This window comes from Leptosomus discolor, chromosome 1 (assembly GCF_034619465.1).
Source record: "Leptosomus discolor isolate bLepDis1 chromosome 1, bLepDis1.hap2, whole genome shotgun sequence".
In the NCBI taxonomy this organism is placed as follows: domain Eukaryota; kingdom Metazoa; phylum Chordata; class Aves; order Leptosomiformes; family Leptosomidae; genus Leptosomus; species Leptosomus discolor.
In genome coordinates, this window is record NC_141391.1 from 193,465,790 (window position 1) to 193,537,878 (window position 72,089).

Consider the following 72,089-nt stretch of genomic DNA (forward strand, 5'->3'; position numbering starts at 1 on the left):
AAGTTCCTCTGAGTCTCATTTGACTTTCCCAATGGATTTTCAGACTTATTCTAGTATCAATATCAGTCGCAATCTCTCCCTGCAGAGTAATACATCTATTCTCAGGGAGAAGAAGGGCAGACAGACACAGCCTTTTCTAAATCAAGCCAGAAATCTCATGAGCTAGTTATGCATTTTGTTTTCGTTATTGCATTCCCACAGCCATTGGGAAGACACAGCAGGTAAAGAGGTACTCACTGTGGAGAGAAAAATTTCACAAAGTTTATAAACTACAGGTAAGCCATGTAGTTCTCATCAAAGTCAGGTGTATTTAAACAAGCAGAATTCACATTTACTGGAAAAAAAAAAATAGGGTTCAGTTTTGGTATTTTTTTCCAAAGGCAATTTACAACTTTGCCTTTTTTTCCTAAATGTAACATAATAAACAATAGTTTTTAAGATTGGAGTGATCACAAGCAGTTTATAGAGATAAGCAATTTTGCTGAAACAAAAACTTTATGAAGAAAAATAGCTCTATAGTTCGCAAAAGAATGACCTTATTTATTTGAAAACGAAATGGCTTAAATCTTTCAGAGGCTACCGGAGCTTTCACCTTCCTAGATTACAAGCTGTGTGCAAGGAACCCAGAACTGACCCATCTTGAGTTTAAAAGCTTTTTATAGCTCTTGTAATTTGGACAACCCTGTTGCTGCTGAAACAGTTTGATCAAGATGATCTGTGCAGTTCTCTCCTACACAAGTCACAGTTCATGGAAATAGAAAAGAGTCATTAGTTAGGATTTTATTGCCTAAAGTTTTCCAGCTTGATTAGCCAATAATAAAAGGTGGCAAAACACCTTCTGCCACCTTTGATGGCCAAAACCCTACAACCCACCCTCTAGAAAAGGAACTAGTCACATCCATAAGTGTTTGATTTCTCCTACTTGGGTCTGCATGCTGAAAAAAAGGTGAAACCTTCACCTCACATAGGGTGCAGCAGCTCATCTCTGACAGGCATAAACTTTGAGAACACCTGAGGTTCAACGCTCAGCACCTGCAGTTGTCTCTCTTTCACTTCAAAGTCACACTGACACTGTGGGCTGTCAAATGTTTGATTTGTATTCAGCAGCCTTATTTAATTGCCTTCAACTGCTTCTATATTAACAACTGCATAGTCACTCCCCTCTTAGACAATTAAACCACCAGTGCCCAGGGAGAGTAGAGGAAAAAGAGAGTTCTCCAGCTGTGAACTAGCATAAAAGAAATGGAGAGAAATATAGTGGAAAAACAGACCACGCTTGGATTAGACTATAAAATGTCTGCAAAAAGCTTAACATGATTTAAGAATCAAGGAAAAGAATGGAAAGAATAAACTATAAAATAATTTGCCAAAACCTGACAAACCACAATGAAGCAAAGATCAGTTCCATTATGACGTCCACTATGATAGCACTATGCAATCCATGGCTAGCACACTGAAAGTCTTAGGGCTAGAAAGAAAGTCAATATGGAGTGAAATTTCCTTATCCCTTTGTCACTTCTGGAATTGCTACAGTTCAATTTACATAAGGCCTATAGCTATTTTATAATGATAGGCAGCAAATCTTAAACTGTCCAGAGTTTAAATGTGCAAAGACATGTTATGTTATAAAACCCATCTGCTTATCTTTACAGAATTGTTTCCTAATCTATTACTTTTCATCAAAATGATTACAAATCATTGCCTTACATGACTTTGAACTCAAAATTAGTCTGTGCCGTTTGAACACTTAAGAACCCGTTTTCTGTCCAAAAGCAGCAAAATAAGTTTGATTACCCTACTTACTAAATGGTACCTTACAAGCCTTTAAAGAAATCAGAAGAAGAAGAGGCATTAATTCCAAGTTGCTGGATGGAAAATTGACCTCAACTCTATTTTAGTTGCAACACTGGACTGAGTCACATTTCATGCTCTCTGTAGCTTCTAAATATTTTGTTTAAAACTTTCAGGGGTTTGTACACTGATTCTAAGATCTTCCATTTCCAAACTGCAATTGAATGAATAGACTCAGCGTGCATCTCTGTACTAAGCTGTACTTCTGCTCCTTTGCTAGCTGTAGATGGAGCATGATGTATTTTTTTCATAGGTGCTTCTACCCACTCAGGATGGGTGAACAGAAATATCATGTTCATGATAACCCAGCAGTGAGTAGTAGTAGTTTGTGAGGTGAAACATGACATGCTAAATGCCCTTCTACTCAACTTGTTTGTAAATTTGTTAATAGTGCTTAGCACCAGACCTGAGAGTTTCAGGCTTTGAGCAGTCTATATGGATGACTGTATTCTTTCAGCCTTTGAAGGAAGCACAGAAGGTAGGTGACGATGTCCTGGACAATGTCTTCCAGTTACAGTAAATGGGAGCTGAAGGTGATGTGTTTAACATTTACACAGTTCATAATAAGGGCATGCTGTAAGAGTCATTATGAGATGTTAAAATAACCCTTCCTCTTTCCCTGTCAGCAGCATGGCTTTCAACCTTGCAGCTTTCACTAGCTCCCTATCTTTCTTCTGACAGTATTGTTGTCCTTGTTCTCAGTGTATACACGAGGCAGTCAGTTCCCCCATTATCTCCCAGAAACAAAAAATTTTCACTTCCTTTTCAGAGCAAAAACACAAGTAAATTTGGAATTCAGGGTACACAATCAAAGAATGATCATAGATGGCATCTTATTTGACAATCAAATGAGCTCATGTTTACTTTGAACTTTTTGCTTCCTTAGGAGAACAACTCTGACTCAGTATATGACTCCGTGATGCCATGTACACTGATCACATAGTTTGGAAAAAACCCCAGATCAGTCAGCAACAATCTGCTAAGCTCTGAATGCACTAACATAGATGGCATCATTAAAAGTGTTCTGCACATGCTGGGCTTTGATATGTTTTAAACACTACTTCTGAATAAATTGTTCTACTGACAATCATTTATTTATTCTGACCTTCATAGCCTAAGTTCCATGCTCCTCACCTGACAGTAAAATAATCATTAGAAAGGATAATGAATTGACTGTGGTGTAGCGTAATAGAATCTACTATGGATTTATATACACTGAGGCTAATTGCATTTACAATTAACAACCAGCCACTGCAAGGTGTAAGTTTGTATCCCATCAAGAAATTCTAGTCAAATCAGAAGCCACTAGTCCAGAGCTTAAGTTATACAGCCACTGGAAGCCCTCTGCAGAATTGAATCTCCAATAATTTAAAACAGTAAATAAAAAATTTAAGATTTTCAATATTTTTTACTAACACAGACCTGAGCCAGGACCCATGGCCTGCCTTCAAATCTCCAAAGAGTTGTTCACAATGCTTCTCTTCAATCTGGAATATAACTTCCATCCCTTCCCGACCAATTAGGACTTTTCCACTGCCTTCAGGGAGTATTTCTTCCTCCCTGTACTCCCCTGCTGCATCTCAAAGCTCCCAGTATTTCCACTATACTTTTTCAAGACACACACCACCACCACCAGATGCTCTGCTTTCTGTCTGGCTTTTTACCTTCCCACTGAAATGGCAACTTCTCTGCTCTAAAGGATGTAATAATCCTTCAGTGTAAGGAACTTCATACTTTCTAACCAAATTCAGAAGTTATATTACCACAAGGTTTGCCACCAGCTGGGTGCTGAATTCCATGAATTATTATAAGTAAACTAACACTTCTTCAGTATTTTATTCAAGACTGCCTTGAATCTTACCCTAGTGCTAGAACCATACTGATGCACCCATGTGATTATTCTCCTGCTGATGTTATAAAGCATGTTGAATTTATGACTCATCTCCATTTTAAAGACAGTCAATATGCACACATATACATAAAGATCAAAAGGCTTGTCATCGCTTAACCTTTTCAAATCCAGTTTGCTCGCTATTTGATGTCAAACACAGAAGCCCTATCTGATCATAAATGCTGAAAGCTACTGACCATGACTCATATTTGAAGTCTCATCACGGCAGGAAGCTTGAATCAGAAACTGCTTGGTCTTTTATTGAAGAGCTTAATGTGTGACAGGTATTGCTTATTAAGTGTTGTGAGGTATAAGAGAAGGAACAATATATTCTACTCATTCATCTATCAGATTCTGTGTTAGACGTACATAACAATCAGATTTCAGAGATGCATGTCACTGCTAACTTTTACTTAAGTTGACGGCAGCTGTGTGTGCAAACTGTGTTTCAAAAATCAGATGCTGTGATCCATTCCTAAACTAACCGAAATCAATGAGAGGCCTCCACGTTAAGTGGAAAAACTCCAAGTCCTATGGCAATGATTTTTAGAGCTGTACATTCCTGAATGTCAAAGTGCTCAAGATTAAAGAAATTCTGATATTTCATTAGTAATTTTTGCCATAAATTACAATTGTAAAACACTAAATGTCAGAACTTCCCAGTGAGCACATTTGCTTTTGCAAAGTTCAATGCATTATGTTTCGCATTTGTGGTTTTTTATTTATTTGTTTGTTTACATTCTCATTCTAGAAGAGGTTTTTACATGTGGCTTGCATCCTAAAAATACCTGCTTCACTTCACTGACATAAGTGGAGCCACAGACAGTTAGTCCAGGCATAGACACAACAGCATAGGTGTCTGAAGTCAGATGGGATAAATCCCAACTTTTGTAATTCAGAAGTTATGAGACCTATGGAGACATATAAGACAGCATGACTTGTTGCCTGACACACACTAACGAACATTATCCAGTGATCCTTCCCCCAGATTGAGACTTCTAATAGGTAACTGATATTTCACCTATTGAATAAAGTAAGTGAAAAAACGTTAGGGACAGGCAAAGCAACATATAATAGATAATATACAATATCATGGATTATATATAATTCATTATTTTAGAGCCAAGAGAGACAGTAGATCATTCACTATAGCGAATAAATTTGTTTCAAACATACCAGCAAGAACTGAAGTTTGGGTCAGATATCATTTCCCTAATAGTTTTGTTCCAACTAACCCAAATGTTAAAAATATATACCCTCTACTGAATTACCTGATTTAACTGTCTTTGCCTGCTAGATTAAAGACTGATTGCCCCTACTAATCTCCCCTTGTTGTGCACGTATGTGTGTATGTATATATTTATATAAATATCTAAGTTGTGCCTTGATTTTCTTTTCGATCAGCTAAATAAATTAAGTCCTGCACTGTAACATACGAACACTTCATAAACTCTGTTACCTTTTTGATGAGTGGTGGCAATTGCAATCTGCTTTAATACAATGCCTTCACTGCAAGGAAAGAAAAATGGAAGTATCACACCCTATTCATTGCAATGGAAATTTTAGTGTCTGTATCTAGCTTTACTGATAATAATTAAAACCCTAGAAAACAGCCCTTAATAGGATCAAAAAGGTCTTTTTAGTTTTAATTTGCCAAATGCACATCAAAGCCTCCCACTCCCTCCATAGTGCTGTCAAGCTGCTGTATAAATATGTGCTCTGTTGTCTGACAGTAAGGAAGTAGGATATTTTGGCAAAATAACAGTTCAGCAGCAATGTGACCATTGCAAAACACAGTACTGTGAGTAGGGGAAAGAGAAAGTTTTACTGTGAAGGCATCATGAACCTCAATTGAGCCAAAACCAGCTGGAGAATCACCAACCTGTTTTTAAAAAATCAGGTGTCCAAAGGCACTTTTTGACTCATGAAATACAAGCACGAAAACTTACCCCACAACCAAGGCAGCCCAGAAAAGCCTTTCACAAGGCCCCCCAAAAGCAGAATTGGATCATATTTCTCTTCATAACAGTTGGAGGCAGTCATCTCTCTCAAGTAACAAAGATCTTACTGCTCTTCTAGTCTATCGAGATGCTGTGAGCGCCTCTTTTTGAACCTAGCTACATCCCCTGAAAGGCTGGACTTTCAGTTAAGTGCAGATCTGAGAGGAAGAATTTTTGCTGGTTCTTCTGCTTGGGAAGGAAGTGTAAGTTCCATGCTGTTTGATCTTTAGATGTTGTCTCTTCATGACTTCAGACATACTAGCCTCCCTAAATCCATAAGACTTTGCAAATCCTAAGCGAGGAAAAAGGTAGATGCTATTATTTTCTAAAAGAACACCGAATTCGAGTATGCATTGCCCTGTTCAAGCAGTTTGAACTGCATGGTGCTTGAAGGGCAATAGATAATTCTGTGCTCTACATATTTTTCCAAAGAGCACAGAGTATCTGGTGTTATGTAAGCAAAGGTGAATTATGCTGTACTACATTACACACCAGATATGAACGATTGTTTCATATATTAAAAAAAATGACAAAGAATTGTTTGTGTAAATTAAGATTTCATTTGGAGACATTACCTTCATTCCTTTTGGTCTCCAAACATCACCGTCAGAGATCAATCCCTGCTACCTAAGGGACAACAGATTGTTAAAGACTAACATAACGGGTTGTTTCAGACCTCAACAGAAGCCTAATCACAGTCAGCTTGGAGGTGCCACTCCCTTTATTGGTAAGTCAGATCTCAGCTTTCTACATACTCACTGTAGCTTTATGGAAGTTTGCTTATGACCAGTAATTTCAAAGTTTGCATTTATTTGAACGTAACTTATGATGCGCATACCAATATCGAGATATCCAGATAATATGTCTCTAGCAGGATAAAAGAACAGCTGGCTACAGGTATCACCCTTTTGTTGCATTTTGAAAAGTGTCTGTGATCAGATGGAAAAGAACAAACTGGACTGACTTGTGGGCTCCAGACAGAAACACTAATTAGAAATAACAAATGTCCTGATTTTTGTGCCTGTTTTCCCACCTAGCTATTCCCATGGAATTGAACATATCATGCAAGCACTCCCCAAGAAATTAAGCCCTCCTCCTATCTGAAGAATTCTGGCTCCATTCCCAGATGCTATATTGCAAAGAGGGGTAGAAGTTATTACCATGGGGTCTTCACAGTGTATAGCTCCAATAGCAAAATGCATCCTTCAGCACAATGTAAAAGCCCAGGACAGATTAATTCCTTTAAAGCTGAAAGACACTATTATTGTTGCTTAAGGTAAAATCTTCAAAAGTGCCTAAATTACTCAAGCTGTTGAAGTCCCATTTTCAAAAATGACATAAGCACTTAGAAACATAAATCCCATTGAAGCCACAGCCTCATGATTACTACAGCATAATAAGTTACTTCACATCAGCTGAGCAGCAATAACTGCTATGCTTACCCTGCTAAGCTCTGCAAATGAGGCTTAGGTGGCTCTTCCTTGGCAGGTTAAGTACAGTCAAATTTTTCTTACTTCCCATGTATTGCGCATGCAGCCTGTTATGAAGGCCTGCCTGACACGTGGCAGATGACTAAGTTGTAGTAACTCCACCCTTAGCAAATGAAATCAAAGGGACTCTGGAACTTACAAGTAAATTCAGCTCATGAGAGGTTTTAAATTCGCATCCTAGACAGATTTTCACCCAGAGGTCCCTCCAACAATCCCACAGTGGCTTGTTGAATAGATACATGAATACAGTTGCTAACCAAATACACAAAGAACCTTGCTTCCTTATCCTTAGAAATAGCTACAGATTTTCAAGACTGAAATATTATTCTGAATATTCTTACACACAGGCATGTATTTTAACATTCTTCCAAATAAGATGTTTTATTGAGTCTGTTAATACTTTCTATTCCTTTATTTCTTCTACCTATGTGAGGTTACCCAAGTTTTTGAGTAGAAATATGCCTTCTTTGGGTGTGTGTGCATGCGTTTGCATGCACATGCATGTGTATGTGTTAGAACTACAAATCATGAACAACGCTCTAAGAAAAGACACACTAACAGGTTAACCATCCATATAAAACTGAGTGTGGGTGGCTAAATAATTCATTTGAAACATAGCTCACTTCTCACCCACTCACAAAGGTGTTACTGAAGGCATGAAATTTCTTTCATATTTGGGAACAAAACAAGACTTATTTTCTTGCTTTTATAAGAAATGCTAAAAGCAATGTGAGAAATCAGCTTCTCAAATACACAGAGTTCTCACAGGCGTTTATGCAACATCTGCTACTGTGGGCTGAGACTAGTAAACAGTCATGTTAATACAAGCTAATAATATAGTATTAATAGTAATACAAAGTAATAATGCATTTCTAATGCTTAGGGCATCTACAAGTGTGTATGCTAAGGCAAAGCCTGGATTTCATTTGGAGAGGCAGAAAGAAGTCAGTCACCTGTTTACAGCAGTGAATGTCATCCTTTGTAGTATTTCAGCTTTTCTGCTGCAATGTGATGTATTCATTTGTTCCAAATGTATTGCTCTGTACCTAAGAATGGGTGCTGTGATCCAAAAGGCATGTACTGAAGAATCACTGGTTTGATTGCAGAATCACACTAGTTAGGTCAGAATATGCTGGATGTAAAGATTTTGTTTCCCTGAACATGGTCAGTTTTCCTGTGGCACTAGCTGCAACTGGATACCCTGCTTTAATGAGAAGTACACAGTATTCTCTATTTACAGAATTTAATTGTTTCCAAACTGCTGGCGTTGGATAACAGAAGCTTATGAATCTTTTATATTCCCGTGTATTAAAGTTCTCAGTAGAATAGGCTTGAAAGGGAGCATCTTGTGTTGTTTTTACTCAGGTAAATATAACTCACATACCCTATGAAGCACGACTATCATCCTGTTTTCTTCCACCCTCTTTTATGCTTTTTAGGTAATTTTAGTTTAAAAAGAGACAAGATATTCAGAAATCACAGCAAATTATGTTTTCATGTAAGAGATGGTGTATTCTGGGAAATTATGTTTTCAGAAAACAAATTCTAAATCCGGTGGTTTGACATTTCAGAATTGCATTGATAAATTCAGGAGAATGCTTCTGACAGAGGGAAGCTATGCTTAACCTTCAAATTTAGGGAAATGGAAATTTAACTACATGGTGCAGCAATCCTGAGTCTCTGTCCTTCAACGAGGCATCTGTTTCCTGGCAGTCACTCCACAGTAAAAAACAAGCTCAAGGTGTTTTTTGTGCAAGGGTTGATATAATGCAATTTCTCACTATACTGTACTATGTGCGGTATCTTGTTCACCTGTTCATAAGGTGGACCTGTTCATAAGGTGGACTCTGTGCGTAATGGGAATACTGTCTTGCATGAAAGCGTTTTCTGGTTGACTCTTTCTCTCCTTAGACACTCACTTATCCCCTACCTATGCTAATACACAAGGAAACCCACTGAATTGAACTCTGCACCTAAATGCAGCCAAGCCCCTTCAGTTGTCTAAGTCCATCTGCACCACAGATCCAGTTCACACCCAACTGGATTGAAAAGGGGTCTTTCCACCGTGTTTTAGACCAGGTTATGCATCCTGCCTGGATAGCCCAACAGATAAACAGGTAAGAGATGGATTTGTCCTATGTTACACTGTAGAACTCTACTAAATTAAATGCATAATGTGCTGATTTTTTTTAAATATAAAAGCCCTTCTAATCCCATTCAAGTTCCCTTCTAAAACCATTTTCCTCTTCTATCAGGAGAAATTCTGAAATATTCTCATTTTCCTCATGCTGTGAAATTACAGTACGTGGGTTTTATGGGCAGTGTATGATGCAACTGGCAAGTGTTAAATAGCTGACCACCCACTGTGGAATAATAGTGGATGGTTGCAAAAGCACAGTAAAAGTCCATCAAATAAAGGGCCAGAATTCCTTAGACAACAGCTAAAACCCCAGGGATAAAGCAGTCGAGCATCACTTCCTGCTTAAGATAGATGACATTAATATCCAATGAAAATAGACCTAGACTCATAGGGGCAAATGCAGACCAGATCCTGAGCTCTAGATGTGAAGGCACCCCATTAGCTGCACTTGTTAACTGTCCACAAAACAATGCATAAATCTGTAGTGCTGCCTGTTTGGGAAAATAAAAGCACTATATAAACCAGTTTATAATTTTTTACAGTTCCTCATTGCAGCTGGCGATTGCTAAAATAGATGATCTCATAGTCTGCTGTGCGCCTGCCAGATAGCTTGCATGCAGATAGATGCCTTTGTGCTGCAGACCATAGAAACCTGCATAAAATTGGCCTTCTTTCCTTAATAGAGCTGCATGAACAAAGATGAGTTTGTTGCTGACCAAGAACTGAAAGCTTTGTTTTGTAAGACTCTGAATGTGTTGCACTTTGCCAAAGGAGAAGGTTCTCCATAAAAGGAGAAAGAAAGAGAGAAAGAAAGAAAGAAAGAGAGAAAGAGAGAAAGAAAGAAAGAAAGAAAGAAAGAAAGAAAGAAAGAAAGAAAGAAAGAAAGAAAGAAAGAAAGAAAGAAAGAAAGAAAGAAAGAAAGAAAGAGAAAGAAAGAAAGAAAGAAAGAAAGAAAGAAAGAAAGAAAGAAAGAAAGAAAGAAAGAAAGAAAGAAAGAAAGAAAGAAAGAAAGAAAGAAAGAAAGAAAGAAAGAAAGAAAGAAAGAAAGAAAGAAAGAAAGAAAGAAAGAAAGAAAGAAAGAAAGAAAGAAAGAAAGAAAGAAAGAAAGAAAGAAAGAAAGAAAGAAAGAAAGAAAGAAAGAAAAGAAAAAGAAAAAGAAAAAGAAAAAGAAAGAGAAAAAAGCGGAAATCAAGTGCATAAACTTCTGGTGGTGGATATTTGTGACTGAAGTGGGCTGAAACCTTTTTTTTTGAATACTGGTCACATTTCTTGAGCTGAATAAAAATGAAAGAAAAAGGAACTTTAATTAATGGGATGTCTTTTGATTTGTAGAGCAAAACTGCCAGAGCAGATGTACCAGCAAAGAGGATTAGATTGTCCCTTCTCTGACGCACTGAAAATTTCTTTTTCCCCTTGTAGTAACCCCCATTGAGGAGAGGCTGTCTTTAGTGTCTAAGATTCAGCACTGCTAAAGAAACTGTTGTATTTGGGTACAATGGGCAGCTCTCACAAGACTAGACAGAATATGTGAGGAGAGAGCTAATATTCCTTTAAATCCCAGGTTGATTCCACTTTAGTATTTAGAAAAGCCTAAATAAAAGAGAATTTCTAAGTCTGAGTTCTTTCAAATCTCATCAAATATGTATTAAAGCGCATCCTGAAACAGCCAAAACTAACACTCATCTTTTCTAAAAGCTCAAATAAGTTAGAAAAAGATTTCTGAACCTATTTTTTGTTTTATTTATATTAATCCACCAATTCACCTATTTCTGAGACCTTTATCTCTGACTGCAGTTTTCCTTTAAATAAGGCATAATGATAGAGAGCACATTTAACTGATGAATTTTATACTCACAAATTAGGCTTAATTAACAAATCCCTTAGGTATTTCATTTTAAATATTTAAAATTACGTTTTCCAAACTCTAGTTTGAAGAAAAATCAATCTCCACTTCACTTCTATTTATTTAACTTCCTTTACACTCGCTGTGAGATAAGGTGTATATTAAAAAGTCTATTTTCCTAGTGCTTGCCTCAGTTTATTTTGATTTTTTCCTGCACTGAGAGGAAGAAAAAATCCCCAGATTATATTGGAAACACATAACTGGCTGAGCAGCACACATGCTAAGGCAGCCTAATTTATCCAAAGAGATACTGAATGGATGCAGGAATCAAAATAAATAGTTATACGCTTTTTCATATACTCTGTTGCACCTATAAACAACACACATTTTCGAAAGTGAATGTGAGTACAAAAAAAAGAGGGTCAATGAAGAATTCTGGTGTTTTCTTTAGTCATTTGCTTTGAAGGAATGGAAAATGTAAAATTTTTCAGGCCATAGTGCTTATTTCTTGTCTTTTTGAATGACTCCTGAAATGGAGCAGGCACACAGGGCTTCAGTTTACATTATCTTTCCTTTTCAAGGGATAGTAACTCTGGACTACATTTATTCCCACTTCCCACCTTAGCCAAACACTAACTTTGCTGTCAGCTTTCGTGAGGATGTGCCCAAAATCATGATCTTATTGCTTACTGGTTGGTTGAGTGATAATGTCCTTCCATGCCTGGTATTTTCCTGTTAGACTGAAAAATTCTTTATTCCAGACAGAAATATATATCCCATTTTACCCAGAAGAATGACTCTTATACTGTAAAACTATTTAAAACAGTTAAAACTTTCTCAGCAAAATTTGGGAGTTCTGATATAACTGAATCACAATAAAAAGAAAGGAAAGCAAATTTTCACAGTAAAGCTAAAAGAGAAATTCAAGATAGGTAGTAAAAAAGAAACATTTTTGGCAATGTAATTTCAGAAGTGTCGCGAATAAAATCTTCTCAAAGATGAACAGGAGACATCCTACTGCAGAGGAAACCTCATCTTATTCTACCTATGTAAAATTCTGTTTTTTTCTGGCAGTGCTCACAGGAAATATTTCTGTCAGCCTTCTTTTCTATTCTCAGCAACAGCAGATATTTTATATCTAGGCTTCCAAGCACCTACTTGAAATGAAAATACCAAATATTCACCATGCCTTCTTTACCCTATTGGGACAGCACGACATATAACAAATATACAAAGAACTTTCAAAAATGTGATTGGCACCCCAAAAATTTTCTTTTAGGTCTAGTTTTTTAGGTATTTTTGTAAATCAGCGGGAGTGCTCACTGACTCGTATTATCAGTCCCTTTGCTCTGGAACACAGCCTTCTGAGGGTGAGAGTGACAGTGACCAACACCTTGTACTTCGGTTTCAGGAAAAGCAGCAGGAATAGCTTTCAGTATAAGCAGTGAGATCAATCATCATCTGAGGGCATAGCTGGGGTAAGGCTTGGGACAATGCATCTGCCAAGACAGACATGAGAAAGGGGAATTGTAAACTAAAGAGAATCTAGGTCAGAAAGACACAAAGACAACAGCAGTTAGAGCCAGAAGTACATAACATTGACCCTCCTCATTTCACAGATTGGGACATGTGATGACACCAGTGCTGTCCTTTTGAAAGGATTATGAAAATAATAAACTGTTTTACATGATCGTTGGGAAAATTCTCTTCTTTTGTTGCTGTCTCCCTGTTTTCATTTAGAGCCAACATTGACAAAGGACAGGGATCCCCAAAATTTTGTTCCTAGAAGGCCACTTTGGCCAGTCAGGCTGAGGACTACAGAGCAAATGACAGAAATCCTCCACCACCACCCCCAGCAACATGATGGCCATTAATAAATCGCTACAGAAAGTCACCTCTGGGTGGGACTCTGTCCCTGGGGTCCCTCTGAGAGCCAACCGATGGGTGGTTTGGTGAGGTGAGGCTGCCATGAGCTCTGAAGACACTCGACCCCATGTGTCCAGCCACAATCTTCAGTCTCCAAACAGTTGGAAGCCTTGGTGATTCCTCGGTCCCCTGGGAAACGAACAGGGTCTCGCAGGTGGCCCCTCTGAGAGCTGCGTACAATGGACCTGCGGGCCACAGATGTCTACAGTTTGGCATTACCAGAGTTTCTCTACAAATTACTTTCAATACACCACTTCTGTCATGTTTACTTCCTCAGAATGGTTTCTATTGCCAAATGTCAAAAATCAAAGGCCCAATGTTTTCTTTTGTCAAAAATGGCTTCTTCTGGTGCAGAACGTGGCCATTTATTACTCTCCCACTGGGTAAGTTACTAGGTGGTTTAGGCTATGATATTGAGAAGTTCAAGTCCTAATGAAACATATTAAATTTGTTTCTTCTTGCAAACCAGATTATACATTATACTTGGCATAATACTCATGTTGCTACTATAGTGTCAGAAGCTTTATATTGGCATCAAATGTACATCTTTTCCTCACAGAGAACTATCCATGAACAGTACACACATCATTGCCAAGGAACCAGAGCTTTTATTTAGCCAGCTATGAATCCTGTAGAACACAACTCAAAAGTTGTAAAGGAAATTGGCAAGTTAAGTCATTAGCAACAACTTTATGATGGTACTAAGTTGTTTCTACAACCTCTCCAACATCAAAACTGTGGATGGGTTTCTGTGATGGATGTAATGGTAGAACAGGCATACCGTTAGACAAGCTATCTCAGGGAAAGAGCTTACCACCAGTTACTTCACATGTGTACATAGTTAGCCTGGAGTCCTTTCTTCCACGTTTACCTCACATACCGACAGTGGATAAAAATGAGCACATGGCTTATTCACCAGGGAAGAGTGATGCACTGCTTTCCGCTTCCCACCAGGAGTTTGCTTCATTGTGTATATCCAACTGTTGGCCCCTACCCACAGCTTTGAAACTTTGAAAAAAAAAAAAGACGGAAATAAGCTTGAAATTGTTACCTTTTAGCAAAAATTGCATATTCTTGTGAAATTTTATGTCATCTAGACAACAGATCCCTAAACTGCCCATTCTGAAACTAATTAGATCATTACAGCATAGACATTTTCCAGAGATTTCACCACCCTGTAACAAAAATCCAAGATCAGCAGAGACAGGAATTGCTGTTCATATACTGCACTGAATCGAAGAGCAAATCCGTAGACTAATTTTAAGAAGTTATTAACATTTTAATTAGTAGCACAATTCTAGCTGTGAAGTGTGGGTGTAATAATACTCCTGTGATAATGATGAGAAGCAGGAGTCCAGCGGGGAGTGAATTTTCTTTTCCCATAGATTTATTTCCTAGATGTTACTAAGATTTTCTTCAAGTTTATTCCTCCTTCATTTTCAGCAGGAGTGTTCATGTACAATTTTACTGTAGATGCTTCAGGTTTTTTTATGCAGTATTTATCATTCATGGACATAAATATTGGCTATAAAATTGTGCTTTTGTTTGTTTAGTTCTAAGTATAACATTTATTAGGAAGGAAAACATAGCTTTTTAATATCCAACTATTGAAAGAACTACAAAACATGTCTTCCTTTATACTGGTTTTGTTACATCTGTAGTGAGAGAACTAAACCTAGCATTTTGGGCTTGTGCATGGAAATTGAATTAGCAACAGAATGCAATGTGAATAAGTTTATCACAGTCACATTTCCATAACAGCATTACAAAGACTTTATTTGCACTTGCTGTGTAATTAAATTCATGATTCAGCCTGTTTTGTTAAATTACATTCATGTCTACATATGCAAAGACCTGAGTCTTTTTCTTTTCTTTTTTTTTTTTTTTTTCTTTTTTAATTCTGGAGCAGAGTTAAGATGGAGACAGTTAAACCAATGCTTGCTTATGAAACACTTCAGTAATTCTTTGTTCCTTGTATTTTTTTTTAATATATATTTATTAGCTCTAACTTGCTTGGTTTGTAATAAATATACTGCTCTATTCCAATACCTTAGCTCCACCACAGTGATTTTTTAAAATTATTTAATGTACCACATTATTTCCTACACTTAAATATTCAGATAAGGTTATGCAGTATCTACTGATAGAGTAATGCAGCACCTTTATGTTCCAATGTATGTTTCTCTAGTTAATGCTGCTCACTTGCTGTAGTCTATCTACCGAGGTACTATAAGATTTATTCGCCTTTAAATAACCCCCAACATCTTGCCTTGCTTGGTTTCTCTGTATTCAACTTCATCCCAGTCTTATTGCAAACACATCTCTTTGACACTAAACTTCACAGCTTTCAATTCACTTGTAACTCCAAACCACATAGTTATTCAGTCATTTATGGCTCCAAATACAGAATATTCAAATTGATTCTGAAATTATCCACTCTGCAATTCATGTCATAGCTGCTAAAATAGACTTTTTCCGTCATATATCCTATTGGTTTTCTTTTGCTCCTCCCATCAAACACAGCTTTGCAGGTTTTGCATTTATAGCTTGAGAATCAAGAAGCAGGTAATCTGTGCATTACATCATTTGATTTAGACACTGCCCTTGATAGCTCATGTGTCATGCCAGGAATCAGAAAATAATTGTCACTAGACCTATACCAGAGGTGTTCTTGCCTTCGTACTCTGTGTGACATGAGAATGATTAGCAAAATAAGACTTACTGATGACTACCCCACTCCAGCTGCATAGCCTCACCATGACTACTGATAAGTGGAGACATCAAATAGACACGGAAATAGGCATCCATGGGAGAAACTTCCCAGTAGCTCTGGCTATTATTGTCAAATCAACTTGCAAAGCACAGAGCTGGGTTATCAGGCAAGTGTTACCTCAGGAATAGAGAGGTATCCAAGGCAAGGCTACAAAAACAGCTCCTGAGGGCTTCAGTCCTCAGTCGCCACAGCAGAGTGGGACAAACAAGAAGTGTTATATTAAGAAGGACAAAAGATGTGGGCAGAAATTCCCAACTGAAGGTAGAGGCAGAAGTAATAAGTGAGAGAAAAAAAGGTGTTTTACTGCTGGAAAGAGAAACAGAACAGGTGGGAGAAAGATCAAAGATCCACCTGTGTTGCTGTGTGACAGCAGCTCACACAGATGAACACCATGAAGTTCTTTCCCATTCACTACTTCTCTTAATTACTGCAATATGAGGGAAGATATAACATTTGGATACAGAATATATTCCCATTCTGTTTTAAACACAGAGACTATGAACCCAATTTAGGCATGTAATTCAGGCATAGATATTTAGGTCCAGTCTTATTCAACATACTCATCAGTGACCTGGATGAAGGGACAGACTGCACCCTCAGCAAGTCTGCTGATGATACTAAACTGGGGGGAGCAGCTGACACACCAGAAGACTGTGCTGCCATCCAGCGAGACATGGACAGGCTGGAGAGCTGGGCAGAAATGAACCTAATGAGGTTCAATGAGGGCAAGTGTAGGGTCCTGCACCTGGGGAGGAATAACCCCACGCACCAGTACAGGTTGGGGGTCAACCTGCTGGAAAGCAGCTCTGCAGAGAAGGACCTGGCAGTCCTGGTGGACAGCAAGTTAACCATGAGCCAGCCATGTGCTCAAGAAGGTCAGCTGTGTCCTGGGGTACATCAAGAAGAGTGTGGCCAGCAGGTCGAGGGAGGTTATCCTTCCCCTCTACTCTGCCCTGGTGAGATCACATCAGGAGTCCTGTGTCCAGTTCTAGGCCCCTCAGTTCAAGACGGACAAGGAACTACTGGAGAGAGTCCAGTGGAGGGCTACTAAGATGATGAGGGTACTGGAGCATCATTCTTAGGAGGGAAGGCTGAGAGACCTGGGTCTGTTTATCCTGGAGAAGAGAAGACTGGGAAGGGACCTTATCAACACTTATAAATATCTAAAGGGCGGGTGTCAAGAGGATGGGGCCAGGCTCTTTTCAGTGGTGCTCAGTGACAGGACAAGAGGCAACAGGCACAAACCGGAGCACAGAAGTTCCGCCTGAACATGAGGAAAAACTTCTTTACATTAAGGCTGACAGAGCACTGGAACAGGCTGCCCAGGGAGGTTGTGGAGTCTCCTTCTCTGGAGATACTCAAAACCCGCCTGGATGCAGTCCTGTGCAACCTGCTGTCGGTGAACCTGCTTTAGCAGGGGGGTTGGACTAGATGATCTCTAGAGGTCCCTTCCAACCTTCCTACCATTCTGTGATTCTGTGATACATCCACTTTGGGTGCCTGCCACTAGTAAGAGGGAGCAGAAGAGAAATGCCTGAAAGCAGAAGGGTGCCATCCCTTTACACAGAGGAGAACATGGTCTTCACTTGCCTTCTGCAAAACACACTGCCCTTTGCAGAGTGCAGCTTCAAGGTAGCTGAGTACACTGTTATCCAGGACACCACAGGGCTGGGAGGCTGGCCACCCTTCAATACAGACTGAAAGAAATCAAATCCTCCTCAGATAAAGAAGACTTGGATTCAGTATTTCCTGTTCCCAAGAATGAGCACTAACTGGCAGCATATGATGCAAAGAAGACATGACTGCTGGTTGCAGTTCAGGGTGGGAAATATTTATCTCCTCATCACAAGTGTACGTGAGTGTCAAGAAGGCTTTTTCAAGCCTTCCTTCAATGATATGCCTAGTAAGATCCGTGCCTAAGGGGTTAGGTAGGTAGCTAGGCTGCAAAAATGCTACTGTTTCCTCCATCTTTCACAAAAAAGTTTTATTTGTATTTATCACAAGATCCAATTCTGCCAACTTAAGTATCATTGGATAAGCACTGATCTTATTGGATTGGTGAGCAAATCTATCAAAATAAATTGGGTGTTCTCACATACTGAGGTTCAATTCAATGTAACTCTGCAGTAACCGAGTCATGGCCTTCAAGGAAATATGGTTCACTGTGTTATTCCCCCACCTCCAAAAAAAACCACTTATCATAGATTTCCTGTAATTGAATCTTCCTCTTTTTAAGATTCAATTATTCTTTAAAATATGTCTTAAAAGAACTCTGCCTTTTTCAAAATTTGTAGTTGCCATCAGGGCACTTTATATCCCTGAATGAAAGGTCAGGACAGTTTCTAAATTGGTGCCAATTGGCAAAAATCCATGAGCTTCCATGGAGCTGAGTCTATTTACATCAAATGCCTTCCTGGCCTTTTGAGAACAAGATTTTATTGTTGTTATTATTATTATCATTTTAAAGGCTACCAAGGCAGCAACATTTATGCGATTCATTTCCTGAAACTTGAGTTTGTAAAAAGAAAGCAAAAAAAAAAAACAAACCTACTTTCTCTTTATTCATTTTCTAATTAAACTCACATGGGGAAAATTGCCACTCTAAAAATAATTTGGTATATATTCTTGTTCTTGCAAGCATGAAAAATTTTTCAGCAAACATGATTGCATGAAATGTCCGTTATAATAGGCTCAGTGGCTCTCACAACTAATTGTGACATTATATCCTAGGAAAAAGTCCATAATGCTCCTCCACCACTGAACCAAAGAAATAAGCGTGTTAATATATGCATAAAACTTATCCTCAAGCTAAACCCCTGCCTTTCGCTCAGAGTCTGAAGCTTTTGCTGTGCCCTATTGAAGGGAACAGCATTCAGAGCAGAGTCACAACAGCCACGTTATGTCTAGAACAATTTTACAGCATCAGGAGCACATATGCTGTCCCTTGGCTCACCATACAGAGATTTTGGGATTTACACCCACTCTGTAGCATTGTGGTGTGCAGTTAAATGCTGTTTACCCTGTCTGGGTGACCCTGCACGCAGAGTGAGGAGGCCCTTAGAGCTATAGCAGGGTTCCTCCTGCCGACAAACATGTGTCTCACTCTTGCGCTGTCTTCCCGTAGCCACTCCTGCTCAAAAGCAGCACAAATTAACACGGGTCTGCAATAGCAGGCGCTCAGTTTTAGAAAGACTAACAGTTTCTAGGCAACGCAGTGACCCTTTTTGTTCAGATGTATTGTTTTGTTAACCGTAATTGTATATACTATCTCCGTTTTAATGAGAGACTTCTAGTAAATTATACAGGGGACCATTTCACTGAGGGAAACACAGGCACCCTGAGAAACTCCAGCTGTTACTCAGCAATATTTATTATTCATACACCATCCCGGTTTTCTGTGCAAGGCACTTCACATTGCAACAAAGCCGAAAGCAGAGATGCGATCAGTTGACATCTTGCAACTCGGGGTATAAAAGTTTAACCATTCGATCCTGCGGTTTTCAGGCAAGTTGCTCTTGGTTTAGTAGGGTTGTTTGCTGCCTAGTGAATCATTTATAGTAGGTGACCAAATGAGGCCAAGAAATTCTCTAGTATAATAATGGGCTTCATTTTTCTGATGGGTAGAATTAAAGCTGCACAGTGTCTTCTCCTTTCTTCTAGAAAAGGGCATAAGGATATGACAGGTTGAGAACAGTGTTGCTTGCCATTGACAGGCAAAAGGACGCATCCATGTGCCTGATCCAACTGTGTTGTTAATTGAAGATCTTTCCAGAAGAAATGGGAGGTCATTAGAGCTCATAGCTATTCATGTACATGCAACTAACATGGAGAGGGACATAACAAAAAGGCAGGAGAATGACAGAAAAAAACTAATTAAATTCCCCTTCCTTCTTTATTACGCATCTCCAGCTGACTTCTGCTCTGGGTGCTGTGGTACTACAGAAAAGCTTGAAAGTCCAGACAGAGACAGATAAACCAATCTGCCTACCCACAGCACCCTGACCTCACATGTTCAAGCAGGAGCAAATGCACTCATAGACTCTGAAAGATGAGCCCAGATGACCTACAGCACAGATGTTTGATTTCATGGACACCATGTTGAATGAACATTCCGAGCCCAGCTAAACAAATCATCAGTGATACTTTTCTAGGATATGCTTTGTTGAAATCTGTACTTCCCAGAGATGGCACATCTGGGGACATCTTTTTGCCCACTGATCAGAGCTTTGCAGCCCAGGTAAGGACGGGTATAAATAGAAAAATTTCCCATATACTGCAGAGAATGAGTGATGATTGAGAACAAAAGAATTGGCATCACTTTAATTAAGCCTTCAGGTCTGTGGAGTGAAAACACTGGATTAATGATTAATAGCCAAAACATATAACGTTCTCTTCAAAGAATAAAGTGATGCACTATTCAATAATGCCATGGATACTAGGAGAGTGGGCAGAGCTGTGGTGAGTAAGGGAGAATTACGGTGCCATATGGCAGCACAGCCCACACAGAAAGAGCAGCTGCAAATCCACAGCAGCAGCTGCTGGAAGGGACTAAAGGACAGGGAGCCCCTAAAAAAGCCCTGGAATAGAAAAATATGATGGTGTGGCAAGTGGCCACGCAGCTATAATTCTCCCTAGAAGTTTGAACATTAATAACTTAATTATTTAATTAATAACTACTGCTAGACACTGCAGTGGAGTGGTGCAGAGTCATAGGGGTATTTTCCTGGTTATGACTCTTTTGACCCCCAAGAGCCTCTCAACTGGCCCTGCCATGTCTCTGTCCCCTGCCCCTCCATCCTTCCCAAAATGACTCCTGTGCTCTTACACAGGAAAATAACCTTGAAGAACCACTTCTGTACCTAGTCTGGAAGTTCCATATATATAGCTCTGCAATTAGAAGGTGTTTAGATGTGGCACACAACCAACAGTAGAGCAAAGGAGCCATGAGTCAGTTCTCGGCCACCACTCTTCAATCCCTCCTGGCTGCATTTGTGCTGAGGGAGAAAGGGAGGTACATGCAGATCAATGTTAAAGAATAACTCTTTACCAGAGGGCTGCTCCACCCAAAAAAAACTCTATAACATTTCTAACACCATAGAAGGGAAAAACAGAAGGAAATGCTGTGCTAATTAAAATACAAGCACTTTACAAAAGGAGGATAGGAATATTTTAGCTATAATTTCCTGTTTGAATGTGCACATACCTTTTAGAAAAGCAGCCAACTTTAAAGAAAATTCCCAGAAATGGCAAATCCATCAAAACACTGAATAAATTGTTCTTCTGCTTAATTAGCCTCACTGTAATATGCTAATCAATAGTAAATAATTGGTTTTTAATGGCTACCACTCTGTGCAGCCTTTAATTATGCACAAGTTCCTTGTAAATCACCACCATCTCCAACCAAGCAGTAACATACCCACTAATAGCTCTGAAGCTTCACAAAAATCTTTGGTGATTTGACTGTCTCATCCAAGCAGCTCAGCCTTGTCCCTCCAAAGTCAAGTACTCATAGCAGATTAGCGTATTTGGAGAAGATCAGACTATAGATGGGGGAAAAAGGCAAGTTTCACCCATATTTACCAGGCAGAGTTTGGCTATTACATAGCTGTTTTTCTCTTTTGCTTAAACATGCATTTCATTTTTGATGAAAAAAATTATGTCCTCATTTCATTTTGTATGTAGTACCTATGGGAAAATGCTTCCTTGTGGCAGCAGTGATCTTTAACAGATGCTCCCCTTTGGGCAAACATGGGCTTTTAATGGAAAAAGTGCTGAGCCAGGTGCCAGGTACCTTATCTTGATGGAGCAAATTAATTTTGAAATTAAAGTTTAGTTTATCTTCAGTGCTCCTTATTTATGATGTTAGCTGTTAATTGTTATCCTGAATCACAAGAAATGTTTAACTTAGAGATACTCACATCAGATATAAAAACAGGGAATTGAAACTTAAATCAGTTAATAAGCACAGTCCATTAAATTGCCAACCTAACCCATGAAAAGGGAGATTATAATTGCAGCTTATTCTTCATCTGTCACTCATTTCTCTTAAGGGAAATGATTGTTGCTTTTTACATGGAGTCATCAGTCAGACTCATGGGTGCCTGATGAACTGCGATAAAATGAAAGTAGGAAACATAAAGAGTCAAGTCATTCATTATTTTCTCTTGTACACCACTTGTAGACAAGGTGCCAGCTGCAGGAAAATCTCTCTCTGCCCCACACTTGAGTTGCAATAGGCCTATTATTCAGTGCCAGGCTATGGTTTCCTAACTTTTCCGGCATCAGCTTAATAGTAGCGTCAGCTGGGCATCATGCCATGTACATCAGCTATGCCTCATTTACCCTCCTGCTCCCAATTAGCTCGATCATGATGATAAAACCAGGAGAAAGACCTTTGGATAGAAGGCACATATTTATTTGGCCAACAGTCTAGTAAAAGGAAGGAAGGATGGGGAACTCATAAAGGGGAGGAAGGATGGATTGTGATCTTGGCTGTTCTGCAAATGCTCTGCGTGACTGCCACTTCTCTCAGCCTCCTCTTCTCCTTCCCCCCCCAACTGGGATAATTCTTTGCTCTCCTTATGGGAGTCTTGTGCCACTCAGATACCAGTGACAAGACACAGAAATGACTATAAATAAGGAGTCCAAGAACTTTAAATAGCAGGATTAAACATTCATGTTCACAGATCTACAGTTACTTGCTGATGTCTGTTCATCAAAAATCTTTGTTGAATTTCATGTCATCATATTTTGTTTGCTGTGGCTGTTAGGTTGTGAAGCAATCATCTCTGCTGTAATCCAAAAAGCTGAACGTGGTTATTTTGGGCAGAGAGAAACCTTCTGCTTTAAGGCCTTTACATAAGAGTTACAAGCCTCAGAAATATAGCTGTGAGAAAGAAAGCTCTTTGATTTATCCAGGAAGTAGTGTTTGCACTAGCGCGCAGGAGCATTAGTCTTTACACAGACCCCTGAATTTGAGGTACAAGCAGGGCTTACTATATGCTGGACAGGAAAGGGCAATAGGCAATTCCTTGCTATTGACTTTGTGATATTATCTGGTGTTGGAAGGACAGATCACTTAAATGCAAAGATACTGTATCTCCCTGTGAGCCATGCTAGGACAAATGTTCTCAATTCCAAGGCAGACAAACTAAGGTAAAGGTCCCATACAGACTGAATGTCTGTCCATTCCAGGTCAGAAAGGTGGTCAAAGTCATCTGCAGACCCTGTCTAATCAGGCCTAGTTTCTGTCTCTTCCCACTATCATTAAAATGGTCAAGTTGGGATCTGAATTGAGTCTTGTTTCCTCATCTGAGCCCCAGGCATTAGACATAGTTTGTCATTTTGGCTGTGACTCTTCATTCATCAAAATGAGTGACAGTGGAAGAGAAAGAGAAAAAGAGAGAGATCAACATGTGATGCCATTTTTGTGCCATCTGGTAGTAAGTATGGGCATGCATATGGGCAAAACACTATTTAGAAGGCTTCTTAAAATTTACCTACAAAGATCTGCTAGTTCACTGGTGCAATCTTTCCTAGCAAGAATAATTCTCAGAATGACTATGTCCTTTAAAACTCATAATAGTATTTACATCTACATTATTTAAAAGTATTGTCCATGTTCCACCTAAACAGGCTTTCTGTAGGAGGCACCAAATAGAGTGTAAATTGCTTATGATACCTACATATTTGTATGTGACTTTCATTCTCCTAATTCCAATCATGTTCAAAATTAACCCCAAGTTTCTCTGAGAGCCTTAGGTTCTTATCCAGAAGACTGATTTTTGTCCTTGGAGCATGCTTAGAAACATCTACCCGATCTCATTCTAGGATCCATGTGATCCCATCCCTCTTTAAAGCAACTGTCCAAAAGGTATATACTGTGATGCCTTAAACATGCTCCTAACATTGTTTGCACAAATTAATAGCATTCACTCTCATGTTTGTAGAATTAAGCACTGAGTTTCTACATGATCTGAGTATGTAATATAAGTATGTAACCTCCAGCAAACCATTAAAGTGAATGAATTTACTCTGTTAAAGAAATAAAAAGACTACTCCTCTTACTAGCATCCCCCATCTTTCTTTCACTATGGTGTGCAAGACAGCCTATCAATGGAAAAGACACATCTCAGTTTCACCAGATTTGGAATGCTTTCCATTTTCCCTTTATTAGACTTTCTACCAGGGCATTGCAGCCCCAAGCACCATGTCATAATTCCTCAATTAACAAGGAGATCATTTAAATTGAGCAAGTCTCTGAATACACCCATTACTCTCTAACATGGGAACATCCACAAAATGGGATGGTTGTGCAATAGCATTTGTACGCAATATCAAATAATCTGGGACACCATATGAAGAATATACCAAAAGTCACGGACAGGATGTCTCCTTTGCAGCCAAAGGAAAATGCTGGTTTTCAATTGAAATACGAAGTGGAAGAAATGCTTGCTTTCTTAAAAACGTACTTTGGTGCCAAACATTTTGGAGACATTGTTGAAGAACAGTCCTTCCTCACATAGAGGTTATCCCTGTGATGCTGCCAAGGTCAGTGCCTGAGTGGGTGATTTGCCAAGTAAGTGCCAGTTGTGTAATATATGCTGTAGCAGGCATGGAAGCAGATTTTACTTTCACACCCGCCTTCTGAATTGGCATTCTTTGCCTCTTTTGTGCCAATGTTGCTTCTCTTTCCCATTCTTTGCCCTCTCTTTTCACTGGAATGCCCTCTCCCCTCACATATAAGCTGAATGTCCCACTGTTTGCTAGAAAGCAAGACTTGCTGAATATGGATTTTATGGAAGTCACACAGGAAAGACAGACTATATTACTTACTACATACCCTATTCACATGATGACCCTACAAGGAGTATATTATTTTTTTAAAAGTCCACATATTTTGTCATATGCATTTGTCTACCGTATATAATGGGGATGAAAATAGCTCTTCATCCCTCAGGAGCTCTTCTTTCTCATCAACCCATTCCGTCTTCATGATTACCTAAATTTTCTTTCAATTTCTTTCCCTCTCAAATCTTGATTGTCTTCAGATGTCTTCCTTTTAGGTTTGCAAATTTCCATTGATCAGATAAATATTTTCCTACTTTTCAGTCCTTTACTGTATGTTTTGAGTCAAGTCTCTAACAACTCCACACAGAACTTTAGCATTTCTTTCTGAATGATGACACTTACATGTACACTCTCAAGCAGGCAAACAGGGTTTACCAAAGACTTTTTAGAAGCAGCTGTTAGTAGGCAGGTAGGTTTACGCAATCAAATTATAGAAATTGTTGCATAATAAAAAGTTTCTGAAAGTTAGACGTATCTTTATCTGGCTGAGTTGGAGAGTGAGATCCCTGTTTTCTATGTGTTGCTTTTAGACCTGCCTGCTGTAGACCACAATGTCCTCCTTCTTTGCTATGGGAACAGGGTATGACGAGCAGGCTGAACAGGAACCATATCTTTAGAGTCCCACAGCTACCCCTCGGTGGCCAGAGTAGGAGATCAGCCTTGTATCCTTTGAAGTTGCAAAAGATGCCTTCCAAGAGCCAAGAATGGGCTGAGGAGCAATAGTTACTCTGAGGGTTTGGATGTACATACAGGTTGCCTCAGCTGCACAGGTCTTCACTCGTCAGTCAAGAAGCTGTATTAGTCAGGTTGCGTGCTCTGATCCTGGGGCAAGCATTAGATCTTTCAACTTAGTTTGCATCACTTTCATTGTGGCCTAATCCAACTCAAGCTTCTTTTTCCTGTTATCCCAGGGCGTAGGCAATTACTGCCACTCAGCCAGTGCTTGGTCAAATGTTAAATATAGTAACATGATGGGGTGTGGAATCTCTGAGTCATAATACCTTTACTGAATGTTTCCAAGACGGATCACTTAAACTGCCCCCTGGCTCAAGAAAGACCCCAAATGATAAGCCAACTGAGTAGTGTATTAAAGTATCTGGTGCATGTCTTTTAGCCAGAAGAGACAGAAGGGACCTCATTGTGTAGGGCTCATCAAGTCTCCAGGGATTTGTGAGATCCAATCAATACATACTCTCAAGGGTGGCTGCTGCCACTGCAGAGTGACCATTCAGCAGCCTTATACCTGATACGCACAATGTCAGCAGAGTCTTTGGCATGCAGTGATTTTGCCATGGGGAATTCTACTTAGAATTTTTCTTTGGAGGCAAGTATTAGTTACTCATCTATTAATGCCTGTTATCAATAGGAAACAAACAATAAAGACACCCTGCTGGAAAAACAAAAAAAACCAAAACTTTTGGAAATGTCTGGACAATGTTCTTTTTTATTTCTGCTGAGAGCTATGGCTTCATAAGCATATGTCTAAAAGTAAGCTATTAAGAAAGAGTAGTTAACACTCAATTAAGACTCCCTGTCAGGTTTCTCCATTTCTGGGTTTATGAACACACAGAAATAGAGGGACATTGAGTACAGCATTTGTATGGGGAGAGAAGGGGCATGAAAAGAAACTCACTAATTTCTTCAGAAATGTTATTATTAAATAGGTCACCTTCTTCAACAGGGAAGAGAAAGCCTGCAGATGCTAATCTCTGATGCACTTTGAATCACTTTCCTTTGCAGAACATCGGTATCTGCACTTTGCTATAACTGAACCCAGAAGAATTGCAGGTGTAGCCATCTACTATTATTTTCCAGACCCTAAATAGACAGAAATCTTGCACCAGCTTCCCAGTATCTCTTTTTAGAATTTGATTGCACAACTTATCTTTAAGCAGTTTAACTAATTTGGAGGAAAAAAAAAACAGACCTTGCAGAATACATGAAAATGTATTCTTACCAATGGCAAAACATATTTTATTCTGATTTAAAATTATCCTTTGCCAAGCTGACTCTGTGGGTTACTTTCTCAGTGGGAAATTTTATTTCTCCAGCTCTTTGTACAGTCAATCAGTTTTTCTTTTTTAATAACCATAGTTTATTAACTTCCAATCAGAGATTGAAACAGGATGCTCAAATTATCTTATTCTTCCAGAGGCTGTATTTAATCAGACTTCAGTTTACCTCATTATTTACGCAGTTGTATTAGTCAATACATTTTACATCTATGTCTAACTTGTTAGTATGCAGTATCACAGCATTGGTGGTTCTTCACAAATAAGTGGGCATGGTGGTGTTGGGTTGACGGTTGGACTTGATGATCTTAGAAGTCTTTTCCAACCTAATGATTCCATGATTCTTTCTCTTTCTCTTTCCCTTTCCCTTTCTCTTTCCCTTTCCCTTCCTCTTCCTCTTCCTCTTCCTCTTCCTCTTCCTCTCTTCCTCTCTTCCTGTTTCTCTCTTCCTCTCTTCCTCTTTAGCATCAACTTCAGCTTCTTCTCTTTCTCAACACAGGTCAGACTCAGTTTATGTCTAGGACCCATGAAAGTGGAAGTCCTGCTCTCATAGATCTTTAGGCAGCCATAAAGAGACTTGACCTGATCCGAATTACACAATATGCTAAATGATGCAAAAGGAGCTAGCTCTCCACAAGAATTCTGTGTGTTGACTGTTGGACGCCTACAGGCTACGGCCCATTACAGCCCATGCTTTGAGATTACACTGACTCCCATCTTATTACATGCCAATACTAAAAGGGAAACTGCCCTTGCAGCTGGCCTATTAGGCTCAAAAAACAGAAGAGAATTAAGATAGGATAAATTTAGCTTTTCTTTAGTTAGTAAGTGCAGTGAAAATTTTTAGGAGTTTGACATTTGAATTAATTAATTGGACATAAGTACACAGACAGTATTTTGCCTTAATTAGGAACTGTCTATAAAGAAAATCACTAATGTGTCTACTTCACTGATTACCTGACTTTATCTTGTTACCCAATAAATCCATTTATTTCTGTTAAGAGCCAACTGTTAAAAAAAGCTTAATATTCACCTATCAGTGCACATCACTAGATTCTGTATCCTTTTTTGAGTTTAAGAAATATTGTCTGAGTAACTCACACTCCTTGAGTGCTTGTGTTTCTCTAACCATACTGTTACTCCACACTCAAAAGCTTACATGTTTTGCCACTTTCATGACGCTCCTAGTAAAATTCATTTGTTGATTAGTTTCAGGATAACATCTTAGCTCACTTTAGGGAGATATCACAGCGTGTTCTGCTGCATGCTTCCTGATCTGATATAAAGGTATTGGTAGAACATTGAAGGCATCAGTTCTATTTGGTGGGCTACTTGTTTATGCATCCATCATTAGATATATTCTTCAGTGGGTTTAAAACCTGCTCTAATTTAGTTTTGAAGACTATTCCAGCATACAGTGTGTCAAGAATGGGTCTATTACAGAGTATTCAGAGAAAAGAGCAGAGATTGCAGATGGAAGATTTTTGAAAAATGATGTGGATATCAAAATATCTGATAAAATGCTTGTTGTGGTTGCAGCCTTGCTGTAAGTAAGTTTTCTTCATTAAAAAATATTTTATTTTTGCATGCCTGGAGTCTGCTCATGTTATTATCTGAAACACTATACTTGAAACACAGGGGAGTGCAAATGTGAGGTGAGAAATTCCTAATACAATTCATTAGTGTATCTAAGCAACCAAGCAGAGGACTGGATGTGCTGTCTCATGGCCTTCTGAAACTTTACAGTACCTGCCACTCACCAGTGTGGCCCACTCTGACAACAGATGTAAAAATGGAAACTTTGATAAATCTGACCTCAGGACAAGCAATATGATTAAGCTGTGTTTTAACATCATAGACCCACCATATAAGGTATTCAAAAGAGCTGCTACAGGCTGAGAAGAATAAATTTTACATCTCTGCTTCATTCACCATGATGTGCCTCTCACTGCTTTCTTCTCTTCCTCAGCCCTACTTTCCCCTCCTCCTTCCCTTTTCAACTCCTAATTCTTTCACTGCCTCCCATTCAGGCCTTGCCCTCTGCATTCAGTTTCTGCTTCTCATTCCCCTTTGCCCGCTCCCCACCCTGCCTGCTCCTTTTTGGGTTCAGTTCTTCTTATTTCAGGCTTTTATTTCTCTGAGGGATTTGAATAATCATTCCTTCTTTTTTTGATCTCATTGTCATCTCAATAGGTCTTGCTGCCTTCCACCCTCTCCTCAAAAGGTAAGTTTCCAAAGAACGTATTCCCTCCAGAAAGGAAAGAGACCTCTGAAACTCACTGACCCTTTCTAAATTGGATGCCCCATTGTGTATCATGGAATTAGGAATTTTTCCATTGTATGAGAATGTTAACTTTGTTAGTGAATATTTTTTTTAATGAGCACATTAAATTCCTCCTTAGCCTTAAAGAGCTGTAACTTCGTCTGTTACTCTCTCACGATTAATCAGCCCCTTTGGCTGATGGTCAGTTTTCACAAGACTGATTTAGTCATACACTAAATTTTATGTAAAACATCAGGAGGAGGAGTAGCCCTTACTAAAGGCCAGATAGATGCTTTTATAGTACACCAACTGGGAATCTAAAACAAGGCCAACACAGTTTATACTCTTGACCACATTTTCAAAATGCCCCTCAAATCTAACATCTGCAGTTGAATGCTCCTGAATGCAACTATGCACAGCTGAGCTTCTGATCACTGTTTGGGCAGAGAAGTCTTTCACATCTGTTCTTGTTCCTTTCCACAGGTCAGATCAAAGAACCAGACACAAACACCACGCATCTCAGAAAAAAAAATTACAGTGCTATTTCAGAGTCATAACCACTGAAAATAAATTAGAAAATAGGAAGAAAAATAAAATAAGAAACAATTTTGCAGCGATTATCAAAGGTTGGCTCTTTCTTCTCATCATATGTGGGAAATGAAATACAAGAAAATTCTCAGTGATACGCAGTCAAGGTGTAATGGGTTTGCCTGGCAAGGTTTTGGTAGTGGGAGTGTTACAGGGGTGGCTTCTGTGAGAAGCTGATAGAAGTTTCCCCTATGTCTGACACAGCCAATGCCAGCCGGCTCCAAGACAGACTCGCCGCTGGCCAAGGCTGAGCCCATCAGCGATGGTGGTTGCACCTCTGGGATAACGTGTTTAAGGAAGGAAAAACGTTACTGCGCATCAGAAACTGCAGCAAGAGAGAGGAGTGAGAATATGTGAGAGAAACATTTCTGTGGACACCAAGGTCAGTGAAGAAGGAGGGGGAGGAGATGCTCCAGGTGCCAGAGCAGCAATTCCCCTGCAACCTGTGGTGAAGACCATGGTGAAGCAGGCTGTTCCCCTGCAGCCCATGGGCAGTGAAGCAGATATCTGCCTATACCCCGTGGAGGACCTCACGTCGAAGTAGCCTGAAGGAAGCTGTGAACCCATGGGAAGCCCGCACTGGAGCAGCCTCCTGGCAGGAGCTGTGGACCTGTGGAGAGGGAGAAGCCCACGCTGGAGCAGGTTTGCTGCTGGTGACCCTTTGGGGCGACCCACGCTGGAGCAGTCGATTCCTGAAGGACTGCACCCCATGAAGGAGACCCACGCTGGAGCAGTTCATGAAGAGCTGAAACCTGTGGGAAGGACTCACGGTGGAGAAGTCATGGAGGACGACTGTCTCCTGTGAGAGGAACTCCACATTGGAGCAGGGGAAGCGTGTGAGGAGTCCTCCCTCTGAGGAGGAAGAAGCGGCAGAAACAACAGTGTGATGAACTGACCCCAACCCCCATTCCCTGTTCTCCCCCTGTGCCACTGGGGGGGAGGAGGGAGAGAAATTGGGGACAAAGTTAAGGCCTGGAAAGAAGGCAGGTTTTTGGGGGAAGGTGTTTTAAGATTTGGTTTTATTTCTCATTACTCCTCTCTGGGTTAATTGGTAATAAATTACATTTGTTCTCCCAAGTCGAGTCTGTTTTGCCCGTGACAGTAAATGCTGAGTGATCTCCCTGCCCTTATCTCAACCCACAAGCCTGTTGTTCTATTTTTCTCTCTCCTGTCCAGTTGAGGAGGGGGAGAGTGATAGAACGGCTTTAGGGGGCACCTGGCATCCAGCCAGGGTCAAGCCACTACACAAGGCCACAAAACAAGAAGACCTTGAGCCAAACTTCTTCAAAGGTCAGGGATACAGGCATAAGATACTTAGCTGGGCTTTTTGCTCCGTATGTATTCTTGCAATGGCAGACCACTGTAAGTTTGCTTACAGCCCTTGTAGCTAGGCCAGGAGTTGTTAAAAGATTCCTTTCATTCCTGCAGTACCTGATAACCAGGATACTAAATAAGCATTCCAAAATAAAATTAATGCAGAACCATATGGTTAGTTCTGACTACCATCTTGCAGGAAAAAATTTCTCGTGTTTCTGTTCTGTACTACAGATGGTTCTGATGGACAGAATCACGCAAAGTCACATTTTTACTGCTGAGGATAATGTGAGGACAATTCTGAAAATCTATTTATGGAACATTGTGCTTCTATTACACACAGGGATAGGTAACAGGAGAGTACCTTTAAAGAGTTGCCATTTCTATTCTATATTCTGCTCCACATGTATTTTCTAGTCATGCAAACATCTTAGTAAATGGAAGAAGTGTCTTTTGACAAATGCTATGCTGGATCCAGCCCTTAAGACTCCATTTTCTTTTATCACTTTCATCTCAGTTCCCAGAATTCTCATTTCTACCTGAAAGACTGAGCCTATTGTTACTTGATCTTTTTGTGTATCAGAAAGTATGGTCTTCTTGTCTTCTAAACTTGGTAAGCCTGACTGCCTGGTCTTTTGAAGCAACGGTGGTCTTTAATATTTGCATAGTAGACACATCTGACTCTTCACCTTAACTCTGTGGGCTGTTGACTAGAGAAAAAAAACCAACAAAAATTAGCCCAAGATCTCTTTTCCTTTACGCTGGCAATTCCCATTCATCTCAACAAGTTTCTTGTTAATGGGTGATGTAAACCAATGAGTAATTTTACAATTTAGGTTTTCCTTTATAGTTTTCTTATACTATAGGACACTAATGTCCAAAATGTTCAATTAAAAGAAGCACAATATTGCCAAATAAAATTTTACTGCAAAACTTACATATTTAGATTAAAATGTCTCAGAATGATCTCTTCACAAAACATAGGAACATTCATTTCAACAAAATCAAAAAATCATTGTCATGTCATCTGCCTGTGACCATAATATTATGAATTTCAGTCTGCTGCCCTGGAACTCGGAGGAAAAGAAATTCAGACCATTCTCCCTCCTCCTCCTCTTCTTTGCCCTTTGCAAGAATTTAAATAAGATTTCCATATCTACTTTTACCACTTACATTCTGTTTCACAAATAAGCTGTTCTGTGTAAATGCAGATAGCACACGTTTACAGGCATTCCTGTTCTACATTCAGTTTCTACTAGTTTGCATAATTTTCTCTTTAGGGATTCTTACAAAAAGTGACAGGGGGATGGAAGTCTTTTTTTTTTTTTTACCCCTCAGCCATGAATTCCATCTGTTGTCATGGCACTGAACCCAGTGCTGAATAGCAGCCAGCATTGCTTTTGATGTTCTGTAGGATTAGTAGAGATGTCTGATGTTATTGTGCAAGATTATTCATAGGAATAGCTCTACCTGAGCTTTATGCAATTGTTCAGATACTAAATTAATAAATAAATGTGATATGCCATCAAAGTCACATTCTAGGGGCATTCCCTTGGACCTTTACTATTTCCATAATGGTTCATCAAAAGCTTTTGCAACTGATCTCATTTCTACAAACACAAACCAAATGTATGCAGCATTTTGTTACAGGCAGTTGAGAAATAATATGGCCAATGAAATATAACTGATGATCTGTAGCTGATAATCTGATAGGGCAAACTTTATTTGTGTGATCTTCTAATTAAATATGTCACGATTCAGCTCTACCTTTGACTCTGGTGTTTTTTACTGAGCTATCAAGTAGACGAATTTCCCATTCGTGCTAACTCTGGAAGTAGACAAATATCAAATCATTAGAGGTATTCTTCAATGCTCAGAACATTCAGGTTGTCCTATTTCAGACCTTCACATCTCTTGACACACATTAATCAAACTTTCACAAATGCCCATGGAGTAGAAGAGCTTTTTTTGTTGGTTTTGTTTTTGTTTTCTTATACAGATAAGTATCAGTGCTGCTTAGGAGTTTTTCCTGCCATTTCACTTTCATCAAAGGTTGTCAGTCTATCAATACTTTATCTTGTTTATGAATACACTATGGAAAGATTTCCAAGTTTCAAGATGGAGTTTCTGGTCAAAACAGAGAGCATCTCACCTTGGCATGAGCTCAGGAAAAGGAAATGTAAACAGTTTTCTGCAGAAGATAATTACAAAGGGCAGCAAACGAACAGATCTCTGCTGCTCCCTTTTCCTGTCTCTAAGAATCCAAGTTTGCTTCTGCTTCTCAGGGAGTAGCCAGTTTACACTGGGCCAGGCCAGTGGCTTTCACCTTGAGGAGAAGAGGTAGCAATTGACACCTCCTGTACTCAATCGTCCTTCTCTGCAGGAGCAGCAAGCCCATTTACTGTGCTGTTTCCTGTGGAGAAGCAGTCTAGCACTTCATCCTTGGAAGAGAAACCTTCAGTTTTGGCTCTACAGTTAAGAGGTCTTGTCTCAGCTTTGGCCCAGCAGTAGCCTAGCAGATGCGTCTTTCTAACAGAAGTGGAAGATTCAGGTCTAATTGCAGAGTGGTCTCAACAGAGATGTGGCATCCCCAAATGAAGGCAACTCCCTTGTTACTGACAGTTCTTACCACTTCAATAAAATGTTTTAAAAGAGAGTGCTGTCCTGCACTGTCTGCATCTTGAGAAGACAAATAGGAACTAGATATTTACTTTCTTATCAAACTTCTGAAATATTACTGATTTGCAATGCCTTAGGTTCATGCTGTATTTCTGGAGAAGAATAGCCTTTTTGTTTTTTTTTTCCTAGGTTCGTTACTCTCATATCAACTGCTTGCACAGCCTACAAGGCTCTTGAGAATGGCATTGGACTCATGTAAGTGCTTGCAGTTTACTCTGGCTTTTCCACATGTGAACACTCTTTAAATAAAACTGTGCAGCCAGCTCAGCTGGTGTTTATGTGGAGTAAATCCACTGATTTCAGTAGTAGTATCTTGAAGTTACTTTAGGGCAAATTAACATGTTGCTAAAGAGTATTATTAATTAAAGTAATTAATCAGCTTCTGATTAGAAATGCAAATATAGAATGCAGATACATTGCCTTGCAGTTCAATGACAGTTTTCTGAGGTTTCCCAGGAGAAAGGATAAGGATGGTTGGACTTCTTGGGATAGAGGACGGAACAGAGAATAGCAGTATGCTGTGCTGGACAGGTGGATTTTCAGCTGTGGATGTTTTGCCCTGACTGGCGAGTCAGTAAGGCTAAACTTTCATAAATTTAGTGAATTTAGGAAGCTTTAAAACTTCAGTAACAAATACACAAAAAAAATCTGTTACAGAGTTGATAGCAGTAACTTCTTATTTAATTTGAGAAAAAAAAAAAAGAATCAGTGTCATTTAGTCTTTTGGGAGTGAACCAGAAAAAAGATAGAAGTTTTTGGTTTAAAAGAAGAAAGTCATCATGTCCCACAGTAATTTTTCCTCCTTTCTATAATGTCTTTTGACCCAAATCTTCAACTCAGCCTATTAAATGCATGTTTCTTTTGCAGCTGATGTATCAATGCTGTACATATGCAGCACCAAATGTAGATGATTGGGATAGGGCTGTACAGTAAATTGATTTGGAAGCAGCACAGCTTAGCCACTGGTGAGACAGAGACCAGACACTCACTTTATACCAATCCTTAAATCTCATTGCTGTGTGACGCCTCAGTCCCCAGCAGCTACAGCTTGCAGCAGATGTGTAGAATGAGAGTGGCATTAGCTTGGAAACACAGCTGAGCATTGACTGCAGCCACGCTCACCTCTCACTTCGACCTGCCCACCTCTGGCAGAACAATGCGATATGCTCAAATATTTGCTTTACAGGCTGTGTGTCCCCGGGGCTTGACCATACATCCTTCAACAGGACTGAGAAAGAGATTACCACAGCTGGAGACAGAGGTGATAACTATACTCTTGCTTTTCAGTGAAGGGAGGGGACAAGAACAGACCACTACCAAAGACATTACTGTTATCTGGAGCTGCTCTACAGTGCGGGTGGGAGTCCCCTCTGCTGCTCCATAGTATGAAGAGGGCAGTAGTGCACTGACAGTGGAAGCACTACAATAACCCCAATCCAAGGTCAACCACAGCTGTTTTTCATGTGCCACAAAGGAAGGGGAAAAACAGAGAGACCAAGAATCTGGAGTTCATTTGCACATTAGATTGAATCTCATCATAGCAAAAAATCTCCTCCTGATATCATGAATACCATTTAGTCCCTGCATTAAGCATTCAGTGCAGAGTATACAGTACAGATGCATGTAATTTGTAGCCTGTAAAATTAAAGATTGCCTTTTCACTGATGATTTTATTTATAAAACACATTCTTTGTAGTCTCCGAGTGCACAGGTGCAGCACTGCTAGCTGAACATGAGCCCATGAGCTGTGTAGTAAGGAGGGATGCACATGTATTAGCTCTATCAGAGAAATTGATTTCATTTTTCACTGTCTGAGTCCTCTGGGTTAGACTGAGCTGCCCTTCACTAAGCAGAGTAGGGCTTGGTTCCCTGTGCCCAAAGGGAGGAGTCTTGTCTAGTGAGTAAGTGTCACGATACCTGTGTGAATTTTACTCTGTTTCTTTCTTCCAGTTGTTATTATCTCATATAGCCCATAGATAAAGATATCACTGCAGGAGGAACTTATAGGTCCAGAGCCAGAAGGATCCTCTCTCTCTCAAGGACCCTCCTTGGCCACTAAAACATTTATCTTCCTTCTTAAGTAGATCAAAGAGTCAGTCTCTTTTTAAAAAACACACACAATGTTATGTTGAAGTACTCTTTTCAGTGTCTTAGCAGACTACACTGTATTATTTGCATTTTATTTGGCTTTGCACTGCACTGAGAGTATCTTCAGAGATAGGAACCTCCTTGATAAGAAGCACAATTGTCTAATCTGTGTCAGTCATGATGGTGGATACTGTAGATATCTTGATATTATGGTGCTCAGTACTGTCAGACGGACCTTGCACATCAGCATAAAATTATATATATAATGAATCTGGGAGCAAACGGCAATTAATATGTACTGTTAACAGGTTTTCGAAAAGTGGCAGGAAGCCTACTGAGTTCTCTTCTCACAATATATCACCAGCAAAAGTTTTAGAGATAACCTGTTTTCAAAAGACAGAGAGACAGCAAGACAGCAAGACAGACGTCTATTACAGCAAAAGCATTTAGGGCCAGATTATGAAGCCTTTACGGAATTTGTTGAGCACTTACATGTCAAGTCCCATTGACTTCAACTTCTCATTATCATGAGAAAGAGTTACACAGTTTGGCCTTTACTGAGCTAGTAGGCTTAAAAAATACACATTTGACGACTTTCAGCTGAAGCATCTCACTAACCCTAATTTTATTCAGACTACCCAGATAAAAGAAAATCAAATAAAGTACCTGCATGGTTTTTTTCTATGCACTTGTGTACACAGGGGTGAAATCCTGTTCAATTTAGAGAATATAATTATATTCTAGTCTAAGATTAAAAAAAAAGAATCACCGTCTGCTCCATTTTCTTCCCTGAATGCCGAGCCAATCTTTCTGAAACTCATTATGATTTGGATTCCGTTTCTGAAACGTGCACAGATTTCACAGGTATTTTGAAATATTTCCTTTTGATATATAGAGAAACAACACAAGTCTCATCAACAATTGAAAATTCTTGGGCAAAAACTGCCTTCCATAATTTTGCACTAGAGAAAAATCTGTTTCTTGACATAAAAATAAACTACAGAGGGCTTTCCTTCACTCAGTGTTAGTAAGAATTAGTTATTTCCTAAATTTACAAGGATTTCAGGATTACATGATGCAGATACGGTTTTTTAAAACTGCCCAGGCATTGAAAGGGAAGGTGCTGATTCAAGAGCTCTTTCTGGAAAATACTTGAAGCTATTATGTATGCCAGACAAATTGCACACCAGAGGCTGAATATGTACTGGGATAGTCAAACATTTCAGGGTAAACTCTCAGGGCCCTCATCTCTTTCAGTAATCCCGTGTTTTAACACATGAACACAATTCAAGACTATTCTGTCCTTTGAGGATCTCTGTAATTGTTTTGGAAGGTGAATGTATAGATCCAGTTGTTTTTAGATGGAATCCAACTGTGTCTAAAGATATGATAACATGGACATGGCTCTAGATCAAAAAAACTTGCTAGAATTTTTTGTCTACAGTATCTAAGAGATACTGGAGAAAAGAACCATGAAGTTTTTGCGGGGGCGGGGGGTGGGGTGGGGTGGGGTGGGATAGGCAATGTATCTTACATCTTACATGGTTGATGCTATGTGTTTTAATTATTCCACCAGTGTTTTTCCTATGCTTTCTCACTTGTTGCTCTTAAAGAACAACAGTATGCCTCACTAAGCATATAAACCTTCCTCTCTGGTTGTCCTGGAGAGATTATTTCTCTGCCTCTGCAATCTGGCTTTCAAAAACATTCGTTTTGCACCTGGACTCTCCAAAGACAGAAGGAAGTGACAGCATTTAAAAGCATAAGGGCAACACCTATTCTACTAACAATTTCAAAGCTGAACAGGAATCTGTAAGTATTGAAGAAAATGAACCTGTAGCACACAAACGTATTATACAAAGCACAGGCGATTTGATTAAACCATGAACTCTTGTAAGTAGGGGAGTTGTAGCACTGACTCCACCAGAGGCCAGGATTTCAACCTCGTTGCATCCCTTAAAAGGTTTATAAATTCTCCACTCCATACAGTTTGAGCCTGAATTGTCCTCATAAACAGAAATGATGCACCTTGTTCTGTAAAGACTCGATATTCTTATCTGAATGGAAATGAAGACAGATTTGGAGTGGGAAGATGTAGTGCTATAATACTGTCAATCCCACGCCTAAAACTCTACACGGTGCCTTTTTAAACATATACCCTGGGACTGGACAAGAAACATCTTATCTGCATGGATCCTGCCCCTGTCATCATCTTACCTAAACCTTGTGAACATATTCCTTGCAAGGAGGTGGTTATATAGGATAATGTAGGAAATATTAGGAAGAGAAAGGCCATTATATTTTCAGAGGCCTTCTTATCCCAGGCTTGACCTAGAGGCAGCATTATAAAGCTACAGTCCATGCCGGAAGGATTGCTTGGTTTTAGCAACAGTCATCTAACATCTAGGGGAGAGATGTATGAGGGACAATGGCATTTGAACCCAGGCTTTCTAATTTTACACAGTACAGTTCATAAAATCCACCTGTCCTGAGAAAAAGTAATCTATGTGCCCCCCAGAATCATTTATAGCAAGTCCTATGGCAGGACAGACACAGTTCAATGATTCAAGTATGAAAGAAATTATGTTTTAAATTTTGAAATGACTCATAGTACACCTGTTACAGAGGACAGGAGTATTAGTGTGGCATTTTAAAGCATCACAGTTTATGTTTCTGTAGTGTTTCACAGCCAGTTGACAAATATGGCAGTCATCTATGCCCCAGAAATTTGAGGAGAGCAAAGGAGCTGGGAGAAGAAAACCCTCGATTGTTCACGACCCTGAGTACAACGAAACTGAATACAAAATATTTCAGATTTGGTTCTTTACTTACTATGTATACCAAGAAACTATAAAACTGTTCTTTCAGAAAAAAGCCAAGATGTTTGACAGCTAGTGCACGTTTGTTGCCTGTGACAATTTGACTTAATCCACAAGATTTGAGTGACAAAAAAATCATCCATTTCACGAAAAAACATGCTTGCCCATATCATAAATTGGTGGTGGCACTTACCTTCATATTAATAAAAAATATTGGAGATGTGAGCCTCTTTTCAGATATGTGGGAGCAAATTGTGCATTTTCAGTTGATTTGAGCAGCTGACATAGCAAACCACAGATTTTATTTCAAACTTTGGTTTAATTGGAAGCTTTCAGCCTGTACTTTAGAAGTGTGGAAAAGTGACCTGTTTTTCAGAGTCCTACCTCCTGTAGTTATGGAATTTGTCACACCTTTACTCAAATAAGTCTTTTAACGCTGCTGCCAACTTGAGGACAGTTAGCAGATAAGGGAGGCCTTAGCAAGACTGACTGTCCAGCTCAGCACTGCTCAGGAGGAACTGAAGTGCAGAAGCAACTCGCGCCACTGCGGCCACAGTTGGTCATAGAGGAAGAACTGTGCAATTCTGTCCTCACCTTTTAATTTTAAATTTTGTCCATATTCATACTGTTGTTGCAGTCTGAAGGCTAATTTGAGATTACAAAATTAACAAAAAAAAAAAAAAAAAAGAGAAAGAATAGTGTGGGAGCTTGCTGTACTCCACATGCACACATACACACACAATCCTCCACCCTTCTCTCCTCCCTCCTCTGTTAAAGTAGTTATCTTGCACATCAAAGGTTGGAGGGTATTTTTGGTACATTCACAAATCACTCAGGAGATGAACGAGCATATTTGTTCCAAATGATGAAAGTCCAAAGTATTTCATTTATGCTAACAGTTCATTAATGTAGCCACTCATGTGTGCTAATCCCACTTATTAAGCCTCCCTGTCTCCTATTAATAATAATTTAGCTAAATATGAGATGTTTCAACAAGGTTATTCATGCTTTCATATATAATTATGCTAGATATAGGTATAGGATCTTGATAATAATCTTCTTTTTCAAAGTCTTTAATCTAAATAGAGCTTGAAGTGCCACAAACTGCACTAGGTGCTGCACAGGCTACGTTCGTCTGAAAGACTCCTGTTACAGAGCTGTCAGCGGAGTTCTTATCTCCAAAATCCCTGTGTGAGTAGAGAAGCATTACTATCTTTCCTGAGCAGGTAGAAACCTGTAGAGCAGAAAAACAAAGAAGCAGAACCCGCAAAAGCACTAACACATCCCAGGACCTTCAGGCAAAATCTGGGAGTGAAAAGAAGCAGTGAACTTTGCAAACGAGGTGGGCAGAGGACCTGAGTGTCCTATTGCCTATGTGAGAGCTTCAGCTAGTATACAAAAAGTGGCCATTTCTTTCTTCAGCTGTGCTTGAGAAATGAGCCAATTGTCTGTACCTTGAGAGATGCTTCAGACCAAGATAGTTAAGCCTTGGCAGACGTGGTTGCCAGATCTGTTTTTAGGACCTGCTACAGCTTTATTCACCTCTGCTATAAGTAGCCTATTTCTTTCATCCCCTTCATAAGTAGTCAACTTTGTGTTTCCCCTCTCCAAGACCAAGAACAGCCCACTTCTTCCTCCTCCTCCATACAAGTATCACATCTTCCTTTTCTCCCCTGCACAGTTCTGCCATCTCATTGACCTGTTCTCGCACTCTCATACAGGGTAGCCCACCTTCATATACAGCACATACAATCAGTCCCCAAAACGCACTGTGCAAACAGGCTGCCTTCTGGCAACATCAGCCTACCTGCATTCTCTCCAGCTGTCTCGCAAGCACCAAAATTCTGTTCTGTCAAGAACCACAGCAGTATGAAAATTATCTCCTCATCTCCACCAGGGAAGAAGAATGCGACCAAATAGAAGCATCCTTGATCCTAGGTACATGGAAGGAATGCGACCCTGATTGCGTATGGGCACCAGTCAGTCCTGCAGGGAAGATACCAGTCTGGAGAAAGAGGGAATGTCTGCCCATCTCTAACCCCTGAGGTGTGTAGCACTTACCTTAGGACCATGAATCTTACTCCAACAGCCAGGCATCAGAAGGCAATATGGAATGAAAGTCAACACCCATGCACCAATGCCCCTTTGTGGATTTAGCTCCTAGAAGCTCCCTCAAGGTAACAAGCCAGGGAGAAGATTCATCTTGAACATGATGACTGAGTGCATGTACCCATGTACAGGTATCTGGCGACACTTGAGATGCCTTATGAGTTTCATGCAACTCCTCATGGCTGTAGGTCTCATCTAAGTCCTGAGGCAGATCTAACAGCACAGTATGCGAGTCATGTTCATTCTCAGGTTGTCAAATAACACTAAATGCCTACAGTTAGGAACCTGAATCAAGCCCTTATATGTCTCCATGTATGTGAGGTTCCTAAGTTCTCACAGTAGTCAGTAAATATCCAAACTGAGACATGCAATGTAATTTAGAGAGCTATTCAACACACCCTGCGAAGCAGACACTGGCGTTTGGTACAAAACATTGACCAGTTCTCCACGAGCTATAACGGGAGCATAGTCATCTTGGAAGCCCTTACATTTACGAGTCTTTGTTTGCAAACTATAGCCTCCCCATTGAGACAATCTAAAACAGAATCGGGAATTCAGCTTGGACTTTTCAAGGACAGCCACAAAACAGGGCAGCCTACTGATTCTGGTAGAGTGAAATCATGTAACCCTAAGACACTAAGGACTGACCATCATCCCAGTATTTGCCCAAATTATATTATACAATATTTTAAAGCAATGAAAATCACAATAGAGGTGATAATCCAGGCAAATTAACAGGTCTTCACACATGGGTGCTGAGCCATAATACCAACTGGGAATGTTGCAGTCACGTTGATTTAAGTAAAAAAATACTGATCAGCTACCTGCTCACACATGACCTAACCCCGTTACGCTTCTCATCAGCATTTTCCCACACATGTTTCCCCGACCTTCTTGATCCTTCCCTTTCTCCACTCTAGTCTCCCTCCAGATAATCAATCAACCCTTAGTTACTTTTCCCTTTGGTCCCAGTTTTCCAATATTTGTATCCAGATTTGGTACTTTTGATATAGTTACCTAGGTAATCTTGACCTTATATGGTTTTACTTATATCATTACCTAGGTACTGCTGGCACTGCAAGTTCTTCTCCCCAAAAGACTCCACTATTGTCCTCTAATTATTGTGAAGTTTAGCCATCTCTCATGTAACTCATCCATAACCAACTGTGAAACACAGCTGGCCTTCACAGTACTATTTGTAACTTTTGACAGCTTCTCACTCCGTTGTTCACTACATCCCACAACATAATGTCTCATGTCATGTTCAATTAGCTGAACCTCAAGCCAGGGCCCAGTCATCTCCTTGCATGCTTTACACTTGGCTCTTAGCTTTTGCTTAATTTGTCCTTAACCATAAAACTTACCTAGGGATTTTGCTTTCTCCTGAAATTTAGGTCCATGTTTAAAATTTTTCCAGTTGTATTTTAAAATAAGCAAGTGACATTTGATATGATAAAAACATAACCTAACGGCATGCTCATTAATTGCAGACAGAATGTTTTGATATTTTGATGGCAAACACCATTCTCATTTTTTTCTCTGGCATATTTATATGTGCTATAGTTTATGTCATCAATCAAGACCATACCTGTAATTAACAAGACCTCTAAAGGTCTCTGCTCTCTGTGCTGAAGGCACCTGTAGCAATATAATCCAAAACTGCTGTTTGGCTCAGAAGCAGCAAACATTCTCTCTCCAATGGTTAGTAGATGCCTAGGATATGATGCTTTCCCCAAGTAGCCTGCAACTGTTAACTAATTCTGAACTCAGAAGATTTACTGAGACTAAAGGTACATATCCATTTAGTAACCTTTAATGAATCTTTCTTCCAAACTCTTGTTGGTCTGCCCTTGAACTCTCATAAATTCACTGAGTCCAGAATACCATTGCCAATGATCTCCACAGACCTGACTGTCATCACAAGATGAATTTTGGTTTTGGAGTCTTTGAACTTGGCTCATGCTAGCTTCATTTGCTGCCAGCAGTTTCTTCTGTCGGTCAAGTGAGCAGTCATTCCCCGTCTACCCTCTCCATGGTCTGGTCTGGTTCTACAGACCTTGATCGTAAGTTGTCTCTTTTCCAGACCAAGGAATCCCAGACTCTTCTTTTCCCTCAAATTCCTCAAAAATACTCCTCCTTGTCTGTTAAACATAGAAGCCATCCCACCTCATCTTTGATTACCCCTGTTGTTGTTCTGAGAAGAAGAAAATACGGGGATTTGCGTGTGTTTAGCAAGAAAAAAAAATAAAAGAAGAAAGATCCTAAAAAAACATTTTGTGTTCAATCTGAGTTACAAGTGGCAAGAAAGAAGAGGATTTATGGAGTGGCATAAGTCATGCTTTCTGATTTGTTCTCTATTTACTTTCTAATAATTATTAAGAATGTTTTTGACTTTTTTTGACATCTACCAAGTACTGAGCTAATATTTTCATACAATTATCTAGCATAACCATAAATCTCACTCCTCAGTGGTAACAGTAACCTCAGATCTTGTAATTTTCCATTAGAACCTAGTTTTCTTTCCTCTACATGCATCACATTTTTCTCTATGTATATTAAATTTTACATATTTTAGTTGCCACTGTTGATAGGCAGCCTGAAGATTTAATAGCAAACTAAGATATGTCTATGTTTTCTGATTAAATTTTGTTCAAATTTCAGAAGTTACTCTTGCTAGGTTTAGGGGTGTACTTGGTAGAGCAGGGTTGACGGTTGGACTTGATAATCTCAAAGGTCTTTTCCAACCTGAATGACTCTATGTTTCTATGTTCTGAGATCTTAGAAGCTATTACAACGGACTATATTGCCTTAAATATTTTCAGATTAAGGAGGAATATTGTTTTACTTAGTTATTCCATTCCCTACTTCAGAAACTTGTAGCTTTTGTTCCTACATGCTAGAAGCCAACATCTCTGCCTCCGTTTATTTGCCTATCAATTTCTGAGCAACACTGCTGGTACTGTCAAAAGAAGGATGAGCTGTGAATAGTTTATTTTGTGAATGACTTGAATGCTGACAAATAGTGGCTACTTTTGAGATGGGTTATGGCATATCAGCATACCCTTGTTTACTTTTATCCCCAGGTGAACAGTAGATTTCAAAAATACTTACATATTTGAAAGCAATGAGAATATTAGCAGTCAAATACTAGGTCAGTTCCATAATCTAAGTTGCTTTTAGTTCCAGTTAAAATTGAAATATATCCTCTAAAAGTGGTAAAATTTGCTATAAGCAAAAAAAAACGCTGAAAAAAGTTATAAACATGCATTTAAGAAAAAAAAAAAAAAAAGTGTACTTCATTTGCCAGCAGTAAAGTGTTCCTACCATTCACTATGCATTATTTGAAAACTCCCCTGTGCAGCTTCATCAACAATGTTTACCCAAGCATGATGATTATGATAAATTGTTCCAGGGACTTCATATCTATCGTGCATGTAGGTTGGCACTTCCTATAATAAGAAGGCCACCAGATTTGCAAATGAAAGAGAAAAAAAATGGTAAATGTGATGTCAAGGTAGGAAATACTGTTTGATTAGATCTGCAAATGGGCCAAACCCACTTGCTTGTGGCTGGAATCGACCTAGTGGATCTCAGTTTAACGGCTGATTGCAGGGGTAATTTATTTATTTATTAATTTATTTACTATTAAATGGGCTGTTGTTAAATCCTGCCACATACATAGGAACTGTCTGTTTACTTTGCATGATCAAATGTTTGGGTCTATGCGTGCCTTTAACACACAGCTTAAGCATGTACTGGATTTTTCCATTTTGTCTTGCTGTTTTTGTAAGTATACGTTTTCGTTTTACTTGTCTGAATTTTCTGTCAGGATGTATACTATCTTTAAAAAGAAGGCAAAAGAAAAAGAGCCTTTTAATCATCAACACCACTGAAAACAGTGCCTTATTCTGTAGTTACTGAGTTGAAAGAACCTTCTTCACTGAGATAGAAACTGCTTCTTTACACTCTGTAACAAGAGCTTTACCAGAGGTAAGAGCCAGAGGGGAAGGGGACGCACAAAATTGTTACTTTTAGAAAGAGTTCACTGCACGGGTGACACAAAAGACAGTGGGCTTCTTTAGTGTCTCAAAGTGGAAGGCTAAATTCAGTGCCTGGATAGGTGGTAGAGGAGTCCGCAGAGGCTTTGCACCAGGCTGCCACCATCCCCCACATTCAGGCAGGCTTACTTCTACCTGTCCATCCACAGGAAGATGAGAGAAAATAAGACCTCCCAGAAGGTAATGCTACCCTGCATTTGGGTACTGGGGAGGAATCTGGTACTACATAATTCACTCCTGCCTACTCTTGATTTATCATTTCAAGGGTCAGCCTTATCTGTCTCTGTGGGAAACTACTATGTTGCTAACAGGTAACTATGCAGTCAGATGACATGCTAGCGTGGTCGTAGCTGTGCTTTGTGTTCCAAATTTTCCATTTAATAATCCAAGCAGAAATGAATTGGAATGCTAAATACGAGTATGAAATATTATTTTCATTTTCTCTGTTGCTGCATAGCAGGAGGGAAAATAACCAAACACCCCTAGAGGCATATCCGTTTGTCTAGAACATAGGATGGGATTTGCAACTGGAGTCAGGGCATTTTACAGCATAGCCATGCCTCTGGCAGAGCTGAAAGAACAGACAGAAAGTCAGCCAGTGGTGTATCCTTCTTCACAGCTAGGTTTCTTGTGGAAAAATAGCACCAACCTTCATGGCAAATGCTGGAAACTTGTTTGCAACAAGCATTGAGTAGCAGTGTGTTGAGTAGTAATGTTGAGTGCTAGAGGTAAATTGTGACTGAACAGCCACAAACAAGTATCAAGGAAATGCAGACAAATTTGACTCAGTGGTCATGAACATATATATATAAAACCTAGCTGTTCAAAGTTTGTATTTCAGCCCATCATTGCTTATTTCTCACACTCTATAACCACTGTGCTAGGCAAGCAGTGGGGTTAGAAGGCTGTTCTTCAGCAGATTTAACAAGGGGCAGCTGTTTTGACTCTGAAGGAATCAGCTAGGTACAGACAGTTTTCACCAGAAGAGACAGAGGTTTTAGAGAGATGTGGTTTTTATTTCAAGATTAGCTGATAAAGCTTGGGAAAAACTAAGATTGCTAGCTCATAAACCTTTCATCAGATCATCTGTTTTGCCAGAACACACAGTATTGAAGCCTTTTCCACGGCTAGGCCAGACAGACAGCTGCTTAAAAAGACAAGTTCAAACCATGCTGTCTTTAGTGCATCTAACAGCCCAAGCTCTTTTCTACTGGTTCTTACTGAGAACTAAAATAATAAAACCACATTACACAAATAGACTTCGTCTGTCACCTAGCTCTTCCCAGGGTCTCATAGCATCTGGCTGTTATCAAACTCTCAAGTTCTGATCTTTTTTTGAGATGAAAATATACTCCAGCTACTGTCCTTACACTTAGCTTTGAAAAGCAGTTGAGTTACATCTTCTGTTTAGCAAAGGGCTAACTAAGAGGTTCAATGTCACTATTTTTCTTGTCTTTCTGTGTTCTTGAAGGCAATTAAATTGGGAAAGTAATGCCTCAGACCAATCCCAAACACAAAAATAAAACTACTTTATACAGAGTGCAAAAAATGGAACTCCCTTAAAACTTGGCAAACATAGTCTTTATTTATTTGTTAGTAAGTTTTTAATGATCTTGAAACTCTAACACGCCAAACAAAATTGAGGTAGACAAAAATACTGGTTTTACTTTCATTTTGTACCTTAATATTACATTAAAAAAAAAAAAAAAAAGTTTTGAGATCCTATGCTAATACTCCTCCATTTAATACTAAATACTCATGGTAAAAGGTTCTCTGAAAAAAAACAGTACTCTAACCAGACAGATCTGACACATTTGACTTCAGCATGACAATGAATTTGGGTTTTGGTATCATATTATGTGTCTGAATTATATTCCTAATGATGGTAGCGGTAACCATTGCCAGGACAACATACCTTTTGCACACACCTTTTTAATATTTTGAATTCACACATTGATTTCTCCAGTAAATTAGAAACTAAAGAATGAAGTCCACCAGATTCTTTGTTAGCATGCTGTATCATACATATCAAGACACACTGGTATAGCCTTCATATAGGAAAGAAAGGAAAATAAAAGCTGCGTGTAAACCCAAAAGAGAATTTGACAAATATCAAAGGCAGCACTGAAACTAAAAACATTTACCACAAGAGAAGCAGAAGATAAATGCAACAAGAAATTGACATTATTCTGAAAAAAACATAAGCACTCAAAACAAGCTAGGAAAAAAGCCGAACAAGACATGGAATGACTCACCCTGGAAAATAACAAGATTGGCGCAATATAAAGGAATACAGTATCAACACTGAGGAGAAGTTCATTTGGACTGAGAAAAAATGTAACAATGGATAAAAAGAGCAGATTCAAAGACAGTATTTGATACCAAATGAGAAGAGTATAAGAAGGCTAAAAATTGAAGAAATTTAAAAAAATTATATAAAAAGGGAAAGGCTTATCAAAAGGGGAAAATGTTGACACAGAAACTAAAGAAGGACCAGTTTCTTATCAAGACTTGCTATGTTCTATAAAAGGGCAAGTAGAAATATTACATAATGCAAGAGAATCTTCATGTAAATCCACAAAATATTTACTAAAGGGTACAGCGATGGAAATAAGTCATATTTTCATTGCTAAGTCATCAATAAGAGTAAGTTTTAAAGAAATAGAAATCAAGAATGTTAACTGAAAGTCCTTTTCATGTCTGCTTGCTATTGTATCATGTTAAGGGTTATTTATACTTCACCTAGGAGAAAGCAGGAGCAGTAATAGAAATGTCATAGAGCTAGCAAATTGATTTACTTGACAGATTTCCCTGTTTCCAAAATAATTGTAGTGAATTTGGCTTGACACAGCACAAGCTAAAACGTCATCACCAAGGGAGGTGATTCTGCACCTCTGCTCTGCCCTCCTGAGACCCCACCTGGAATACTGCCTCCAGCTCTGGAGCCCCCAACACACGAAAGACATGGAGCTGTTGGAGCGAGTCCAGAGGAGGGCTACCAAGACGGTCAGAGAGTTGGAACACCTTTCCTACGAGGACAGGCTGAGAGAGTCGGGCTTGTTCAGCCTGGAAAAGAGAAGGCTCAGGGGAGACTTTATAGCAGCCTTCCAGTACCTGAAGGGGGCCTACAAGAAGGCTGAGGAGGGACTTTTTACAAGGGCCCGCAGTGATAGGACGAGGGGTAATGACTGGAATCTGGGAGAGGGCAGGTTTAGGCTAGATACAAGGAAGAAGTTCTTCACCCTGAGGGTAGTGAGACACTGGAACAGGTTGCCTAAGGAAGCTGTGGATGCTCCATCCCTGGAAGTGTTCAAGACCAGGTTGGACGGAGCCTTGAGCAACCTGGTCTAGTGGGAGGTGTCCCTGCCATGGCAGGGGGGTTGGAACCAGATGATCTTTGAGGTCCCTCCCAACCCAAAGCATTCTGGTTAGGCATTGGAACAGGCTGCCCAGGGAGGTGGTGGAGCCACCATCCCTGGAGGTGTTCAAAAGACTTATAGATGTGGTATGCAGGGACATGGCTTAGTGGTGGGCTTGGCGGTGTTAGGCTAATGGTTGGACTTGATGATCTTAAAGCTCTTTTCCAACCAAAATGATTCTATGATTCTATGATCATAGCATGCCAGCTAAAGGTGAAGATGAACAGTGTCACCCTACCACAGCCAAGCATTTCCTAGACTATAGAGAGAGCTGCTTCATGAACCATTCTTCAGTGCAAGAACCAGAGGGCTATTGTAGGAATTGGCCTCTGGCCTGGTGTTTTTTCTAAAACATTGACACCTCTTCAAAGCAGCTGTAAAGTACTATCACACCAGGATATTATAATTTTATTCTTATTCTGACCAGGTGTGCATATACACTGAAAGATCAGAGATGCACCTTCTAATCCCTCCTTATTATTTCTGTGTTACAGGCTATACAACTGCAGATGAGTTAGTTAGTCCAGACATTTGTGGTCATGTTTTAAGGAGACTAAACTCTTGACGTAAAGGTTTCAAATGATGGAGAGTCTAACACATTCACTGGCGATGTGACCTAAATTTTTATCATTCACTTTGTAAAATATTACAGTGTATTACCTACTGAAAGTTAACTATTGGCATAAAGACCACGTCAGGACCAGATTCCCTCTGTGTAGTAATTTACTGTGGGGAACTAGGAAATGGTTGTGCCACCTATGAACGCTGGGCTTGCCCTTTGGTGTGGGTGTGTTCACGATGGGTAACTCTTTGTGGTATAAAAAAAAGGGTATTCTTAGAGAAACCCTGTAAGAAAGGGAGCAGACTGACCTATCTAAAGCTTTCCCAGCACCTACCTGAGAAGCTATCCTGCCAGCAGCTGTTAGAGGTGATTCTTTAGCCTTGTCAGTCAGTCATAAAGCTTTGGCCACAGCTGAGAACCTGGAGATGAAACGGCACAAAACTGCTCAAAAGGATGGAGGGGGAACCTGGAAGCTGCTGCAAGCTCACTTGCACTCACAAGCCACACAACTGAGGTATGCCTACCTACCTTGAGAGGAAAGCCAAGCAGAGGCATAGACCAAGAGCCACGCATTACTGCAGTCCTGCAGGCATCAGCTTTGTCTTGTATACTATAACAACACTTAAACATATTGCTATGCAATATTGTATAGTTCTGACTCCTACTGAGAAACTAAGCCAATTGAAAAATTGTGTTGGAGCTGTAGTTTCTGTCAAACGTATTATCCACGGGTATTAGTATTTTGTCTTGCATATGTATATCAGTGTGTTTGTGCGTGTTTGCACGTGTCCAAGTCCGGAAATCACTACAGTTGTTTCCTGGCATCTAGGTTCTTTCAATAACATGAAAATCAGCTGAGTAAAATCTTTCACATTTTCCCTTAGGACAATCCTAAAATAGTTTTTTATTGGTGGGGCTCAGCACACGGAACTTGTTTCTTCCTGTGATACCAGAAGTCCGTTAAACAAGAACTGTCATTCAAAGTTAATCCTTCTCCTAATGAACCGACCTCCATTGTATGTAAACTCTGTCGTACCCTGAAAGATGCTGACCTTGCATGAGAAGACACATCCGCAGTCTGCTTTCCAAATACAATCAACTGCTCAAGCATCTCGGCACTTTCTTCTCTAACTTTTTTTCCACACAGAAATTTCCAATTTGCTTCATGTCAAGATAGCTCACAGTGTCCCGAACAGCCAGGTAGAGCAGGCAGACATCGAAATGAAAAACGGCCACAGTACTTTCTCTGTTTTCCTGGCAGGGCAAGCTGGCAGAAGTGGCTCCCGTGCCTGAGGACTCAGAGGCCCAGTGGAGCAGGGTACCTATAAAGCACCAAGTGCTTTTATACTCAAGTTGCCCGCCATTAAAAGTCACATCACATCTGTGCTGAGTAGACGGTTTCACCAGGATGGGAACAGTATCGCAAACACAGAAGCCATTCACGCGGCTCCTGGGCTGCGCTTCAGCGGACCTGGGATGAAGCGGAGGATCGTGTGTGTGCCATCTCCCACTCCCAAACCTCAGAGTGTTTGTCAGGGGTGTTTCTGGCCCCCCACCTACCTGTCCACACCAGGACACCCAAGAGGGCCCAGCTCGGTGCGGGGAGGCTGTGGGGAAGGCAGGCCCAGCCCGGCAGGTGCCCGCTCCCGCCAGGTCGGGGTGCCGTGCACGGTCTTGCTTTTGGGTCTTGTTTTGTCTTCCCGAAGAAACGGTGCCGGTGCCTCCGCCCTGACCCACTTCTACGGCGGATAACGGCATTCTGCCGCTCCGGCCCCCTTCCCCCGCCCGTTCCCAGGGCACACGCACCCCGCCCGGCTCGGGGAGCAGCCGGCGGACGCCACCTACTCACGGGCCGGTAGCGCTCACCAGCCCCGCCGAGCTCCCCGCCGTTACCCCTCGCAGTAAGCGCTTGCCAAACCGGGCCCTTAAATCGCCGCTGCGAGCCGTCCCCCGACGATCGCCGTTCCACGGGGCAACACCGCCTCCGCGCCCTGCGGCACCCCCGGGGGGCTGCCGGCCTCTGCGTCCCCTGGGGGTCTCGCCCACCGGCGCCTCACCCCAGAAACCCCACATCCCCCCTCCCCACCGAAATAAACTTTCCCTTCGCACCGCGGCGGCGGGTGTGTGCGGTGTCCCGGCGGCTGCTGCCGCGGCGGCGGGGTCCGCGGGCCCGGGACCACGCTTTGGCCGCGGCGACGTGAACCCCTCCCCTGAGCACCGGGCCCCGCTTTCCTCCCCCCAACCTGCCGGGGGCTGGTGTTCGCCCCCTCCCTCGGCGCGTACACACACACACACACGCACGCACACTCACACGCTCGCACACGTGCGCGCCCGCCCAGCAGCGCCCGGTCTCCGCCCCCCCCCCGCGCGCACACACACGCACACACAGACATACACATCCAGCGCACACGCACACGCCCGGGCACACACGCACACGCCCGCCCGCTCCCCCGAAGCCGCTCGCTCCCTCGGCAGCGCGGCCGCTCGGCGGAGTGCGCGGCCCGGCGCGGAGGGCGGCCCCCGGGGAGCCCCCGCCATGCGCTGAGCCGCGGCCCCGCCAGCGCCCGGCCCCGCTGATCCCGCCCGCCCCCGGCGTGGGGGCGGCCGCCGGGCGCGGCCGCGGCGCGGAGCCGGCGCCCCGCAGGGGAGAGGTGCAGCTGCCCGCGGAGGCAGGCGGGAGGCTGAGCGGCGGTCGGACAGGGAGGCAGGCAGGCAGGCAGGCAGGCAGGCGGGAGGAGGCAAAGGACGATTTGGACATGCTCATTCTAGGGCGCTTGGTTGCCTGCATCCAGCTCGTCTGTATCCTCAGAGTGGGTGAGTGATATTCGCACGAATTCATCTTGGGGTTTCGGACCAACTTTTCTCCCTAGGCTCCGGTGGGGTTTTCCCCCTCTGGTCCCTTTCGCTTGGAGCTGCAGGCGCATCACCGCTTGTTCCACACCGTGGAGACACGCTGTCAGCGCCACGGGTGGGAGCGCTTCTCCGAGCCCTTCTTGCCCCAGCCTCCTGCCGCCCGGCTCCGCGGTTGCCCCACGCCACCGGCGGCACAGGCGGGTTGCCCCGGGGCGGGGGGTGGCCTCGCCAGCCCACCCTGCCTCTGCTCCCGCAGCCGCGTCCCGCTCCGCGCCGAGTCCTGCCCAGAGGCCCGGCCCCGCCGGGCAGCCCGCACCTGCGGGGAGAGGGTCCGCCAGTGACGGGGGTGGGGGGGAGGACATCCCTGCCAAGCGGCGTTGGCATCCAGCTTCTCTACGGACGGGGGATGTGAAATTTTACTTCAGCCTCTCGGGTGAACTGTTTCGAAGAGAAGCGGGGAGGGATGCGAAATTTCAGTCCAAGAAAGAGCCTTGTTCTCCGAGAACGGGCAACGGCAGCGATGACCCTAAACCGAGGTGTTAACTGTTCCCTCGGAAAGCAAAATACGACTCGTTCGTTCACGTGGGACCCTGCATACAGAGTATGGATTCATGTATAGATTTTAGCAGGACTGCTTATATAACCAAATTAATTTTCAGCTCATTCAGGTCCGTGCAACTGGAGTGAACCCTAAAAATCGTGCAGTGCTCTGGTATTCGGTAGTATAACCAGCGTGAGTCACTTGATGCTGTTAGAAGTGCTGTCTTAAATACTTTGTCAAATATTAGGAGCTTAAGTGCTGGGGTTTGTATCGTTTTTAATTTGTAAGCTTCTATAAAACATGACTAGAAATTACCAGTTGTTTGCTTGTATGAGGAACTTCGGAGCTCCAGCTCACTGTGTACAAAACGAGTTTCACAATAGGGCTCTCGTGGTAAAGTAGGCACTAACCTACATTTTTCACCCAATAGGTGGTGCTGCCTCTGAAACCGTGAACCTCTATAAACAAAGATCGGTGTTAGGTTACTCGGAATGAAAACAGTTTTGTAACAAGTTCTGCTAGAGGAAACTACTTTTTAAAATTTTGTTATGTGGCAGATATTTTTACCTCCTTTCTGAAAGTATAGTGGAATAATGCAACTATAGATGTGATGAACCTTAAATAGAATGCATGATCTTTGTAAGGGCATTAACAGCATTTTAATGTCATTTTTAAACTAACCTGTTTCTAAAACCAGGTTACTTATTCTAACATAATTTTCTTATACTAGTTTGGCAAAGAATGGCCTGTCATAAAACTTCTGATAAATTTTCATAACGTCTTTCTCACGTTGCCAACCTGTTTCCTAAAATCAAATGTACTCCTGAGACTATTCAAAGGAAAAAAAATTAGCAGGTGTTTGTATATGTGTGTGAAGGTATGTGAAAATGTGTGAGCACAGATCCAGCATACCGTGATAAGACCATAATGTCATACAACACAATTCAATTTTGGGGACTAACTTCCATGTTCAGATGATCCTACCACATTGCAAGCAATGTAAGACATAAAACATAACTTTAGTAGTGAAATCTATGTTTTTTTAATAATTTCATCTTGTGTCTTTTTAGAAATAAGGTGGGTTTGTATAATGTAATATTCAAATACATGGTGTGCATGTGTGTGTTATATTAATGAATCTAGAAGATCTGACAGGGTGGGGAAGCAAGGGTTTTACTCACACATGAGGTACAATTTAAGGGTGGCTTCTTTCTGTTTCTCTAGACTGATACACTGTTGTTTTCAAACCTGACCTGAAGGGGACACCCTTTCTAGATGTGATAGGTGATTTGGTCTCAATGGCGGATCATTCTGAAGACTCATGAGCTAGACTGCTCAGTGTGTTCAATGACACGATTGTTCCTGAGAATGAATACCCTGTACAAGTTAATAGGCTGATTTAATCACATTTCATTTGAATATGTTCCTCTTTGAATATCTCTCCATAACTAAATATGCTTTCATCTGATAGTATTAGTTCATAGGAGTAAATATTAGAATTTTGACATTACTTCCTTTTTTTTTTTTTTCATTAAAAAAATAAAATAAATGATTGCATGCTACCAGCGTATGGTTCCTAGGGCTTGGTGAGAGAGGATTGGGTCGGACAGGCTGGCTCTTCCCCTTAGGTGTTTCTGGTATGGTAGAAACTAGATGCAGGGCTCTGTGATGGATGTTGCTGAAGAGCATGGCAGTGTGTGTTCTGGAGACTATGCTTTCTAGTTTGAGACTAGGCAACATGTAGATCCCGGCCTCATTTGCTTGTAGTTTCAAAAACTGTTGTTCTCAGTGGGTCACGTACAGAGCTCTACAGGAGGTCCTTTTGAATGAATCTGTTTGGGAGGTTTGCTGTTGCCTCTGGGAGATTCAGCAGGAGAATCTCAGCCTCATATGTGTTCAGCAAAGACGAGGCGGTCAAACCAACCTCACTGAAGAAAAACCTATTAGAGCAGACGGAGGCAAAAAGTTCTCTTGGGAACGACAAGACAGTAACAGTTCGTTCTCTGTGTTATTGAAGAAATGCTTAGGGGCTTGATTCTAACATCCCTGCTGAGATATGAATAGCACCTTCCTCCACAATGTTACTGAAGCCAAGTACTGATGTAAGTAATTATTTATGGAGCAGGGTATTATCTGAGTATTCTCAGTGAGTGCCATTCAGTGAAGTTCAGTGGAACTACTTGTGGTGTGAGATGCTATTCAGTCACAAGCAAGTGCACATGAGAAGTCCTGTGTGATTATTTGTGGACACTACTGAAATGAGATTTCCTATGAAGTTATTTCTGTTACTAAAATTAAAGGAAAAAAACCCCACTCTGTGGACAATTCACTTGCTTTTTTCATGTTTTTATTTTAAATGAGAAATACATGAATCTGTAATCTTCATCTTGCATATATCTTGGGCTGAAGATACTCTTTGAAATTCTGCCCCGACTTACTGATGTGTCCCATATAACCCTCTGAAAGTCAATGGGGTGTACCTTTTGTAGCTTGTCTTATTGTGCTTATGGAAAAAATATCTGGAGTCTTTTCGATAGGTAGACTATATATGAATCTGTGTAGGCAAGAAAATGTTAAAAGAAAAAGGAACATGTTTTAAGAAATTACATTACAATTGTGGCTAAATTTGAACCAGAGAGGTGTAAATATTTAGTCAAGACTTAAAAAATATTCCCTGGGTAATTTCCCCAAATAATGTAAAAAAGTCTTTCCAAAATTAGCTCATCTGTACCTTACTACTATCACTGTCTGACATCAACCAGCGTTTTGCCTTTCAAAATGCAGCTAATTAAACTGAATTGTTTAATTAGTTGTGTCTTACTTTAATTTTTCACTATCTAGAAAAGATCTCCTCTTATTTTGAGTTTGTTTCTGGCATCCCAGTACCATGACTTTATTCATACAAAAGGAGTAATGTTTCCCTAAATATTCTGATTTTTATTATTGTCGTGGGTTAGGGCTGCACCAGCTACTAGAGACTGAAGAACAGCATTGGCTCAGCTTTCTAAATCCACACTTTCTGTTCGTTCTCATGTCCGCATGTTTAGATTCAGTAAGCCCTTAGACTGTTAAAGGACTATGGGATCAGATGCTTCTTTTCTGCACTAGCCTCTTATTTTGACAATATTTTTGTAGGCCAGATGCTTGGCATACTTAAGACTCAGTGACATCACAGTAATATTCCTGTATATTACTTTTAATGCTTCAGCATATTTTACACTTCAGATAACATGTTCCTGTGAATGATGATACGTAGTTCCTCTGGAGAAATTTAGTCCTGCCATATCTAAAACATAAGAGCTAAGAATTTTAGGACCATTAAACCATCAGTTTTAACCATCTATATTATAACCATCTATATGTTATGTATTTTTGTACCATAGAGATTGATATATACTGAAATCTAAATATACAGTGTGGATTTATTTTAGGTTCAAATACTGGCAGGTATGAAAAGTTATGCAGAAATGAATGACACTTTAACAGTTACTGTCAGCGTAACCTAGTATTTATTGAGCACACTAGTCTGTAGGACCTATCTAAAATAGTTAAAGCTGTAGTTTCCAATGCTGAATCAATACAATGTATAAGGAGAGCTTCCTAAGTTGTATTTGGTGTTACTTCATCTCTAAACGTACTCTTCTATCTGAATTCCTGGAAAGACACTAAATAATATCTATAAAAATAAGGTGGTAATTTGAATCTATTATAATTACAATCTGGATTGTAAATCAGGATGTTAATTTATGAATGTAGGCACTTGCCCATTTCTTAAGGAAGGCGATCTTCAATTTCTGTGCTCATCATTTAAGTGGTCACTTCCCACTATGAGTTCTCTAATTAGGAATTTAAGGGTGAACAGATTCTGTTCTTTCGCTGACAATTTCAATTCCTCTTCAAACGTGCTGTGCTTCTCAGTATTCCCCCTAGGGCCTGGAAGTCTGTGGCAGTTCCGGAGCCCCCTGCTCCCATTTAACAGCTCGATTCTCACAGTTTCGTGCACCATTTATGTGGCTTTCCTGTATGAGACATCCTTTGGCTATTCAATGAGCTTCTTTTCCCATACAGACAAAAGTTACCTTTTTGAATACATGTCAAGGCTTCTGCATTAGAAAGATAAATCAACAGGAAGAAAAGGACTTACAGTTTTAAATAAACAAAATCCACTAAATGAAAGATAGCAATTTTTTGAAGAGGCTGGGACTGCAAGTGAAACTTGGCTCCAGCAGGTTGTTGAGGAGCTGTTGGCAGCAGAGTACTTTTGTAGGAAGGTATGGTGCAGGTTGCTTGTTGAATACAAATTACTGATGTCGGTCAATTCAGTCTTGAGGCTCAGGTGGAAATAACTGGAGATTTTAGAAAGGAGGTGAGGGTTTGTTTTACTTATTTCGCATCGCTGGCTGATATTGTGGCACTGTCTAGTTGAGGTGAAATAATAGACATTTTAAGAAAAAAAAGAAAAGCTGTGTAAAAGCATCATGGATTGTTCTAGATGAGGCATGCCTCTCAGAAGCTTCTGTTGCCTTCTACTTATTGCCCATGCTTGGACTTGGGTATTCTTTGATTCACCAGAAGTAGCTATATTTCACCCTAGAAATCAGTGGTTTTCATTACTGATCAAAGACTCTAGGAGCTATTGTTTGAGTTAGCTAATTTCAGAAATCCTTCTGGTCAAAGTCCCATGGATAACAGAAGTACTATGCTACATCTAATAAGGAAAGCTGAGCACTGAAAGTAGGACGCCAGTGGAACTTAGATGCCTGACCCCAAAATATTAATTAAAAGGCTCCCTGACTCAGCTAGTACCTTTTGGGGCTTCCAGGGAAGCTTTCAGGCAAGTACAGTTCCTCTTCTGAATGTGCCTTATCTGACCCTATTATTTGCATCTCAGTGCCTCTTTCCCTCCTAAGTTTAATTAGGATCCAAGCCCAAGTGTCCTTTCAGATGACTTCCTGATCTCTAAGTCAGTAAGGCTTCCCTAAACAGACGCTGACAGGATCGGGTGTCTTGATCTGACTGTTGTCGCTACATCTGTTTGAGACAAAGGACAAGGCAATGGCTGTGCTACCTTCTCACGTTGTGGCCTGGTGACTGAAGTGTTTTACCAAGGAATGACAGTCTAGAGAGAAGACTTAATCTGAGCTAAAGGGATTTGAAACTACAATTCCTGTCTCCAAACATTAGGTTTTGTCAAATGAGAGGACTCTTCATACTTCTTGTTTAAGCTGAAGTATTTTTCCTTAAAAAAAAAAAAAAAGGGGGTCAATTACAGGAAAGGACTAGGGAGAACAAATAACATCATTATGCCACTGCATAAAATCATAGCTAATCTACTTCTTAAATATTGCGTATGCTTACGCTCCCTTCATCTCGGAAAGGGCACAGCAGGCTCAGAAAAAGTAAGAGAATGGCAACAGGGTGTGTTTTCAGGAGTGACTAAATAAGCTACGATTCCCTGTCAAGAATAAAGACAAAAGTTTGTTTTGTAGAGCATTATAAACTCACGAGTGATGAGAATAGATTCTTCAGTGATGCTTCCAATACAAGAGGAAGGGGACAGCAAATGAAGGCAGTAGGAGACAGATTTAAAAATAAATAAAAGGGTAGTTCTTCCTGCAACGGGTGGCAGACTTGTGAAACTCTGCTGTAGATTGCTCTGAGAGCAAAACATTTTGTGGGGATACTAGATAAGCTCTTGAAAGAGAAACCTACTGAGTGTTGCTAAGCAGATGGAAACCACGTCCATTTCAGGAATTTTTGGAGCTGGAAGTAGAGCCTGGGTGAGTTTGCAAGGAAATTTTCAAGCATATCACATAAGTTTGCCTTTTTCTTACTGTTCCTTAAGCATCTGCTTCAGGATTTTGGAGGCAGGAGTCTGAATTCATAGTATAGTACAGCAGGAGTTCTTATGCCTGCTCCTAATCAGTATTTCATTACCCACTTGCTGGATTCAATGCATAAATCACCAGCACTGCCTTTTCCGTGGTTGTGCTCTAAAAAGAGCAGGGTTTGCTCATTTCTTTGAAAGCTGCAGATATTTATTCTCAGAAGGGTATTCTAGGCTGCACATCTGCAAAGGTGGGCAGAGCTCAGATGCGTTTCCACCAGCTCAGCGTTTTACACTAGCTGTCCTGGGCAGCTGAACGCTGTTGGCACTCAGCTGCCTAGCTCACCTAAGGACAGTGTAGGAGCCTGAACTTCATGGCTGTGGAGCCTACTGCTAGTGCCTAACAGGCGAGCGATTCAACTAAATGTCATCTTGCATCTGGGCTTTTCTCGAAGTCAGAGCTCCTGAATCCATTGGTTATATCACACCTTCAGATTCAGCAGCTAAAAGATGGGCTAGACCTGGCTTGGCTACTTGGTACATAAAAAGCAATGTTTACTTCTCTAGATTTTTATAGCATCCAGATAGACCCACAAGATAACTGGTTTTTACTACAGCCCTTTATGTTTCATTAAACTTATAGACTGTAAAAAATTCTCCATGTGATATTGTAATATTAGAGATCCTACTTTGCTGATAGCACTCAGCAATGTACATTTCTGTATGAAGATATTAGGACGGCTCACCTGACTAGTGAAGGATTTCATTAAGAGTTTTCAGGAGCAGTATATCTATTAGTACTTTGGCTTTGAATGGTCATCCTCATTGCCAAAACGTTTCTACTAGATTCTGGATTACCTGAAGACTGAAATTTAAAGCAGGTAGAATTTGAAGAGGTTTCCATCTTCACAGCCTTATTTGTTTGCCGAGACAGGATAACAGTAAAAGCAGAGAAGGGCTGATGAAACAATAACATCAGAAAGGGTGCAAAAAAGACATCTAGAGTACTTCTACTGTGTTGAAATTGTGTTACAAAACTGGTCTTTGAAATGCTCTAAGTAAAGGATGTTGCATAAAAAGAAATGAAACCAAGTATATCTTAGTGAATGAAGACATATGTTTCTGTAAATGCTCTGACAGAATTTGACAAAGAATTACTGACTCATTTAAAATCTCCTTGGAAATCATGACATGTTCTTTATCGGGACAGGTTTTCTGGGGACTTTTTAGAAGCTGTCCAGGCCAAATTCGAATTTTTTCTTGAGAAAATGTAAGGATTTAGTGACTTCATTGAGATTTAGACTAGTCTGTATCATAATTCTTAAAAATATAGTTTTCCAAATATAATGCTATTTTTTTCAAAGTTGTCAAAGCCTTGGAAAAGCAACATTTGTAGTGTTCTGCAGGAGCAGCTTATACTGAAGAAACTGAAAGCTTTTTGAAAGCTAAAGCAAGTATTCTGAGGAAAAATTAAGCCTTTAAAATCAGTGTTTAAAAAAAGACTTGATTCTTCAATTGCTTTATATGCTGAACTCCATAATTTCAGCAGAAGTTCCCAAAAAGAAAAACATCTGCTTAGACTAAATAGCTCATGATCAGAGTAACAGCTGGCTTTGTAAAAGTGACCTAATATTAATCCAGACATTTGTCTTCTAGCTCCATCCTCAAACTGACCAACTGTGTTTCACCCATTTTTAGCCATTTGGAAAAACCATTTTTTTCCAAGTGTATGTCGGTTGTTTTTATGACTTCCTTTTGTAACTCTTATTCTGATAGGTCTGTGTAAGTATGATTAACAATTTGGCAAGCAAGGACTTCCAGGGAGGCTAAGGAGCCTTCTGTCAGCCTCCTGGAGCACTGCTGTTGGGTGTGTGGGACATGTCATGTTATATGGTGCACTCATCACACAACCCATCCACCCATCATCTGCACAGAGTTTAGGGTGAGTCCTGTGTGGTCTGTGCCTACTTCTTTCTTTGTAATCTTTGATTTTTGAACAGTAGCTTTGCATTTCATATATCTTGCAATGTTGCAGAAAAATCCCAAGGAACCATGTTCTCTTTAGGGTTTTGTTTTGTTTTGTTGGTTTGTTGGGGGTTTTTTACACACTTTAGGTTTGGTTAAAAAAACTGTATCACTGTAGATACACAGATCTGGCTCATATCAGTGGAACTGTGCATGAATAAATGCTGGATGAGCATCAGGGAGAGAAAGATCCAGAAGAACTATTTAAGTTTTACGATAGTGCTGACACAAACCCAAATATAAACTGGCAGTGTGCAAACTTAAGTTGAAAATTAGAAGAAAGTTCCTAACCATGATAGCAATGGGATTTTGGAAAGTCTTTGCAATGCAATAGTAGGAGCAAAAAGCCAACTTTTTTTTTTTTTTTTTTTTTTTAAGAGTAGAGTACTGGGTTTTTTTGCAAGATCTTGTGGCTTCTGCAATAGGAGAGAACCCCATCAATGATCTAGGGGTCCCTGACAGTGACTACCATGGTACAGTTTCAGCTGTGCTAAGTGAGAAAACAAAGCAGTGTTCACCTGGCTGTGCCACCCAGCTGCCCAGTGCTGAAGCAACATAAGACAGTCATTCATCATGACAGACTGATATTTTTGTAAGCTGAGGTACTGGGACTGAGTGGTTACTTAGCATCTCCAGTAGCACTCAGCATTTTGCACTGTATTGAGTAGGAAAACATCATAAATCTATCCAGGAAGAGACATAAAGTCTAACATAAAGTCAGAAGACTTAAAAATTGTACACTTTGGGTTTAGTTATTGTATTTTGAGGCTGTTGATAGTTTGCTGTTTTAAATAAGATTACTTGTACAAGCACAAGGTAAGAAACCTCCTTTAAAGAAAAATATTTGAAATCTCCTGTGTTTGTATGACTTCAGGAGCTAGGGGTTTAGCTAAAGTACTAGCCGTTAGAAGATCTTTGAGAACCAGCAGTTCTCTCACGTTCTCACATGATAGGACCATAGGAAATTTCAGTTAATTATATTTCAGTGCCAAATTTTACATTGGCTGGATTCTGAGAGTATTCTCAGGTTGAGCCACCCCTTGCACATTAATCCTCTCTGTGTCCTCTCCTCGCATTCTCAGATACATGGTTTGGCCTCCCTGACAGCCCCATGAACTCTCTTCTCACCATGTACACATTTCTCCAAAGACATGGGCAGTTACATGTTAGTCTCCTAATGTAGAATTACTCTTGCAACTTTGTAAGGGTCTTCCTTGACAGGTTTCTGCACCTCTTTTGTGGTGTGTTTCTTAGAAAATACAGGAAGAAACAGTGAAGAGTAATTGAATCAGATATAGCTTTCTCCCCTTTATTTGGGATGAAGAAAAAGGGATTCATATTTTGCTTACTGCTTTATCTGTATGGTAAAAAACCTGCAAATGCATAAATCAATATAATATGTATTAGAACTAACCAAACAGTGGATAAAAATATAAGTTCTTTTTTTTTTTTTTCTCTGTGAGTTACATTTTCTGCACAGTTGTCTAATCACTTCATTAAAGGTTTAGTTTTTGGTATCTCTTGATGAGAGAGAGAAAACAGATTTCTGTATTTAACATATGTATTTTTGAGCAGAGATCAAGTCAGTATTAATTCCACAGAACTCCCTCAGGAACACTTAGACTAGAATTATTCTTTCAATCCATTGGTGAAAAATGCATCCATACGAAAAGATTATGGGAAGCTATCCTTTAATCTGAATATTCTTCAGTCTTTTATGGTTTGTGCTATCCACTGTGGGACTTGTAACACATGAATCAGTAGGGATTTTCTCTATGTGGCAGTAGTCTTCGTTGTCTGTGGGAAACTTCAATCTTTTTGTGTGAGGTGATAAGACTGTGATGCAAAGTCTGCTAAAGATTTGTCTGAGTAGTGATTGTGCTCATAGAAGGAAAGATGACAACAGGTATGGATATATACTGTTCTTTAGGAATATGTGCACATCTTAAATGATCTGATTAGCCTTTGCAACTATATAAGTGTTTACAGTAGGAAAAGAAATTCATCATATTAAAAAAAAATTGCAAGTGCAATTTAGAGCATATTAAAAGTACTCTTACTGCCCTGCTGAATGGGAGAAGATAGGTTCAGCTAAATCAGGTGAAGCTGATAAGGTAGTGGTGCATAATGGATAGTTTCAGGTGACATGCAGTTGAGTGAAACAGAAGAAAATATATATGGAGCAATCAGAAAATGTAGTCTTGCCTTTGGTGAATAAGGTAATGTGAATTAATAATTTTTTTCTAATATGATCTACACATTCTATCACAATTGTTAACAGTGCATTTGAATAGAACTGTAATTCAGTTTTTCATGGAAAAAATATAATTATTGGGGGGTTTTTGTTTATTAGTTAAAGAATTGCTTGGATGTGCGGAAGTTTTTCTAAACGTATGAAACCCTGGTCCCTTGAAATCTGCTGTTCACTTGGAAGCAACAGGAAATTTGACCCACTCAGAGTAGCTTTACAGTTAAATTGAAGAAGAGCTTTAATCACCTTGAAGTGGAACTGAAAATGCTGAGTTAGGCATCCTGCTTGTGCTGTACAAAGCATGAGAGTTACAGGCAACTAGACGGGGATTCATAGCAGCCAGAATGTCCAGTGTTGGAACATGCGAGCCTGGCTGGTAAAATAAAGATCAGCATAGATAAAGAAAGAATAAAAAAGTAACAAACTAGGAGGTGCCTCTTAGGGCCACATATTGGGAATAACTATGCTGAAACATTTTGTTTAGGTGGCTAGACCTGACCGAAAATATTTTGGAATTCGGAATTGTTGACCTTACTACTAGAACAGTGAAGGCACTTGGCTGCAGAGACAGCCTGCATTGTTGGAAGGGCCGCTCTGTCCGCGACGAGGGAGAGGAGACAGGCCAGAAAACATGTTCTGCAGGCTGGACTAAAGCCTTGGGTCAGCAGTTGTACCATGCTGGGTTATGTCTCTCAGTGAAAGGAGCGAGACATGGGGTTCCAGTCCCTGTCAGTTTGATTATTTCTGTCTTTTATCTAGCTGCTATGCAATGTAAAAACCACCAGGATTTCTGTGGTTTCCTGTAGTTTTGAAACCTGCTGAAGAATGCTACTGCATCTCCTGGATGGGTCGGTCTGATGCTTATCTAGGTCTTCTGGGCATCTCTCAATAGCCACTACTTACCCTGGATCCATGAAGTCTGTGCATCTTTCAGTCTTGGACCGGTTCCTGGTTTTTTATGTTGCAGAAACTGAACCAGTTAGACACAAAAGTGTATTGTATCTCTTCCAGAAAAGAAAACTGTGTAGCTGTATCATTAGTCTGTGTAGGAAATGTATGCATTTGCACCACCCCTGTTGGAACAGCAGGAGATTTTCTGCCGCAGGCAGGTATGGCAACCGAGTGAGCAACAGCTGCAGTGTCCTGGAAGAAAATACACCATGTGCTCCTTTTTGTAGCAAATCAGCTGCTTTAGATGGCACCGAGACAACAGATTCATTTCCCCGGTGAGTCACTAAGCCTCCCTAAAGCCCTGTATCTCCAAGGCTTTCAGCTGAGGTGGAGCATATTACACTGCTCCCAGTACAGCCAAAACCTTAAAGGCTTAGTCAAACCTATAATTAATTAACACTTGTGTAACATTTAGAAGATACATCTCACTGGATGAGCACTAAGGCTGTTGCTAATGATTTTAAATCTACGAAGCAACTTCCTAAAAACCTTTGAAATTGGCAATTATAATCTTCTGTCTTAGACGGAATAGCTTTGATCACTCCAGAGCAGGAAATAAATGCATGACTTAAACTGGAGAGATACAGTGACAGAACAGCAGCAAACTGCTAAATTCACTGGCATGGCAGAGGGCCAGAGGAAGATTTGCTGTTGCTCCTTCCAAAACTCAACTTGAAGCCATTTCAGTATTTCTGTATTGCATAAATGGCTGTGAAAGTCCTAGGAAGTCTGCAGTTGCATTTACTTACGGTCTGAAGATAAGACTTAGTTGAAGAATTTTACTTTCATGCCCTCTTCGCTTTTTTTCCCCCCCCTAATTTCTATGCAATTACAAGGCTGTGTTCTGATACAATGCTAGAAATTAACCTAATGAAAATATTCTGATATGACCTGTCTTATGTTCCAACACAGATAACTTTAGTAAGACTTAGAAAAAAAAAATCGGTAAGATTTAAAAAAAATGATAAAAACGTGTCTGAAAGCCTATTATTTTCTGTTCAAGGGTAGGAATATTTTGTAAAGAAACTAACTAACTACTGTCTAGAAGCTTGATTTTGCTGTGGTGTTTTCTGAGAGTGAAATATGTGAAGCTGTCTTCTTTCTTTGACTAGCGCTGGTTGTGGGTTCAGCAACGACATCCACCACACTGTTTCCTTAACTTAATTTTTCATGAGGTGGTTAAAATTTAAGAGGTTCTTTGGTATAAAGCAGTGTAATCTTTGCTTGTAAACTTTCTACACTTCCTCAAATAACTTCCAGTTATTCATGGGCAGAAGAAAGAAAATAAGAAAATTTTAAGAAAATAAAAAGACATTATAGAAAGACTGTTTTAATGATGTATGGATATTTTTAAGCTAGTGTAGTGCTGTCGCATACAAATAATGTGTACCTGTTGAAGTCATCTTCAGAAGCATTTTATTTACTTTGATTAATTGCTTAATAAATTCTCCCTAATAGAAGTTTGAGTAAGTGAAAAATGCTCTTCCAAGTTGCTTCTTGAAAGAACTGAGGGATTAAATGTTAGTACTATGCCTGTTGATGCAATACCAATACACTTCAGAAATTTTGCAAACATTTGAGAAATACATAACCAGTTATGAGAAATATAGCCATTTAAATTACACATTATACTTATTCCATGGACAGATTAATCCTCTAATTTGGCTTTTACACGTGTTGGATATTTGAACAAAAATGGGATCTGAGGTTAAACTGACATATGGGGATGCTGTATCATCAGGAAATTGCTATCATTTATTATTTATGTATCGATGACATCTAAGTGCATTTGTCAGTGAACAGGGTTTGATTGTGTAAGGTACCGTATGAACACAGAGCAGGAATATGACACCTGCCCTAGGGAATTTAGAAATTAAAAAAAAATAAAAAAGAAAAGAGAAGTTGATGGGACAGAAAAGGTGGAAAAAAGTCTTATATTAGTTAGTGTAAAAAGCAGCTGAGCTGGTGAAGCAGCAATCTGTTGTGTCTTTTCTAGCTATTCCTGCAAGTGAGAGTTTTCAAAGAGATATTGAATGAGTCTGTCCCAGTTGCTCATCTGTAAGACAGGTAGTAATGCTTTGCTCAAAGGTTTTTTGTGTGAACAAGAGCATGTTTGCATTTATAAAGCTCTTTCAAGAGGAAAAAGGTTAGCTCCAAGTCCTACGCTATAGGGCAGAGTCCTGCCACAGGGAAGTTGTGCAGGTAGCCTTTGAAGTCTCTGTGGGACCCAAAGCATGCGTGCAGGCAAGTAAGTGTGCAGTCACCTGGAGCCCCTGGTGCAGCCCCTTGCATGCCCTGTAAGCCTCAGGTGACACTTACAGGTGAGAAGCATTCACCTGGGGACCTAATATATTCTGGTGATTCAATAGGAAACTGAAAATCATGAGACCTGGCAGCTGAACCTGGAAGACACTGTCAACTCAAGCATACCTTTTTACCTTCTTTGCCTCAGTTTGCTGTCTGCAAAGCTGAGACAATATCCCCATACTTTCTGCCGTCAGTTCAGGATCAGAAGCACTGCATAAATAGTAGGGTGCACAGATAGTACAGTGTGAGCACTGGCATGTGAGGAGCTGAGGTATGCTGCTTCTGGTGACAAGGTAGCCCTTTCAGCATGGGCACAGACTTCCTAATGATGTGTGGCTTCGCTTAGGTGAGACTGCGTGTATATTTACACCTGACAACTTGGGTCAAAACAGCTGATCTGAACATTTATCCTGTGGTGGATCCTCTCTGATCATAATCCTAAATGTAAATTCTTACCCTGTGTGACCCAGTGGTACCAGAAGCCATGGATTGCAACAAGGCCTGTTACCTCATGGTCCCAGTCTGAAGGTCAGTACGGAGAAATGTGACAAAATCAGATAGGCATTTGCTGTATAAAACAAGCTCTAACATCTCACAAAGGGAAAAGTTATACTGAATGGGGATACCACTGATGTTATTTTATCTAATTGCTGTAATTTAATGTTCATATGTTGTGTATAGCTAGAAGTGTGGTAGGACAGTCATAACATCCTGAAAAGTTAGGTTTTCCTTATGTGTAGCAGTCAGTACAGCTTGGGTCCATATGTCATCTTTGATGATAATAATAATATTGATAATAATATCCTGTGTCATTCTTTGTCATGTATCATTCTTCTTCAGGCTGTGAAGGTGGGCATGTGAGTATAGGGCTGATGGCTGTCAGCAGCTATTTTCCATTAGCTGCCATCTCGGTTCCATGAGGTCTTGCAACATACATTGTCTAGGTAGTCCCTAGTGCTGAATGAATCGGTACAGCTTTTCCATACTGCCAGGTAAAAAGGGACATGGGTCACCATACATGCTTTCGTGTTTGCTGCCAGTGTCCTAATACATTATCGTTGTCTCCAATTCTGACTTCAGGGAGGTGATGCTCTGTATCCATTACTTGTAATTCAGAAGTAAATGTTGACTTTAAAGTTGCGACCATAAGGACAAAAGGTGATGTGAACAGAAGCTTTAAATTGCACAAGCAAGCAGTGGATTAAAACCTGTCTTTCTTTTTACTCTCTCCTTAAAAAAAAAAAAAAAGTTAAAAATGAATAAAAGGACCATTCCAGATTTCTGTTGTCTTCCAGTAAATGATGATTGATGGGGGTTGGGGGGAAAGTGGTGAGTCCTACTGACAGGAGGAGAAGTGTTAATGGTAGTTTCCAGAGTCCTTATTTCAGGGTTCACAGCAATCCCACAGAGAGATTAAGAGAGAGGAAGAAAGCAAATGGAGGAAAAGAAGAGCAAAATAAGAAAGGGAAAGTGAGAAAGAGAAAGGAGGGAATGGAGAAGGAAGGGAGGGAGGGAGGGAGGGAGGAAGGAAGCAGAAAGTTTACGAATGAGACACACTTGGCACTTGTGCAGCTTCTGTTTATCTCATGTTTTTTAAGTTTGGCGCTGCTGCAGTCTGTAACTACTCGCCATTTGTAACTACTAGAAAAGGAGACTGGGGAAGGAAGTTAAATTACTCCTGCCATGACCTTTACAGGCATCACATCACCAAACCCAGAGAGAAATGAAATGAAGTGGCTGAACCCCATGCTTTCAATCTTAATTGTTTTTAATGACTCTCTTCCACATAGTGAGGAAAATGAATAGGGTAATGCTACCAATTTCTTCTTTTTTGAAAAAAAGTGCAGCAATGTGGCATTTATTGCAGAGCAATTTGAGATGTTCATTCATCACAACAGGGAAAAAAATTGTTCAGAGCAAGAGATGACGAGTCTTTATATATTTGTTTTTAACAGGAATTGTTTATGTATCTTTCTTGGCATCATCCTCACAGTGATCTGTGAAGTTACATAGGTATGAAATATTTCTAGCAAATACTTAATGAATGCATTCTAGAAACACTTTTTGACACTTGCAAGGAGAAGTTAAGTGATGCAACGGGAAGAGCAGTGATGGGTTTGGGGAAGGAAGAGACACCACCCCTCTGCCCCCTTACCTGCACTTCCATACTGCCTTGGCCTCTTTCTGTGGGTGACCCACAAGTCCTCCTCTCTTCTCCTGCTCATAGGGGTCCCTATGTGCTCCCCTTCCCCTCCTTCTCGTCAGCTCCACATGTGGATATGACCCAGATTTCCCTTCAGAAAATCTTGTTCTTCTAGAGGCAAGGAGAGTTCTTGGCTGAAAGGGGAGGAGGGAGTCTTGCAAAGCAGATTCTGGATAATTGTCACTCGCTGCCTGCGGCAAGCATCCATATCTGAGATTATAATTTAAATTCTGTTTATACAACATGCAGTCCCAATGCAGCTAGAGTTCTGTGGATGTTCTGGCAATATTACAAATAAATCATAATAATAATTGTTAATAAGTGAGTGCTGACAGTGATATTCAGGCCGTAATGACCATTGTAACCTAAAAAACCCCAAGGAGCTTTATTGTTTTCAAAACAGAAATGTGTATTCTTAGGCTGCAAGGTAATTTGGTTGGAATAGTACATTTCATTTATGATGAATTCATCCAGACCTAATGCTGCCTTCTTGCACAATATGCAAAACCAAGATTCGACGTTAAAATGCCCTGCTCCTGAGCATCATGCACTGCTGCCTCTATGGACAGAATATAGTTGTGCATTACAGACCAAACAGGGACTTAGCTGGTTTTTACCAAAATGTATAGACCTTTGGTATAACTGTTTTTGTGAGGGAACAGCTGAAGAGCAGTTAAAAACCTTGGACTTGTAAGGACTGCTGCCAGGAAGAGTTTTAGTGTACGAGGGCAAATGGACAGGCTCGTGTGGCATGTAAGTTCTGTAAGTTTAAGTTCTTTTTCAGGGGGACAATATTTGGAAATAAGTTTCAGCTAAATTTCGCAATTATTTTAATTGGAGAAAACAAGTCTAAATTTCTTTTTGATGCAATATCTATAATGAGCGCTATTTTAAGAATCCACCCAAGGCTCTACTCATGAAGAAACATGTGCTTGACTGGGTTGCATTACTCTAGAAAATAAGCTTGATGGTCTACTTGCAGCCCTAAAGAGAAGATCTTTATTCTTTTTCGTCCAAGCCAGAATTCCATTATGGCTGCGATGAATATCCTAGTTTTACGAGGAAAAAAAAATCAAAACAGAAACAAGCTGTCATTTTCTATGGAAAGAAATAAAAGAAATAAACCTCCCTAATGTATTGGCAGGAAAAAGGCATACTAGTGCAAATCCTGATCAAAAGAAATTTTTCTACTTAGTTTTAAACTGTGTCCATAAAATTTTTGGTGTACATCTATTAGGCATTACAATTTTCTGACATATATTATACAACAAATAAATTTGTAAAAGTAAGGTAATATTATGGTAAGAACTAGTATCCAAGAGCTACTCTTGGGTTCAAGTGGCTCAGATGCTCAGGAAGAAATTAGAAAAAGTTAACTGCTAATGCAAATGACCATGTAGCAAACTAAATTTAAAGAAGACTATTGGTTCCAAGTGTACATGAGCATATGCTTTCTTTAATGTAGGAAAGTATGCAAAACATGGCCAAAAATTTGGAGTATTCAGTGCTTGAAATGAGAACTGCCTATTATTCAACATACATCAAGATAGCGCTATAAAGATAAAAGTAGAAATTAAGATACCAATAAAACAAACAGAACCCTTTTACCTACGGTTATATTGTTCCATCTCTTTTCCTTGCAGTGCTAATATGGAGTTTGTAAGAGACCAGATAAATTTTAGTGAATGAATAAAACTTAATCCTAACATAAACTAACTAATATATTGACAGTATAAGAGCAGTGAGCCCATTCATTTGGCAATAAGCCAAGCATTACCAGATAAATTAAAATGCAACCCTTTCATCTCTGCTTGATTTAGCAATTAGTTGACATCAAACCAGCAAACATGCACTAGACAGAGAATACAGAATGTAATTTCTCCATATTAATACTCTAATCTCTCTTTCATTGCATACCTTCATAGTAGGCAGAATTAATACTGATAGAATTGTGTTATTTACTGAAAAAAAACCCAGTCATGTTAAAGTGTTAGTTTGCACTTACCTGGTATTCAGCATAGATAAGATCTTCCTTTACCCTTAATCTAATTATGACAAAATTAATAATGACAGGCCTTGAGAAAGTAAGTGCGTGACAATTAATAAAGAAGTGGTTTAGATATGAAGGAGTTTGCATAGCTGATGATGACAGGGCTCAGTCTGTGAATCAGCAGTACAAGAGGAGTATGCCAAGAAAAGACAACCATAAAAATAAAGGTAAATTATGAAATCCAAATGAGACTCTGGGGACTAGGAAAATAATGATGGGTAAATCAAATTTGTGGGCTGAAGCACAAATGTATAGGTGAAAAGAGGAGCTTCAATTTGATACAAGAAAAAGGGAATGTTCGAGCAATGATCTGTGTGTTATATGCAGCCTCAGAGAACAATTCATCCATCATCCAGCCCATTCCTGGCAGCTTGCTTTCCCGGGAGAGTTAATTTGATGTCAACAGCTTGCCCTTAGCTGTCATTTTTACCAGGGCTGAGAAGCTTACTCCTATCACGTTGAGCTTACTGTGCTTGCGTGACACCATGCAGGAACACAAATAGGTGTCTGCCTCCTCTGGGGTAGAGATAGCTACAATTAATTTGGCAATTAAAAACCTCCTAGTTTGCTCTCAGAATGACACAAGGAAAGCGGGTCTGACTGCTTTGATGACGGCAACTGACTTCTGTCCTGCAGGCCTTCTATGCAAGCCTTCTATGATGGCATGACTGGCTGGTGAGTTGAGGGGAGAGCAATGGATGTTGTTTACTTCAAGCAAGGCTTTTGACACTGTCTCCCACCACATCCTTATGAGTAAACTTAGGAAGTGTGGGACAGATGAGTGGATAGTGAGATGGATTGAGAACTGGCTAAAAGATAGAGCTCAGACGGTTGTGATCAGTGGTGCAGGGTCCAGCTGGAGGCCTGTGGCTAGTGGTGTTCCCCAGGAGTCAGCACTGGGTTCAGTCTTGTTCAACATATTCATCAGTGACCTGGATGAAGGGACAGAGTGCACCCTCAGCAAGTTTGCTGATGACACAAAACCTGGAGTAGTGGCTGACACACCAGAAGGCTGTGCTGCCATTTAGCAAGAACTGGACAGGCTGAAGAGCTGGGTAGAGAGGAACCTAATGAGGTTCAATGAGGGCAAGTGTAGGGTCTTGCACCTAGGGAGGAATAACCACATGCACCCCAGTACAGGTTGGGGGTCATCCTGCTGGAGAACAGCTCTGCAGAGAAGGACCTGGCAGTCCTGGTAGACAACAAGTTGAGCATGAGCCAGCCATGTGCTCAAGAAGGTCAGCTGTGTCCTGGGGGGCATCAAGAAGAGTGTGGCCAGCAGGTCGAGGGAGCTTCTCCCCCTCTACTCTGCTCTGGTGAGACCACATCTGGAGTACTGTGTCCAGTTCTAGGCCCTCCAGTTCAAGAGAGACATGGAACTACTGGAGAGAGTCCAGTGGAGGGCTACAAAGATGATGAGGGGACTGGAACATCATTCTTATGAGGAAAGGCTGAGAGACTTGGGGCTCTTTATCCTGGAGAAGAGAAGACTGGGAGGGGATCTTATCAACACTTATAAATATCTAAAGGGTGGGTGTCAGGAGGATGGGGCCAGGCTCTTTTCAGTGGTGCCCAGTGACAGGACAAGAGGCAACGGTCATAAACTGGAGCACAGGAAGTTCTACCTAAACATGAGGAAAAACTTCTTTACATTAAGGCTGACAGAGCCCTGGAACAGGCTGCCCAGGGAGGTTGTGGAGTCTCCTTCTCTGGAGATACTCAAAACCCGCCTGGATGCAGTCCTGTGCAACCTGCTGTAGGTGAACCTGCTTTAGCAGGGGGGTTGGACTAGATGATCTCCAGAGGTCCCTTCCAACCCCCACTGCTCTGTGCTTCTGTCATTCTGTGACTTTCAGCCATTGCCAGTATTGATTCTTTAGTGACACATGAGTCTGCCCTGGCAGCAGATGAAGTTATGGGCCCTGCCCACCGGGTTGGCCTTTGCATGGCAAGATATATGAAAACAGATTAAATAGAGCAATTAAAACATTAGAACTCTGGAAAGAAGAGCATATGGAATGATGGCTGGCAGGAAGGTTAAATGGACAACTTAAAGTTTGCAAAAACTAGCTGAAAACTTTGAAGCCGTAAAATAAAGCAAAAAAAAAGGAAATTTTAGGAATGAAAGGAAGGAGAGAAGGAACGAGAGAAACTGGAAGACAGCAGAGTGAAGGTTTGAGTCCTATTCTGGATTAACAAAGAACTTCTTCTAGAAGACTTTTTCTTCTTTTTTCCCAAAGCTCTATTTTTGTGCGTGCTTTAAGCTCCACATGCACACTATAGAATCATAGAATACCAGGTTGGAAGGGACCTCAAGGATCATGTGGTCCAGCCAAATATTACAAGTATCCAATGTTGCGGAATCCACCACTTCCCTGTGGACATTATTCCAATGGCAGATTGTTC